The 54,291-nt window shown below is 40.6% G+C and overlaps 1 protein-coding gene and 1 long non-coding RNA gene across 3 annotated transcripts; one reads left to right on the top strand and one right to left on the bottom strand.

Annotated features, from left to right (window-relative positions):
• Positions 1-2,460: 2,460 nt before the first annotated feature.
• Pdcd2 (programmed cell death 2) lies at positions 2,461-9,112 on the bottom strand. 2 transcript variants are annotated; one of them, XM_046449378.1, is made up of 6 exons: positions 8,796-9,112; positions 8,262-8,498; positions 7,352-7,483; positions 4,330-4,433; positions 3,265-3,378; positions 2,461-3,076 (listed from the first exon to the last, which is right to left on the bottom strand). In XM_046449378.1, exons 1-6 carry the CDS (start codon positions 9,076-9,078, stop codon positions 2,918-2,920), a joined length of 1,029 nt encoding a protein of 342 aa, XP_046305334.1. In that variant the 5' UTR covers positions 9,079-9,112; the 3' UTR covers positions 2,461-2,917. The 2 variants fall into 2 exon arrangements, with proteins under 2 accessions (XP_046305334.1, XP_046305335.1); XM_046449379.1 differs by lacking the exon at positions 3,265-3,378.
• Positions 9,113-17,800: 8,688 nt separating this feature from the next.
• LOC131424352 (uncharacterized) lies at positions 17,801-53,520 on the top strand. The gene is made up of 4 exons (XR_009227210.1): positions 17,801-17,880; positions 38,917-39,031; positions 39,457-39,580; positions 50,109-53,520. It is a non-coding gene; the product is annotated as an uncharacterized LOC131424352 (long non-coding RNA).
• The last annotated feature ends 771 nt before the right edge of the window (positions 53,521-54,291 follow it).

Raw genomic sequence — 54,291 nt, 5'->3', positions numbered from 1 at the left:
TCACAAAGCTGCTGAGGGGCAGAAGGCCTCATCCTCCAGGCGTGGGGCTGGTGCTTGGTGCGTCGTTTCTATTGAGGGCTTTTTATTTTTCATTTTGAGACGGGGTCTTGCTAGGTTGCTAGGGCTGACCTTGAACTTGTGATATTCCTGCTGCAGCCTCCTGAGCCAGTGGGGTGACACCACGTCCAGCTAGTGAAGGCTTTTATTTGTTCTTTTCAGATGGACATAAGTTCTTGGGTTTCATTCCATATTATTTTTTTCCCTTTTGTAAACCAGAGTATGTATAGTAAAAAATACATCACACACAGCTCAAGGAATGTAATCAAAGAGACATCTGTCCTTCCTTGCCCCTCTGCCTGTTTCTCCGGGGTAACCACCAGATTACTGGCTATATTCCAAGCCTTGCCCTCTGCAAGTCTGTCCTTTGAGGGTGCTATGATACCACTTTTGGAGAAATATATTAAGGTATGTGTTTGGTTTTGTGCCTTTACAGTCTATCGAACACATCTCCAACCTGCATTAGTTGCACCATGGTCATTCCTGTTGTGTCCAGAGCTCACTGCTATACACAGGGCTTCAGGGAGTGCCCCTGTTTTGGACAAAACTCTCAGATGAGAACTGCCATGTTGAAGGTCATTTATACATTCTTAGTATTGATAGGTCATACCAGGTTACAGCCCAAAGGCAGCAGTGTATAGAATACCCTTTGCTTGTATTTCTGTCACATGGCACATTTGGAAAGATTATCTGTCCAAGAAAGCAATGCCTCTCCCTATAAGTAGATCCTCTCTGTTCTTTCTTGAGCAAAAGTTCCATGATTTTTTCATACATGGCTTCAACATTTCACAATTCCTCAATTCCTAAATACATTATGGTTTCTGTTGAGTTCTTAGTGAAATTTTTTCATGAAAAGTTTAAAAAGTAGTAGTCATATTACTAAACTTAGTAGTGTTGTTGATTCTGTAGTTGGTTGCACCACATGTTCTAGACATGCAGTGGTCTTTAAATAATAATTTTATTTTTTCAGTGCTTATCTCAGAGGCCGGGGACTTAAAATCTTGTATGAATGCTCAGCTTAAGGTGCAAAGTGGCCCAGAGGCACTCCTCACACTTGTCTAACCAGAGTCCACAGAAACTCCTAGACACTAACACTGGCTAGATGTACATTTAAAGTAGCTGGTTTTACATTCTACCTCTTCTAGTGTACTGGTTTTGAGGCTTGTAGCGCTTGTCTGGGTTTTGCCAGCTGTAGACTCATGCTCTAGTTTAGCATATATTTACTACAGATTCAGCTGTGTAATTCCTAGGGCTATAATTCATTAGTGGGTTGCAAAATGATGGAATTTTAATCTTTCATTTATTAGCTAGAATTTGGTGGGGGGGGGGGTACTGAGGATTAAATTTGGGCACTCAATCACTGAGCCACATCCCCAGCCCTATCTTGTACTTCATTAGAGAGTTGCTTAGCACCTTGATGTTGCAGAGACTGGCTTTGAACTTTGTTCCTCCTGCCTCAGCCTGATGAGTTTATGCTGTTATGTCCAGTATCTTTCAATTGCTCATTTACTTCACCCACAGCCTGTGTGACTCCCCAAAACATCTCTGAAACTGTCAAAGGATTGTTACACCAGCACTGAGATATCTGAGATAAAAAGGCAGAGTGGAGCACGTTACTCTCTAGAGTGAGTAGGCAGTGTGTGTGCCAGGCAGGGCACTTGAACATAAGCAGTATGTTAGATGGCAGTGATTGACACCTGTAGGAGCATGGCAATGTGGTGATGTGCTTATTTTATGATGTTTTCAAATGTCTCGACGTTGTGAGTGGCAATGAAGTTGCTTAACATATTCAAAATTTTTATGTGGTATTATTAATTTTTAATGTCCCTAAATAGCAGCTCTTACCATTTAGACCCTAACACATTCTAAGTAATTATTTCTTTTGGGACACAAAGACCCAAACCATTGCCTTTCCCACCAAGTGCTGCGACCAACTTTTGCCACTAGCTGATGACAATAACCTCTAGCAGCATGTGGTGGCTGTTGCCTACTGAGCACCCAGCTTGAAAGCCACCACCACCCTGTCCCTCTGAAGCCACTCTGGGCTAAAAGGAATGTGAGCATGAAACCAGCCTTGGCTACTTGTCTACAGATGGACCAGAAAGAACGTGGTCCACTTGAAGCCAACCTTTGCTTGCCTTCAGGCTGCTCCCTGGCAGGCATTCACTCTGTCCAGTTCCTTGATGAAGGCAGACTATGGCGTCTGTCTTCTCTGTAGGCAGGGCCCCTGGCTGACAAAGGTCAGTCCTGGATGGTGCCACTTTCCTTTCAGGCTCTGTTGCTGCTTTAGTTCCTGGGTATCTCAATGTGTTCTGTCCTCAAACAATAAGTTCATTAGAATTTTACCTAACTCTCTCTTTGCCTTTGCAAATTACAGGTGGAAAAGTGCTCTGAGTGAGATGGTTTGACTTAAAAAGGCACAAAACCCATTTTATTATACAAGAATAGTACACAGTAAAAAGACTATTTCACTTAGTCCCACTGTTCATAGATAAACCAGTTCATAGTTGGTGTGCAGCTTTATATTTGTATTCGAATTTATATTTTTGTACATATACATGTATAAATATTTTTACAAAAACACCATGATATAATGGTCTCTTGGTATTAATTTAGACCTCCCGCTCATTTGGTATCCGTGTTAAGTGTGTATCATTAATAACCTTTCACGTGGATGTACCCAAATTCACGTAATTCCATTACTGGACACTGTTTTAGAAATATTTAACACTAAACAAGGCCCCAAGCCACATCTTTGTTCCTCCATCTCTGGTACAGTTACTTTCTTAGGGATAAAATCAGAGATGGAATTGCAAGGCCGTAAGATGTTGGTAACCTTTTTTAGGGCTTGAAGATGTCTTTAAGGTGTATCTGTTACATCCTGCTTCCATACAAATTCCTCTGTGTAGCCAGTGCCCAAGCTACAGTTCTCGGCGCAGGTGAAGACAGCCAGGATACCCCAGTCAACACTCTTGCCCAGTCTGTCTGCCTTGAGGTGGTTCAGGAGCTGTGGCATGACCTGAGGAGAGTGACATGGGGGTGAGTAAGATGCCTCGTGTCACAGAACACCATCTGCTCCCATCACCACAGGGCACTTTCTGTATTACTACTGTCCCATGGGCACCTGCTATTTTGGTAAAGTTTCTAAATGTTCAAAAACAAAGCAGGGTGATTATACACTAAAATAGTCCTGATTTAAGGCCATACCTGGAATTCAAATATTCTCTTGGCACCACAGGGACAGTTGGGAATATCCTCCTCTTGAGGGATGTTTTCACCAGAAATCCAGATGGGCTCAGTACCCCTGCCGTATCTGAGAATCTAAAATCAGCAAGGACCACATTCAAACAGGAACACCTCACCCAATGGTTTCCAGTGGTAGAAATTTCTGATTCATCATCTAGGGGGCTGCACAGGCTCCACAGTGTGTGATGTGGCTCTGACCTGAAAGGCAGTTCACGGTGTGCACGGTAATGCTGCCTCAACTGGCTCAAAGCCACTACTTCAGCTACTTTCCTACATGGTGCCTTCTCTTCCTAGCCCATCAGAATCCTCATCTAGGAAGTACATTGTGAAGGGACTAAAGCTTGTGACTCCCCTTCCTATACAAAATGCTGCCTGAGTTGGTACTTACCTTCAAACACATGTAAGGAACTTGAAGCATTTCCAAAAGGACAAATACCTAGTGAAACACGGTGCCTATAATAAATTCATTGAAATCAGCTTCCGAAAACAATCAAGTGGCTATCTTGTTAAAAGCAGAATCAGTGCTAAAAACCACCTTCTTGGCGTTTGGAACATAGGTCAAGGTCAAATCCTTCCTATAAATTGATTCTGTGACTGGTTTTTAGGAATATAGCTGAGTTATCTTAGGTATGTATTTGTGGTGAAGGAAGTTATAGAGGAAAGTGTGTTTATCTGCTGGAGAATTGGCTGTGTGTGTGTGTGTGTGTGTGTGTGCGCGCGCGCACGCACACAGCCAGTGGTGCCTAAATGTCATGTATCTTAGGCAATACTGCATCTCTCATGGCTGATGCTTTCTTTAGAAAATGAATCCTGTGTGATAAACAGTATACCTTTAGGAGTTCAGGAATGTGAAGTGGAGAATAACTGCAAAAGCACCTTTCTATGTGCCCCATCTGTGCAAATACCACAGTAGCAAGATGTCTGTGGACTTTGAAGGAAGAGACTAGCTTAGGAGTCACTTCTCAGGGACCACACTCACCAAACAAAACAGAAAAATAAAGTGAAAAGGTATAAATTCTCTTTTACCTGCTCTGGTTCAAGGGCTATCTGAGCTTTGAACTTCTGGAAAATGTTATCTTCCCTGGATTCATGCTTTGCCATGGAATCCAGTTCTTCCTCAAGAGCTTCATCTGGAAAAACAACACAGTGACTTTACAGAAACAGGAAAAATCCCACATGGCAACAATTCACACATGTGAAGGGAACCCAGTTCTAACCAACAGCTTTCCCTGTTAACTCACACATTAAAATTGGTGCTTATTTCTAGGTGCTTCATGTAGTAGTACATCATTACTATGCCCGCTCCCAAATTATAGACCCAAGCCAAGCACCCTGCCCAACACACAGGACACCTAACCAACGTGCACCCTCCTTATGGCTACTCTCACTCAAGTCTCCTTGCACACACACTCAGTCACCCTACACCCATTTTCTGTTGCACATTCATTCTTGGGATTCCAACCACCCTGAGACTGGTGGCTGCCAAGGCAACCTTTTGTCTGTAATGTATCAAAACACTCTGATCAATATTGACTTACATAGGCTGAAATAACACTTCACCACTAATAAAATCACAAGAGCACTAATTAGTGGTACTCACTGGCACAGCCAAGATGGAAGGAGGAACCAGAGCAGCCTACATCCAGTGTAGGAGAAAGCTTCAGTGTGACCTTATATGACATTTTGATGTTCCCTCTGGCTTCCTGCCAACCTCTTCCACTAAGGAACTCCAAACCTAGGTTCAGGATGACATCCCCCCATGGGACACTTTTTTCTTTTCTTTTTTTGCATTTTGTTATGGAAAATGTTGAACATGTGTAAAATTAGAAATACTATAGTGAATCAGCGCCAACTAAAATTTCAAGGCCCCAACTCAGTTACCCTGAAGTGAACTCCAGACATCTCACTGTGAATATTTCAGCTACACACCCCCTTGAAAGACACAAATTTTCCTTTATTTACAAATTTCAACTTGGATGATTATTTTTTAAAGTATCATTCTTGAGCCATGCAAAGTGTTTTAATACTGGTTAGTATTCTTATGGATGTTCAGATTATCCTGTGCCACTTGGAGCCTTTTCACATTAGTTCTTGAGTTCTGACATGGCCCTATTAGTCTTTGTTTCCTTGATCTCTGGAAGACTGTTCCAACACTATTTGAACCTAGCATCTTGTGCTTTTTTCCCCTATTCTGGAACCAACCACTTGTCCAAAGAAACTAGTGTTTGTTTTAAAGAGAAATAGTATTTATGCATCAAGAATGCCTATTGCTGGGCTGGGGTCATAGCTCAGTGGTAGAGTGTTTGCCTAGCATGTATAGGCACTGGGTTTGATTCTCAGCACCACATAAAAATAAATAAAGGTTCACCGACAACCAAAAACATATTAAAAAAAAAAAAAAAAAGACTTCCCACTGCTACTGAGTTGATTGTTTTATTTCTAAGCCTTTGTAGCAGATTAGATAAATCAGAAATTCACAGCCATGCTTTCAGTATAAAGTCAGACCTACAGGGTGTCATTTAATCTTACATTTTCCACCTTTCTTCCATGCCCAGCAGACCAACATGGTGACTCATCTGCTTTATTCCCTAATACACAACCATCTCAAAGTAACAGTAACACCAAAGCTGTCTTTTCTCTATTGAGGTAGATCCTATCAGGGAGGTACTGCTGAATCACTGTTTCCCAGGAATGTAACACAGTGATAAAGCACTTGAGTAGCACACATGAGGCTCTCGGCTCAACAGTACCAAAACAACAACAACAACAAAAACCCCACTATGTTTCTAAGTAATTTAGAATAGATTTAGAGTGGTTATGAGACTAATTCATTTATTTTTGATTAGTGACTACTTTTAAAATTTAGTTTCACTTCATGGTTATATAAATCCTTACATGCTATCCTTACATAGTGGCAGCTACATGAAACAAGATGCCAAGCCCAGCCTTTGCCTTCCACTCCTCCAATTTTTCTGAAGGAAAGCATTTTCATGACTCAACGTTTAACATATCTAAAACCACAAGCAATAATGAACACACATACAAATAGATGCACCCCCACCCCCGCATTTTTCTATACCATCATCACAGCACCTGAACTTGCTTTGGTCGTCACAGGGAACCTGACCTCCCTAAGCAGTATCTGGGCTCCTCCACAAGACAACCCAACATTGGAGGTTGCTGCTTCCCACTGTATTCAACAGCAGAAGCAAAGCACAAAGCAGGACTCTCAATAAGTGTTCTGGACTGTATGAGCTGACTGAACTGTAAACCAGAAAGCTGACATTCTTAGTTTCTGTAATCCTGTTGAAGTGGATAAGAGTTCAGGTTTTAGAGTTGGCAATAACTAGGCTCCAGCTTGAATGATAACACCTATCAGTTATTTTGACCAGAGTATGTTATACTTAGAACCTCAACTTCCTCACTAGCAATGTGGGACAGCTTCAGGATGTCATTGAGAATGTGTACAGATGGCCCCTCAGCTGAGTAAGTGCTGGGTACTCATCAGCACAGACACTACCCAGAGAATGAACTCCAGAGAAGCTGATACGAGCATGCATATAAAGCTGGCAAGATGAAAGAGAAACCAAACACCACCAGGTACTCTTACTATTTCCATCTGGGGGACAGATCTGGAACCCAAGACAACCCTCCAAATTTCCAGCACCCAGCATCTTGTTTTTTTTTTTTGGTAGTATCGGGGATTAAACCCAGGGGTGCTCTACCACTGAGCTACATCCCCAGCCCTTTTTATTTTTTGAGACAGGGTCTCATTAAGTTGCTGAGCCTATCCTTGAACTTGCAGTCTTCCTGCCTCAGCCTTCCAAGCAGTTAGGATTCCAGGGTTTTGTTGTGGTACCTGACTCACTTCCCAGGTTTTTTAGGAAGCAGAATGTACCTGACACACGCCAGGGAGGTACAGGAAGGGTATTTTCACTCGACAGCTTATGGTCTCCAAATAGAGTCCATTCCTCTCAGGACCACTTTTCTTGATGTACTAAGCCCTTTCTACCATATTTTATCATGAGTGCCGATGCCGACTCCTTACCCATGCTTCCTGTGATCTCAAAGTCTTCTTCCTTTTCCACAACTTCAGGCACAATCTCCTCCTCTGTTTCTATGACAATTTCGAATTCAGGAAAAAGGAAGTTGTGGTCTGGAACTGTATGGTCCAAATGATCTAAGACAAATAATATCAACAACATCATAAGTAACTGTTTGGTTTTGAAGACAATCTATAAATTTTCCATTTCTAAAGTATCGCCTCATGTCCTTGAGTGATTTCATTGTTAAGCCAGGACAGGATGTGCTCACAAACCTGGGTGGGCAGGTCAGTCGGCTGACAGCCTCATCATGCGTCAAAAGTCATGACAACATAAGAACATGAGGCTACTGCTGGCCTAACTCAGCATACTGTTTTATGGTAAGTTGCTTTTTTAAATAGGAGTGTGCTGTAAGACAATAAGAAGTAAACTCATAAACAAGTTACTTGTTATCAAGCAGTCTGTACTGTACATGATCACTGCAATGCTGTTACACAACAGGAAGCACAGTAGGCATATTTACACCAGCATCACCCCAAACACAGGAGTCTTGTGTTGACCACTAAGCAAAGTTTTAAGCTCCTGTAGACTTAAGGGATCACTGTTGCAGGTTTCCTGTTGTTAACTGAAATAATGTGTGACTATATTATGTTTTGCATAGTAACAGTTTTCCCTACTAAATTTTGGTATATGTAGTGCTGGTATTTTAGATTAGGATCACAGATTGTGATTAGAGCAAGGCTGGTCACACAACATTGATGAAGACTTTACTGTCACTATTATGAAAACATTCCTATTACCAGCAATGAAGTTTTTGAACTGTACTCTGTTTTCCAATTTAACCTGGAAATAAAATATTTGTGTTGGATGAAACTAAGAAACAGCTGAGATTAAAAAAGAAAAAAAAGGACTTACCTTGGGTACAAGCCTGCTTGTGCCCCAACCTCCAGTCTAGCGTCTGATGCTCCTTACTGCAATAGTGTGCTTGGTGGCATCTGGAACACGTTTTAGGGCCTAAACAGCCACAAACCCTGCAGAGATGAGCGCCCGACCTAAGTTGGAGACACACAGATTCTGTTTCTGGGGAAGGGTTCTCAGATGGTGGCTCATAGGAGTAAAACTCATTTTTCCTGGGTAGCTGATTCCTAAAAACTAAGAATAAAGAGAAAAGGTATAAAAACGTCCAGCGACACAAAACAGCAATCCAAACATATGAGTCTCTATGCCATATGCCTTGTAAAATGATTTACTTATTTACAGAAAGGCATTCATTTATAGCTGGAGAATTTAAGTTTTTGCTCTTAGGGAGCTTATTTCCTAGACAGAAATCAAAAATGAAAACGAACGAGCATTTAAAACTCGAGACGGCATTTCGTCGGGTACAGACAGCGGAGCTGAGTGAAGCCAGCACGGACCGCGATCGCCACTCGCGCGTGGGCCCCGCCGCACCTCGTAGGCCGGCGCAACAGGGCGGCTCGCGGCAGCAGAAGAGGAAGAGGCAGCGGTGGAAGGCGTCGGCGCGGCCCGGCAGCGGCGCGTACACCTGCAGCAGGAAGGCGAGCGGCCGGCCGCAGCGCGCGCAGCCCAGCGCCGCAGGCCCGGGCAGCGCGGCCTCGCCCAGCCACGCCGGGCGCCCGCCCACCTTGCTGGGGAACTGCTCGCTGCGCAGTCGCCACGCCGGCGCCGGCTCCGCGAAGCCCAGCTCCACCCGCCGAGCCGGGGCTGCCGCCATTGGGGCGAGCGCGGGCCGCTGGGCCGGAAGCGGAACTCGCCCAGACCGGAAGCCGGAAGTCTGGCACCGCTCGCAAGGCGGAAGTGAGGCAGGACCGGAAGCGAAGGTCGGCCTCCCTTCGGAAGGCGCTAGTCGTGTTGGGGTACCGAAGTGTACCTGAGTATGGGGCGTGCTTTTTCATGAGTTCAGCTGTGATGCAGCAGGACTTTTTGGTCACCCAGTGGGCCCTACAGCCATGCCCGGTGGTGGGGCGAGGCCTTCAAGGAGTAGTATTAATAAGCCCGGGCGCTCAGCTGTGGAGGAAAGTAGGTTAGGTAACCACGTGGGAAACTCATCCACTCGCGGAAGGATCTAGCCAGTTCCCTGAGAAGCCCTGGAATACCGTATATAATAAATATTTTCAGCGGAGGAAGGCATGGACAATCCAAATTAAGTGATTTTGTTTAAAATTTATGTTGCTCTTAATTCTTATATGATGCACTTCAGCAGCACAATGTTTTTAAAGCATCAGGTTCATAGTCTTTCAGAACTGGGATCTAAGAAACAGGGGCAACTCGATTTTAATCAGAGTTGTCAGATCAAGCGGGGCGGGCAGCGACCAAAGGAGGCAGATTTAAAAGGGCCGCTGAACAGGCTTTATTGAGTTGTCACTCCCCGGGGGAACTCAATCAGACCCACAGAGAGGACAGGAGAAGTGTCTGAGGAGAAACTGCTTGGAAGCTCGACTGGACTGGACTTTTATGGGGCTTACAGCAGGAAGGGAAGGGCTCAGGACAGGAAAAGGTGTTCCTAGGGTCTCTTGCCCCCTTGGAGTTGGTCAGGGGAGTTGGCTGAACTCCAGGATTGGTGAGGGGGTCCTGCTGATTGACAGGCATTACTCAGGAGATCTGGCTGATTGATAGGCATTTCCTCCTGCATCTGATTGATGTTCTTTTCCCATGCGGGCTGCTTTGTTCTAAGTCGCCACCACCGACCTAACAGGAGTCAGTGGTCTTTTCTTGTGTCCTGGTCTAACAGCCCCCTCCCTTTCCCTTCCAACCCCTATTCAAGCTCTGATTCTTGCCATCAAGTCAGAAAGGTTTCAGATGTGTCACTCAGAGTAATGGAAATGAGTTTATTGAAGGGATAGAAAAGGGGACACTCTCAAGGGAAAAAGTGGGTCCTTTCAGAGAGGAGAGGAACAGCTGCCTCTCCTGCAGTCCACAGTTTTATTGAAGATCCCAGGGAAATTCCTAGAGAGTCCCACCCAGATCCACTTTTGATTGATAACAGGGTGACCTCGTACTTGTCTCCACTGCCATGACAACTGTAGGTCACCTTGGCCCATGCTGAATTATTCTAATTGGATTCTTAACCATACACTCTCACAAATTAAAAGGGTCTCTCCATTCAAATGGTCTCTCCATTCAAAGTAACTTGGAGTCCTCTTAATGTTTCCTGTCCTGGATTTCCTTGTAGATAACAGATTGTTTGCTGGAAAATGTGACATAGCCTGCCACTTAGACCAGTCAGGGATGCAGGCAAATTGCTTTTTCACAAAGAAAGCATGTGGGGGTCGGTATAGTGGGCTCATTTTATAGAATTATTCTCTTAATCTCGTATACCTGATACCACCAGTCACCGAGTTCTGCTTCCTCAAATGTTTAAATTTGAACAGAAGAGAAGCATGCAGAGGCAAGGGTAGAAAGCAAATTTTATTTAAAAAACAGTGACACAGACTTCTTCCAGGAGAGAGAAACAGGCCATAGCTGTTGTCCTGGTATCCCAAGAAATGGGAGCATCTTACCCCTTTTATACATCTTAGGTTTTCTTTGTTCTCCTGTCTTCTTCCCCCTTATCTCTCTCCTTCTTGCTTAGGAGATACCTGTGTGATGGCCAAAAGGTGAGAAGCGGGAAGAAGGGCCAAATAGAGTGATCCAGGCAGGTAACAGCCCAGGGGGCATTAATTAGCAGCTCCCTGTCTGCTCTGGGGGTGTTCATTAACAATCTGTGGTAGGGACAGTATAAGCAGGTAATCTTGATAATCCAAGGGCTCTGGAGGCATTACATTCCAACCTCCCAGGGGTGGTCTCCATTTTCGTGATCTGACCCAATTACCTATCTACACCGACTGCCTGTCTTTTTAATTCTTGCTTCATTTCCATGATCCTCATATATCTCCCCTCTAATAATAGGACTAATAGAATATAACTTTTAAAAAACTTTAAAAATATCCTTTGTAATTTCATCATCTCAGTATAAAGAGCCCTCCCCACCAAAAAAAAAAAAATGTTTAGGACCTTAAGGTTTAAGATTTTAGGACCTTAAGACAAAGTAACTCCATTTTGAAAATCAGCACTCACCATCTTAAGAAGCCCACCCCGGCATGACCTCATTAATCAGCCTCATAGAGTTTCTAACTACTGAAACCACAACAAAGACACCAAGTTACAATCAGAGGACCAGATGGGTTATTTTATAGCTACTTCATCTTACATGACTATATAAGAAGTTTTTTCAGCAGGCTACTGCACCTTGTAGAAAGGCAGCCTGGCAGATATTCTCTGTCAATAAAGCTTTGGTTTACTCTCATGGATATAGGGTCAGACAAATGTGAGCGGTGGGAACATGAGGTTCAGGGTATAATTCCATAAACTGGGCCCAATGTGCTAACCTCCATGTGCTTTCTTTTCCAAGAAGCAAATCACCTGCAGCCCCCACCTGGCCTAAGTGGACAGGATATGTCACATTCCTCAACAAACTACCTGTTATCTGCAGCAGAAATGCAGGCCCTGAATAACATTGATAAGAGAAACTCAAGTTACCATGAAGGGGGAGAATTTTGTGACCATTTTCACAAACCAGATCCTGAAACTCAGGGATATAAGGATAATTCCTCCAGACCAGAAAATCTGTAAGTATTTATGGTTCAGAACCAGTCAGCATGGGTCAAATTAGAACTGGTCACTAGCTGGGTGTGGTGGCACAATCCTGTAATCCCAGCTGCTCCAGAGGCTGAGGAAGGAGGATCATGAGTTCAAAGCCAGCCTCAGCAACAGCAAGGCACTAACTCAGTGAGATCCTGTCTCTAAATAAAGTACAAAATTGGGGGGCTGTGGTAGTGGCTCAGAGGTAGAGTCGCCTAGCATGCATGAGGCACTGGGTTCAATCCTGAGCACCACATAAACAAAGATATTGTGTCCACACAAAACTAAAAAATAAATATTAAAAAAAGTACAAAATTGGACTGGGGATGTGGCTAAGTGGTCCAGTGCCCCTGAGTTCAATATCCAGTATCCCCCTGTCCCCCCCAAAATTAGAGCTGCTCAGCATAAACCAAAGTAACCTAGAGTTGTCATGGCAGTGGAGACTTGAAAGTCTGATGTCATACTGCTGTCAGTTGAAAGTCAAGAGGGGGACCTGGGTGGACCTTTCTTGAAAATTCTCTGGGATCCCCAATAAAGTTGGAATGCAGAAGAGACACATAGCTGAACCTTGCAACCAGCAAATGAATAATAATGCAGAGACAAAGTTGTTTGAAGCTGGGGGAATCAGAGGACTTCAACCAAAATGAAGTGAAGTCCTAGGCTTTCTGTCTCCTTTTGTAACCAAAAGTGTAAGGGTAAAAGAAATTGAAGTTAGTGTAAAAGTTAAAGTGTAAAAGACCAGGCATTGTAAAGTTTCTAAGCTGCAAGGCCTGAGTTAAAATGTAAAGGATTAGGTATTGTTAGGTTTCTATGCTACATGCAAAACCTGAAATTCCTGTAGCTGTTAAGACAATGCTTGGAACAGCCCAGTAAATATTCCCCCTGACCTCTTGGTTGTCTAATAACTCAGGGCTCTGTATGATCTTGCACGTAGGCATTGCAGGGCCTGGACCAATCAGTTCGAATGTGTACCCCTTTTAGAACTGACCTATCACCCCCGCCCGACCTGTTCCCGCCAATAAATGAACTAATCATGTTTAGGAATTGTTGTTTGATTTTCCCACGGTGTATGATGATTTGTTAAAGGAGACTGTGATGTATGTAAAATCCCCGCCCTCCCCCAAAAAAGTGTACTTAAGCAGTGCTCAGCCCCTGCTCGGGGCTCTGGGCTGTTCTCCCTTCTTGAGTGGGCACGGAGCCCTAGCATGCTAGATCAATAAATCCCCTTCTGCCAATTGCATGAGTGGTCACTTGGTGGTCTATTTCTCCGATGCTTCGCCGGACCCTTACAAAAGCTCTATTCTTGTCCCTGATGCCAATACAATAATGAGGACTCTGTTTTGAGAAAAGGGAAATGTTGTATTACTTTGCTAGCAAAGAAGAAACACAGGGCTCCTACCCCAGAGGCTGTGATTCTGCCCATCAGGGAAAACAGAGGGCTTTTAAAGGAGCTATTCAAAGGCTACTATCCAGGTGTGCCCTGACAGGGGTCTCAGGGCATGCTGATAGTGTATTAGGATTCATTTGTTAATTTGGGGAGATATTCACTTCCTAGATCCTCTGGCAGACAACTCCTTCCTGTGGAACACTGATAATTCCAGGTAATCTTGTTTCCTACCCCCAGGTTAGGGAGAGGGAGAGGGAGAAAGGAAAAAAAAAATATGTCCCTTTTAAAAATAAGCCTCAGAGCTCTATTCAAAAGGTGAAGTGGCCACTGTTAACAATTTTGTTAGGGGGAATGAACAAAGGTGTGGTGTTCTTAGGAATGCATAACTAGATATAAGATGAACGAGGGTGCATGTTCTCAGAAACAGAACCAGGCATAGGATTAAAAGTAAACATGAATTATGAGCTGTTTGAGTTTATTACATCAGCAAGCTGTTCTCCATGCCAGCAAGCTGGAACTCTAGGTAATAATAAAAAGGAATGAAGACAATATTTTTGCAAATAGCTGAGGGAGTAGCCTGTGCTTCTTTGTCTCTCTGATGCTCTTGTCAGAGCATCCATCTTCAGAACACTTCCTTTCAGGCTAGCGGTTTTCTGCTTTTCTCACTCAGATGTCCTGAAGCATCTTCTAAGTGGGCCAAGGACCTCCACAATAAGTTTTGTGTCTACTGGAACTGTTGTAGGGACAAATGAGGCAAGGCATCAAAGACAGCAGGAAACAGTTTTATTTGGCTGCAGCCAGGTTCAGAGGGTACAGCTTTTGCTGTAATCAATCAATCCCCTGAACCCCAAGTTCAGGAAATTTCAGAGTTTTATACCCAGCATGTAAGGGGAGGGGCTCAGAAGTTCACAGTCTGCAGAAGTTCACATAAAAGCAGCTTTTTCTTTCACTATTCTGGGTAAGTTAACTCTTCAAGGACAACACCTGAGAAGGGGAGAGCTTCTTCTCCCCTTTCTTTCCTCCCCCTGCCAGCTATTACCATGGAGCCCAATTGTAACTTACCTTAAAAATGTACACATCTCTGTGAAGCCCAGCTCAAGGCCAGAGGACTTGTTTGCACATTTCTTCAAAGTACTATACTGGATGCATTTGTGATAACTAGTAAGAGGGTGTCCAGCACCTGGAGTGCTGGTATCTTCTTGGCCAGTGGCCAAGTAAACAGGGTGACATGAAAATAGGAAGTTTATCTACATTGGACTCTTTTGCAGAGACTCTTTTGCTGACAGTCCTAAAATCAGCCATGGTGAAGAGGGCTTTTCTGTGGAGAAAGGGGTGCCACTTCAATTCCCCTCTTTAATGATGCTCCCCATAATTTAATCCTTTAAATTTAAGAGCATCATTACCATTATCTTGGCTTAAAGCCTTATATAATGCCAAAACCTTAGTTGTTGTCATCCTTTCAACAGCAGCTTCTACAGTGGACCCAATAGTTTTAATGCACAGTAGAGCCAAACATAGGAGCAATGAACAGGTTAACAGCAGAATACCCATTACACCAATTAAGCTTTTAAATCTACCAAGAGTTGAAAACCATTTTCCAAAAGCATATTTGGTACCCAAACTTTAATGCCCTTCTAGGTATGAACTAACACATGTGCTAGTTCTCTTGTTTTGTTGGCTGTATTCTTAACTGCTTGTTTATTGTCATCCATTTGGATGTAACAATCTGAGCTGTTGAACTCTCCACATACTTCTTTTTTCTCAACCTAGGTAATCTAGGTAATCTAATGCCAAGCGGTTTTGATAGTTAGCTACTCGCATCTGGTCTGTTGTATGGCTAGGAGGTCAAAGGCTGTGGCAGTCTGATTAATAATAATTTCTAGTATAGCTTGTAAGTGAATCATTCTATTTAACAAGTAAATAGGAGTTCTATAACTCCAACTGTCATTTTGTGCCCAGGTAGCGGGACCATAGGTGGCAATAATCATCTGGGGTGGCCAGTTACCTTCCCCCAAGATTGGTGACCTCCTAAATCAAGTTTCTTTCCAATGAACCTCTTAAGGTTATCAAAGGAAACCAAACTAAATAATAGACTAACATTTCGGTTAGCATAGGTTAAATAGCATAAGTTAACAAAGCCAAACTAATAACACCAAACAAATCCTAGAAAACTTATATAAGCAAGATAAAAAAAAATAAGTGAAATTTTGTTACCCAGAGTCCAGTCAGTAGGAGTTAAATGTTATCAAACCAGCAGCAAAAAACAAACAGAGAACTGTGTATATATCTAGAAGCAAGGGGTGGCAATGCATTACAGTATAAGAACTATCTCAGAGGTTGAAAGAGTTCATTAGTCCTGGTGGGAAGTTTATCTTTCACCATGCATTGATCAGCCAGTCCCTCTTGTGTGGCTGAAACAGGGCCGAAGTCTCCTCAAGCTTCGGCCATGCGTAGACCAGTCAGCTTCCAGTGTGACTGGAGCAGGGCTGTTGTCCTTCTGATCCTCAACCTTCTCTGGTGCTCCTTTTTCTTCAGGATGGACAGCTTCAAGGGTGTAGCAGCATCTGGAGAGCACTCCCAGTCTGCAGCTGCAGGCATGAGTCTGGTGTAGTGAACCCAGGGACCTATCTCTGCAAATTTTACTGCAGTTGGGGTGGATAAAATAACATTGAAAGGGCCCTTCAAAAGAAGTTCAGGGGTTGAATAATTCATTCTTTGACCCAGACTCAATCTCCAGGCTTGAAGGAGTGTGCACCTGGGTCAAACTTACTGGCAATCTTTCTCTAACCCATTGGTTGAGAACTTGTAAAGTTTTCCCTAAGACCTGAAGCTGTCATCTCGGGGTTAATTCTCCTATCTCTTTTAAGTCTCCCTGTAGTCCCCTAATAAGAGGGGGCCTCCCATATATTATCTCAAAAGAAAAGAATCCGTACCTCCTAGTGGGAGTGGATCTAATCCTCAACAATGTAATAGGGAGAAATTCATCCCAATGTGAGTGTGTCTCCTGACACAGCTTACCCAATTGAGCCTTAAAGTCCTGTTCATCCTTTTAACTTTGCCAGAACTCTGCAGCCTATAGGCAGTATGTAACTTTCATCTGATGTTTACACTCTTGATCAGTAATCATATTATCTTTGCCCAAAAGCTGGCCCATTGTCTGAGCCAATAATTATTGGGACACCAAATCTGGGAATAACTTCCCAGAGAAGCATCCTAGTATCTCTTTAGCCTTTTAGTGCAGGTAGGAAAGGCTTCCACCCATCAGAGTAGGAACACACAAAAAACAAAAGTTACTTATAGCCCCGTGAGCTTGGTATTTCACTGAAGTTTACTTCCAAGTCTTCAAAAGGTGCTCCTCCTATAGTTTAGATTCCTGGTGGGAGCTTTGGCCCCTGACAAGAATTGTTGTGAGCACAAACCTCATATTGTTTGCAGATCATCCAGGTGTTGCTTGTGAGCTGGGGGTCATAGAAATGTTGACGCAGAACTGTCTCAAGTGCTGTATGTCCAACATATTTTTCTGTGAAAGTGTTTGATAAAGGCTGGGAATCTCCGGGAAATCTATTCCAGCCATCAGAAAATCTCCACCATCCACCTGGGAGAAGAAGTCAGTGATGTCTAGTCTAGGTTTAAAAAGAGCATGTTGGGAATTTCTGGAATGCACTGAATCTTCAGATCAGGTTTGAGGTAGTTTCATGTTGATTATATTGAGACCTGAACAAAGACTATCTCTGTATTTATTTATATTTCATTTGATTTCTTTATAAACATTTCAAGATTTTCTGAAATATGATTGTACTTTAATACTTACATGTAAGTACTTCAAATTTGGGGTCTCTATTTTAAATATTAATGCTTTAAAATTTTTCTCATTCCAGTTTATAAATTTCACTGTTTCCCCTACATGATGGCTGAATTATAGGAAATCAATGAAATTTTGTCTATGGGCCATGTACTTTGCTGCTTGCTACCCCCATCCATTCTGATCAAGACATAGGAGGTAGGCTCTGTTTCTTTTCGATTTCCAAAATCATGACCTGGAATAGTCAGAACTATGAATTTAAGAGCTTCATTGTGCTTAGCACAAGGGGGTGCAGCTCTGAACAGTGAACACCCAGCATCCCTCACTGCCCACAGTGACCAGCAGGGGGCACTCAGAACAACTTTCTCTGATCAACTGCTTTTGTGGGCTGTGTACTGTGCCCTAATCCAACTTCCTTCTCCTGGGGATCCACCTGAGAGATGCCACATCTAGGGACTCCTAGAGGCTCTATCTAAGGTGTAGACCAGAGGTTTTTCTTTATTTCTTTCTTTTTTAATCCTGGGGAGACACCTGGAAAGATACCATGGACTGCAGATGCCTAGTAGATATGTCTAGGGTGAGCACTAGAGCTTCCTTCTCCTTGGCACCTACCCATGGAGGCTCCACTGTGGATTCAGGATGACTGAGGTCCATGTGAGGAAAACATGAGGAAGAAGCTTCCTGTGCACTGCCTGGTGGGCTGAGAAGTAAGTTCTGCCATGTTCTTTACTTTCTCAGGTAATATTTCAGGAGAACTTATTTTACAACAGTATTTCTTACAGAGGCTTTGGCTGCTCATTATCATGGTATGTCAATGTATTTTGTGTGGCTTGAGTGTCTGAGGACACAAATGCCCCCTCAAGATGGTGCAGGGAGGACCCAGTGCCTGGACTCTCACTGGGGCCTGAGGGTAAGGGCTCATGAAAATGCAGCAAGAAGCTCTCAGGAGCCTCTAGGGTGAGAGATGCAAAGATTATGATGGATTGTACTACCTGAATCCTGGGTAACTGCAGAATCTTCGTTGCAGTTACCAGAGCCTTCTACAGTGAGGGCAACATAGTTCAAATGACAGAATGTGCTACCCATAATTCTTGGGGACCTGCAACTTGCAGAGACCTCTGCAGAGAGGGCTGTACTGACAAAAAACCAAACTATGCTGCCAATTACTTTTGGGTGCCTGCTCTGCCCAGGAGCCTCTGGGGGTGAGAATTGTAAGGGCAGAATACCAGACTTCAATGCTCAGAATGTCTGGGGATGCCTGCATACCCTGTAACCCTGTAAGTCCCAGAGGATTTGGTGGTGATGGTTTTGTTGGTAGAGCTCATTTCCTGGAATCTCCAGGGTCCCAGGGAAAGCATGGAGTCTTCAGCTCCTGTGATCCTCAGCAGGAATGTGCAGGCCAAACACTAGACTGCATTATCCAGAACCCTCATGGACTGCAGCTTCCAGAATCCTCTGTGGTGAGTGGGCAAACCACTGAACTGCATTACCCACAATCCTAAGGGGGAACTTTAGTTTCAGAAATTTCTGCAGTGAGTAGGAAAAACACAGGACTAAATTACCCACAAACCTCGGTGCCAGTAGCTCTCAGGATCCTCTGTTGTGAGGACTGTTGGACTGAGAGCTTAACTACAGTATCCAGAATCCTTGGTGGGGTGTGTTGCCCAGGTGAGTATGCAGCCTGCAACTCCCAGAGGCCTCCCAAGTGAGAGCTGTGCATTATATAGGTCAGACTACACTACCTACAATTCCTGGGGACACACTGGTGAGTGTGCTGCTTGCAATTCCAGGAGCCTACCACAGTGAGGTCTTCAGTACCAAGGCAAGCATGTGGCCTTCAGTTCTCATGGCCCTTGCAGTAGGGGCATGTAGGCAAAACACTGGACTACCTTCTCCAGAATGCTCAGGGGGAATTGCAGTTCCCAGGATCTGCAATAGTGAGGGCTTCAGGGTAGGGAGCTGAACTATACTACTTAGAATTCTTGGAGGTGCCCCGTGTCCATGTGGCCTAGAACTCTCAGAGGCTTCCACAGTGAGGGCTATGGAGGTAGAGGGCAAGACTATACTACCCAGAATCCCTGGGGGCCTGCAACTCCCAGACACCTTCCTTTTGAATACCGCCGGGGCAAACTTTGTTTTGCACTACACCGACTCCTCAGGGGTGTCTAGGTAGGCTTATGCTACACAGATCCCAGAGCCATGATGGGGGTGAAATCCACTTAGGTAGGATGGATTGCACCACCCAGAATAATCAATGGCCCACAGCTCTCAGTGACCTCTGCTGTCAGAGCTGACGGAGTAGAACTGACTACAATACTCAGAATTCCTGGAGGCTCTTAGCTCTAAGTAGTCACTGTACAGTTGAACATAGCACCAGGCTATAATTCCCATGATTCTTGGGGGCTTGCAGCTCCCAGAATCCACTGTAGTGATGCTGCATGGGCAGAACACCAGAATACACTGTCTAGAATCCCTAGGCATGCCTGAGTTACTGTGTAGCCTGCAATTTCTAGAGACCTCTGCAGTGGGGGCTGCATTGTAGAAGACTGGATTACACTTCCCAGAATCCTGGGTGGGGGTATGAGGTTGAATGTGCTACTTGAAGCCCCCATAGACTTCTGGAGTGAGGGCTGAGTGGGCAGAATTCCAGGCTACACTGTTCAGAATCACTAGGGGTGCCTGAGTAGCCTGCAGCTCACAGAGACATCTGCAGCTGGGCTGCAATGTGGAATTTAAGACTGCACTACCCAGAATCCTGGTGGTATGAGGGTGAATGTGCTACTTGCAACCTCTAGACTTCTGGGGTGAGGGCTGCATGGGTATAACACCAGAGTCCACTGCCAGGGTTCTCCAGGGTGTCTGGGCCAGCATATGACACACAGCTTCCATGGTCCTGAAGGGCAAAGACTGTGTGAGCAGAGAACCAGACTACACTGTCCAGAAACCCTGAGAACCCTGAATCTGTGTGGCCTGCAGCTCCCAAAGGCATCCATGGTGAGAGCTGGACAGGCAGGACAGACTGAATGATCCAGAATGCTCTCATAGGCTACTGGGAATTTGGTCTGAGCTCAGGTTCTTCTACCCTCCTACAGTGATCACCCTGGGCTGGGAATTAACAGATTTTCTTAAAACCCCTGATTCTGAATTGGAGCAGTCCCTGGCTAAGTCACTCTGTCTCAAAGACTACACGTCCCAGAAGCCTCTGAGGTGGTCTGTTTCTAGCCTTTGCCCTCGGGCTGAGGGTCTAGACTCCCTGTAGCTGCCTCCCTCTGTGCCTCTCCCTGCCTGTCTCAGGCTGCTGCAGCACTTGGCCTGGTGGAGTGCAGGGAGGGGGTCTCCTGGACTCCATTTCTCCTCTTCTGAGATTCCACTCCTCAGGTGCCACAGCCAGACCTAATTAGAGCAATGGGAACATACTTTATTAATTAACTGCTGAGGGTGGAAAAAGGTGCTGACATTCACCAGGGAGCCAGGAGTGGCCCGGCCTCTGATCTGGGAGGAGCTCCTGCACAGCTCATGGCCAAAGGGGCGTGGTTAATAAGGGGCAGGGCCTTGCCACCATCTTTAATGCTGCCTCCTTGAGAGTGAGGAGCTGGCTTCCTCCTCAGGACCAACCTGGGAGAGCCTCATTCCTGGGAGTATTGGATCACTCCATAGGGAGGGGCAGAGCTCCCTTCTCAGAGCAGATTGAGAGAGACACCCAGGTTGTGGACTCTCGTGGGTCATGCCTCCAGGGGTTCACGGAGCTCCCTTCTCAGAGCAGCCTCAGTGTTGATTCTTGGCTTAGGGACTTTCGTGAGTCATGTCTCTAGGGATGCCTAGGGTTCCCTTCTCCTAAGCAGCCTGAGAGAGACACTTGGTGTGGGTGTTACCGCTGTTGACCGGTGACGAGTCCTTGCTTCCCCAATGTTGAAGAATAACACCAAAGAAGCACGCCAAGGCAAGGTCAGAGTAGAAATTAGAAGTTTATTAAAGGACAGCAGAAAAGACTTCTCCCAGAGGAAGAAGGGGACCCAAGAGGTGGAATCCGTGGAAGTGCGGTTGTTTCCCCTTTTTATAGTTTTGGTGATGGAATGTAGGTTGGAAGGCCCGAGGGGTGGGACACAGGTGGGCCAAAGAAGTAATCTGGTCAGGAAGGACTTCTGAGTCAGCACCTTTTTGCTGGGGGCTGTTCATTAACATTTCTTTGAGGTGGACTTTGGCCTAGGGCCTTTTCGGGACTTCATTAACATTCCATGAGTTGTCCTGCGTTTCCGGAATCATTGCCAGCATGGCCTCCATTTTAGATTTCACTCGGCATTAGACCCGATCTACCTAACTACACTGACTACCTAACTTTAAATCTGGCTTCATGGGGACCCTCGTGGGCCACATCTCTAGGGGTGCCTGGGGCTCCCTTCAACTCAGAATGGCCTGAGGGAGATGCCTGGTGTGGGCACCCTCTTGGGTCATGTCTCTAGGGACGCCCAGGGTTCTGTTCTCCTCAGAGCAGCCTGAGGTAGATGCCTGGTGTGGGGACCATTTTGGGTCACATTCTAGGGACACTGGGGGGCTCCCTAACCCTCACAGCAGCCTGAGGGAGATGCCAGGCCTGAGGAGCCTCGGGGGTCATGTCTCTAATTAGGCTGGGGGTTCCCTTCTCCTCAGAGCGGCCTGGGGCAGACGCTAGGGTTGCTGTGTGCCAGGGTTGCTGTGCGTGGCCGAAGAGGGCATGGCCAGCCAGGGGCGGGGCCTCAGCGCCATCTTTAAGGCCGCCTCCTTGAGAGTGAGGAGTTGGCTCCCCCTCAGGACTAATCCAGGAGAGCCCCAGCCCTCGGAGTGTTGGGTCACTCCACAGGGAGGGGCAGAGCTCCCTTCTCAGAGCAGATTGAGAGAGACACCCAGGTTGTGGACTCTCATGGGTCATGCCTCCAGGGACTCACGGAACTCTCTTCTCAGAGCAGTCTCAGTGGACTCTTGGCTTAGGGACTTTTGTGAGTTGTGTCTCTAGGGATGCCTGGGGTTCCATTCTCCTCAGAGCAGCCTGAGGGAGACGCCTGGTTTGGGGACCCTCTTGGGTCACATTCTAGGGACACTGCGGGGGCAGCCTCATCCTTACTGCAGCCTGAGGGATATGCCAGGCCTGGGGAGCCTCGTGGGTCACGTCTCTAAGTAGCCCTGGGTTCCCTTCTCCTCAGAGCTGCCTGGGGGGGTTGCCAGGGTTGCTGTGCTTGGCCAAAGGGGGCGTGGTCAATAAGGGGTGGGGCCTCGCCGCCATCTTTAATGCCGCCTTTTTGAAAGTGAGGAGTCTGCTTCCCCCTCAGGACCAACCCAGGAGAGCCCCAGTCCTGGGAGTGTTGGGTCACTCCACTTGGAGGGGCAGAGCTCCCTTCTCAGAGCAGATTGAGAGAGACCCAGGTTGGGGACTCTGGTGGGTCATGCCTCCAGGGGCTCACGGAGCTCACTTCTCCTCAGAGCAGCCTCAGCGCAGACTCTTGGCTTAGGGACTTTTGTGAGTCATGTTTTAGGGATGCCTGGGGCTCCCTTCTGCTAACATTGGCCTGAGGGAGACGCCAGATGTGGGGAGCCTTGTGGGTCGCAACTCTATGTAGGCCCTGGATTTTCTTCTCCTCAGAGTGGCCTGAGGGAGATGCCTGGTGGGTGGACCCTGGTGGTTTATGTCTCTTTGGATGCCTGGGGTTCCCTTGTCCTCTGAGTAGCCTGGGGAAGATGCCTGGCTTGGGGACCCTCATGGGTTATATTTTTAGAGAAGCCTGGGGTTTTCTGCTCAGAGCAGCCTGAGGAGATGCGTAGCATGGGGACCCTCATGGGTCATGTCTCTAGGGACACCTGTGATTCCCTTTCGCTCAGAGCAGCCTCAGAGATGGCTCAGAAGTTTCTGGCAGCTCTGGCAGCTGGTGAGGGGATGGTGGGAAGCATGAGGAGCAAACCCTGTCCTGGACCTGAGAGCTGAGGGCATCCTTGGCTGTCAGCCCCACTCTGTCCTTCACAATTTCATCATGGCTCCCTGTGCAGCAGTGACCCTTCCTTAGGCTGTGACCCTCATCATCTTAACATAGTGACCCAGGGTGGTTTCTAGGGAACCTGGCAGGGAGGAAGGAGGAATGTGTAGGGAGGGAGGAATGTACAGCCTAAGGGAAGGGGACCCCAGTCCACTTTCTTGTTTTCCTTAGTGTTTAAATGGTTTGCTTTTTCTTGCAGTGTTAAAATAGTAGAAAAAAATTGAAAAGTACATATGTTAACAGCCCATTATGTTATTTTAAAAAAAAATTTTTAATTTTTATTTTTGGGTACTGGGGATTGAACTCAGTACTTATCTTTGTTGTTGTTGTTGTTGTTGCGTGTGACCACTGAGCCATATCTACAGCCCTATTTTGTATTATAGAGACAGGGTTTTACTGAGGTGCTTCATGCCTTGCTTTTGCTGAGGCTGGTTTTGAAGTTGAGATCCTTCTGCCTCAGCCTTTTGAGCCGCTTGAGTTTAAATGTATTACTTCTAACAAAGCCAGAATTTATTAAAAATACATCTCATGTTTTTTGTGGAACCGAACTCATGAACCACATTTTTCTTTTTCTTTAATCTCTGCTTAGTTTTTCTTTCATCTTTTTTTAGTTGTAGAAGGGCACAATATATTTATTTTATTTATTTATTTTTATGTGGTGGTGAGGATCAAAACCAGTGCCTCACACATGCTAGGCAAGCACTCTACCACTGAGCTACCACAGCCACACGTTTTTCTTTTGGTGGAAGGTTTAATTAGCAAGAAGCCAGCCCTCCAGGACCCTCTTGCTAAGGCCTTCCCCTCCAGACCCTGCCTCTCCTCTAAACCCCACCTATATTCTATGGCACTGCTTGTCCTCCTGAACCACCCTTCCCCCTCTTTCCTACCCTGCCTCTCCTCTAGGTCCTACTCATGTTCCAGGGCCTGTCCCTTCCTCAGGTCCCACGCTTCTGTGAAGCCCTGCCCCCATGTGACTCATTCTCCCCCTCCTTCAGACCCTGTCTCTCCTCCAGATCTTTCCCTTCTTCCTGTCCTGCCCCTCCTGCAGACCTAACCCCTCCTCTTTAAAAATTTTTTTGTTGTTGCACATGGACACAATTCCTTTATTTTGCTTATTTATTTTTATGTGGTGCTTAGGTTTGAACCCAGTGCCTCACACATGCTAGGCAAGTGCTCTACCACTGAGCCATAACCCCAGCCCAACCCTCCTCCTCTTTAAGACCCTGACTCTTCTCCAGACCCCACTTATCTTCCAGGCTCCCCCTCCTCCTGACCTTCCATCCCCCTCCTCCAGACTCTGCCCCTGCTCGTCTAGGATGAGCAGCTCCCTGGCTGCTGTGCTAATTGGCAGTATATTTGTCATGGTGCACAAATAACATCTGTTGTATAAACACTGACATCCTGCATTGGATGAATTATCTTGACTAGTGTCAAAATTTGACATACCATAAAATAAATTTAGAAAAGTCACATTTCTCTCTCTTTTATTCTCTATAGATCATGAATATTTGAAATAAAATCAGAATTTGTTAAAGGGCAGATAACAGCCAGCCTTGAGCCCTGATGATCCCAGGATCCCATCCAGTGGGAGAACTCTAAGTATCAGTCCAAGCTTTTGTATGCTAATTGATTTATTTTTCTTATTTTAGAGTTATTTTGCTATGTAATTCCCCATGGCCTTTGGTTCTCTGTAATAGGTTTTTGCTATTCAATTTTTAATTAATATTCTTTCAATTTTCTACAGAATTTTTAAAATATTTTTTTAGTTGTCAGTGGATCTTTTTATTTTATTTATTTATCTTGTTTATTTATATGTGGTACTGAGGATTGAACCCAGGGCCTAACACATGCCAGGCAAATGCTCTGCCTTTGCGCCACAACTCTAGCCCTGTATAGGATTTTTAATTCTGTGAACTTCTATTTTTTATTCATTTTCTATTTGATTACACCAATAAGGAATATTTTAATAATTTCTTTTAGCTTACTTTGTTTTTGATTGAGAGAATTGTTTTGTTTGAGAGAATTGTCTTGTTTGGAAAGACTCATAATCAAATGATTTTAATTAATTTCCATTTATTAAGACATGTTTGAGACTGGGTGTGCAGCTCAGTGGCAGAGCACTTGCCTGGCATGTGAGAGGCCATGGAGTCCATCCCAGCACCACATACACACAGAAGATGTCTTTGACAGGACTCAAGCATGAGGGGTATAGTTTCAAAAGATCATGTATTGGGACTGGGATTGTGACTCAGCAGTAGAGCACTCGACTAGCACGTGCGAGGCCATGGGTTTGATCCTCGGCACCACATAAAAATAAGTAAATAAAACAAAGGTATTGTGTTGAACTACAACTAAAAATAAAGAAAAAATTTTAAAAAAGATTATGTATTTACACATATACACATATACCAAAGTGCCTCTTCCAAATTCATATGAAATTATTCTTAGAAAATTTCAAATCAGTTTTAAAAGAGAAGAGGGATGATGATATTTTTAATGTTAACTATTGATATTTCATGATATTTAAAACCACTATAGATGAAATCTCCTGAGATGCAAATCATTACAAAATGTAAGAGACAAGTCATTAGCTGCTTTTTTTGTAATTCAGATACATTTACTAAAAATAAGCTTTTTTAAAAACAGATATTTTCTTCTTTTCAAATTTAGAAAGCATTTCCATATGTCCTATTAAAGTTCTGTATTCATCAGAAAGTTCTCTTATTCCTTGCATACAAAGGGGTGGGCCTTCTAATGAGCATGATACTTTATGTTGTCAGGAATTCTTGTGGGAGAACTCTTTAAGTGTTTTGCCTCTGTTCAAAATATCATTTAAAAATGTATCAATTTGCTTTTGATTTCAGAAATTTGTCTTTCTTTTGAAATTATGTATTTATTAATATTTAGGGTTATTTCATGTAGGAAATGCCATGATTACATTTTATCCTAATGTTGGTGCCCCATGTGCTTATAAGGTGGCTTTCAGAATGCAGTTGAGTATCTCTCTCATATTTGTTGGATTCATTAGAAAAGTACATGCACTTTTGATTATATTTAAATGGTTGCATTTGAATTATTAGAAGCAGAAATCAGACATATTAGTATTGTGAGCTGAACAAAGTGCAGGTTTACTTTAATCATTTTGAGGCGGTTGACATAATGGCTTCTGCCTTGTTCTGTACCTGCCATAGTTGTCAGATGTCTCACCTGGAGAATTTTTTTTTTGGCACTGGGGATTAAACCCAGGGCCTTGCTTGTGCTATGCAAGCTCTGAACTACATATGTCCCCAGTCTTTGTTACAATTTTATTTTGAGACAGGGTCTAGCTGAATTGCTAATGTCAGCCTCAAATTTGTGATCCTTCTGCTTTATCCTCCCAAATAGCTGAGATGACAGGCATGAGTCAAAGTGTCTGGCTTGTCCTGGAGCATTTTGATATCAGTATCATATGTTTCCAATGTGTTAATAATTTCCTAAGGTAGATTATGTTCATTTTTCTTATCAACAGTCAATAAAGCCTTTTTGTTGTTTTGATGGTATGCTTAATGTGAACATGCTTTATGATGTGACACCACTGTTCATGATGGTGTAGGTATGCAATACACTATAAGGAGAGTATTTTGATTCTGAGAGTCTCAAGTGTTTTAGGTCCAACATGTTTCCTTAAGAGGAGTGATTATTCATTTTTTATTTGATTACAAAAATAAGACACAAATTCTTTTTTTTTTTTTTGTGGTTCTGGGGGTTGGTCCTAGGGACTCCTGCATGCTAGAAAATCTTTCTACATCCCCAGTCCCATAGATCCTTTAGTTGTCATTAGCTTCATGATGAGCTAGTGACAATAAAATAACTTAGAACTTCAACTAGATTTAGACTCATGCAAGAGTTTGGGCATCCATAGCTCCTTGTGATTTCTAAAAGGTAGAGTGTTTTCTCACAACACAGCAGCATCTAATCTAATTTCTGGACCAAGCTGACACCTCTGCTTCTCTTGGCTCACCACTTCCTGCAGAGTTCTTGGAGGAGATGACAATTTCTTTGACGATTTGTCCCAGTCACAAATATTTGATTATATTGCTGCTAAAAAGATATGCATAGAAATAAAATAGAGACAAGGATTCTTTGGGATAAATGATTCAGTCACAGTGAGTCAGTTTGCATTAGGACTTTTTTTTTTTTTAATATAAAGTCACTCTTTCAGGAAAGTTAAACCAGGAGTTGAAATAGAATCTCTAAAATGTCATTTTTTTTCTCCTCTAGTGATCAAGTTTTAAGAAGGCAAACCTAGAACCTAGTGACAGCATAAAAATATAAGGAGTTTACTTATGTTATTACTTCAACATGAAATATGTAAAAGAAGCACATACTTTGAAGTTTATATTAGTTTGAACTATTTGATTTTTGTGTTATGAATTTTCATAATAAAATACAGAACTAGCTAAGAGTGTCAGTTACCAGTAATTAACTGTATGAATAATTAAACAAGTAAGTGTTTGAGAAAATATAACCATGTCCTAAGGTTTACTTTAGAGTAGTTTAATGTTTTTTTGTTTTTTTTTTTTGGTGTGGGGGTATTGGGGATTGAATCCAGGGGTGCTTAATAATTGAGCCACATCCCCAACCCTTTTTTATATTTTATTTAGAGGCAGGGTCTCACAGAGTTACTTAAGGCCTCACTAAGTTGCTGAGGCTGGCTTTGAACTCAAAATCCTCCTGCCTCAGCCTCCCAAGATGCTGAGATTACAGGCATGTGCCACCATGCCAGGCTTAGTTTTATCTTTATACAGAAATTGAAAAGAAAGTGCAGAGATTTCCCAGGTAGCCTCAACCTGGTTTCTTCCCTTGTTATGACTTAGATGAGCTGTCTCTAAAGTGTTAACATCTTAGACCATTTGTCATGAAGAAAAAAAATAATGGTATGTTAACATTAACTGAAGTCACATATCCTTTGGATTCTCAGTTCTGTGTCTTCCTGTTCTAGGATCTCATCTAGGAGCCAACATGACATCCAGTCATCATGTCTCCATAGACTTCTCTTGGCGTGACAGTTTCTATGAACTTCCTTCTTCTGATAACCTTGAGAGCACTGAGGACGACTTGTCAGGTATTTTTTAGAATTTTTTTTGAATTTTCCTTTTTTTTCATATTTAAACTGGGGCTGTGGGTCTGGGGGAGGCAGGTCACAGAGGTGAAGAGCTGCTCTGTCATCTCTTGTCCTTATTGTCATATTAGTATTGACTGTGCTCACCTTGCTGAGGCAGTGCCTTTCAGGTTTCCTTGTGTTTCTCATATTTAGCCTGGGGCTATTGGACTGGGGAAGCTGGTCACTGACATGAAAAGCAGCTCTATCATCTCATGCCCTCAAGGTGAAATGGTAGTATTGATTGTGCTCACCTGCTTGAGGAAGGGCCTTTCAGGTTTCTTATTGTGAAGTTACTCTTTTTTTGCATGTCCACATTGTCTGTTCTTCTGGAGGAAGTCATATTGCAGAGCCCACGCTTAGGGATCAGAGAGTTAGCTCTACCTCCTTGATGACTGTGTCTCTCTCAATTATATGGAATTCTTCTGCACAAGAGGTTTCTACTCAACCTCATTTGTTTGTGTATTCAGTCATTTATATATATCCGTCATCTGGATATTTTGCTTAAGCTGTTTTCTGTCCCCCCCCCCCCCCGCCTTTTAAATAATACTTTGCTGCTCAATTCATCCCTACTTTAACCATTGGGAATTCTTTCCATTGGAGATCTTTCCATTATCTCCTGTTGTCCTTTAACATATTTTCTGGTTTTGTCCCAAAGTTTTTTCTTTCTGATATTTAAATTACCCTGACTTATATATTTACTGTCTTACTCTTAGTATTAGCCATTTCTTCAAAGAGTCCTGGCTCCTTTGATTAGAGAGTGATATTAAAATCTTTCATCTGGCAGGGGCTGTGGCTCAGTGGTAGTGCACTCATCTGACATGTGTGAGGCACTGGGTTCAATCCTCAGCACCACATAAAAATAACAAATAAAATAAAGGTCTTTAAAAAAGTCTATAAAACATATTTCATCTTGCATCTTGATCCACACAACTGACAAAGCAAAGAAGTGTATATGTATTCTAATCGTTTCATATCCCCTAGTTATAACTATGTTTATGTGGAACCATCTGTGAATGTTTTAAGCAAAATGTGAGTTTATACTCATCTGCAGTCAGTGGATTCTGACCCCTTATGACATAGATCCCTCTGCCTTCACCCCTTGTTTATCATAACTTCTCACCCCATCTAGCTCCCAGTTTCTGACATATAGTTAGTTCATTGTTTCATTATGAGCAATGAACTTATTATTGCTCCAGATTATGGGCTTTGACATAATAAGAAATACACATTCAGGGCTGGGGATGTGGCTGAAGCGGTAGCGTGCTCTCCTGGCATGCATGTGGCCCAGGTTCGATCCTCACCACCACATACAAACAAAGATATTGTGTCCACCGAAAACTAAAAGAAAAAAAAAATACACATTCAGCCTCTGCACCCAGTTCCTGGTACAGCACTCCTAATATCTTCATATTTTCTGAGTGACAGAGGTGTTAGGAGCATTTTTTGTTCTAATATTGATTCTTTTACCTTGGTTATTTGCACAGAGCTCCTAAATCCTGTAGAATCTCCTGGGGGCCTAGGAGGGGCTTGTGCTTTAATAAGGACTTTTGGTGGGCTCTAGGGCAGCTTCAGGATGGAGGATGGTCATGAGAAAAACCACAGGAAGGGTGGTGCACCCCAACTCCATGTAGATGGAGACTCCTGTGCTGGGAGGCTCCTGGGCCTCATCCTGCACAACTTTTCCTCTGTAATTTGGTCTTTTCTAGAATGTCATAAAAGGTAAACCATACAGCATGTAGCCTCTTCAGCCTGGCTTATTTTACTTAACAGTGTACCAGGTAGGATTTATCTATGTCTCTGTGTAGGGTGGCAGTTCATTCCTTTATATTCTGTGTTGGTTATGCATTCAGCTATGGGAGGACATTCTTATTTATGATCTGATCAGCATCATAGAGCTGCTATGCATAATTACATGCTAGTTTTGTTTTGACATACTTTTTCAAAGAATTTCTCTAAATGAAGATAATTTATAGGGACACTGTTGGGTCATAGATTGGACTTTTTTGCTTTGGGAAGAACTGGCACATCATCTTCCAAAGTGGCCATGCCACATGTTCTCCTAGTAATGCTTGAGACTGCTGGTATCTCACATCCTGCAGATGTTGGTGCACTGCTGTTTCTTAGAGTTCAGCAGTTCTAATAGCTGTGCCATACTTCCTCACTATCATTTTAATTTATGATTCCCTGATGATATGGGATGCTGAACATAATTTTGTATAACTATTTGCCATGTTTTACAGAGTAGGAAAAAAATTGTGTGTGTGTGTGTGTAGTGCTGGGGATTGAACCCCAGGCCTCACATAAACTAGGCAAGTGCTCTACCACTGAGCTATATCCCATCCTTTAAAAAATTTCCTAGGCTGGGCTCAAGTTTGCAATCTTCCTGCCCCAGCCTTTTGAGTAATTGGGATTGTTGGCCTGCAACAGTGCACTTCGTAAAAATTGAACTTTATAAAGTCCATGTTATTGGTATTTTTTTTCAGTCAGTTGGTATTTGGTATTGTAGTTAAAACTCATCATCAAGGACTGGGGAAGTAGTTCAGTATTAGAAAGTTTGTATAGCATGTGTGAGGCCCTGCATTCAACCCCTCATACCAGAAACAAATATACACTACCATCACTAAATATAAGATCACATAGATTTTCTTAATTTTTTTTCAGATTTCTTTTAGTTTTACCACATTTTAGTTATGGACTATTATGAGTTAATTTTTGTAGGAGTTTCTGTTTTTGTCTACATTCATTTCACTCAATATGGTTTGAATAACTTGTTCAATCACCATTTCTTAAAAAACAAGGATACTGGGTTTCAGTTTAGTTTGAATTTCCAAAATCATGGCCTTGAGTAATCTAGATACAGTACTGAATTTCATCCATTTTTCAGGAATGTCAGGGGGTGCCCATACACCACTGAATTGAAGCATTCTGTGCTGGGTCCTAATGATCACCAGAGGGTATGTGCCACCTTCCTGGATATGGCAGTGTCATAATACTGTTATGGTGGAGTGATAATGCTAACATGTTGTCCATGTGCAGCCTCTAATGCTAATGTAGTAGTCTTTGATGCTATTGTGTCCACATGTGGCCTCTTATACAAATATAGTATTTGTAGAGTGGACTTGAACACTAATACAACAGCTTCCATGTTAATATAATGTCCACATCATGGCCTCTAATACTAAAATAATATTCACAACATGGCATCAAAAACTAATATAATAGCTGCCCTATGGTCTCTAATACAAATATAATATATATACTATAACATCTAAAACAAAATAGTATCTCCCTATAATCTTTAATACTAATTTGATATCCATAGTGTAGCATCAAAGGCTAATATAATAGCTGCCCTGTGTCCTTTCATGTTCTTATGGTATTCATAGCTATTGTGGTTTAGATATGAGTTGTCCTTTAAAAATCTCATATGTGAGTCAATGAGAGAAAATTTCGATGTGTAATGACTGGATCCTGAGAGCATTAACCTGCATCAGTGCACCAACCTAATGAAAGCATTAACCTAATTATCCATTGATAGGGATTAACCGGGTGGTAACTGTAGGATATAAAGATAAAGATTAGGGTATAAAGATAAGATTCTGATGGATGAAAACATGGGATGATGGGCTCTATTTTAGCTAAAATGTGCAAATGTATGTTGAATAACCAGAACAGTGAATTTCTGAGGTTGTGCATCAGGACTAGGTAGTGGCACAGCTCTCTGCAACACTAAACAAGCTAATCAATCAACAGAATCCAAGCTCAGGATGCATTTGCAACCTGAGGAAAGAGGAAATTAAAATTGGGATGGGGGTATGAAGCTGTAGCATAATGTCCTCTAAGCTAATCAGAGGTGGGTCACAGGGGCCCTAATGACAGCCACCTCCAGGTTCTCCCCTAGATGTGGTTCTGTGGGGATCCTGGAGTTGCCTCCATGTTTGTCTGTTGTTCCCCAGGAAGCTCCTATGAACAAAGATGCAGGCCTGGGTTGTTGTGCTTGCATTTTTCTGAGTTTACCACCCACATCCAGAACTTTTTAATTTCTTTCCATAGGCAGCAACTGCATACTGAGCCTGAGTTTATCAGCTGCATTTACAGGTGTTTCTATTCAGAATTCACTTTTCCCTCTGTGAGGTGTGCAAAGGTAAAGGCAATTCAGGGTCCAGACCAGAGTAGAGACCTGGGGGAGCTCAGAGACACCAGGGCCTCCATGGCATGGGTTCATAGCAGTTATGCTATTTGTTCACCCATTGAAGCACATCCTGATTGCTGAAGGTATTGGGGCATTGTGAATAGAACTACTATATGTAATTGCCTGCTGTTATCTAGATATACATTTTTTGAGGCAGTTTTCTATATTTTTAGGACCATATGGTGATACCATGTCTAACTTTGGGGAAAATCGCCAGTTTTTTTGATAGTGGTGAGATGTTGTGTGCTGTACCAGCAATGCATAAGAGTTCCTGTGGCTGCTCATCATCCTCATGGTTGATACTGCACTTAGTAAAGACCTTAGCAGCTTAGTAGTTGTGCAGTGCACCTTGGGGTCTTAGTTGGTGCTTTCCTCATGACAGGTGATACTAAGAGTCATCTCTATGCTTCTTTGCCATCTTGTATCTTTCTTGTGCATTGTCTGTTCAGATCTTTACCCATTATGTTGTGTTACTGTTGAGTGTTTTACTATATTTTGTACACAAGTTTGTTTTAGACATATAGTTTCCAACATTTCCCCCAGTCTTTGACTTGTCTTTTATTTCCTTAATATGATTTTTTTTTTTTTTACAGAGCAGTTTAATACAGTCCACATTATCAGGTTTTTCTTTCAAGGATTTGTTGTTGTTATTGTTTGTTTATTTGGTAGCAGGGATTGAACCCAGGGGTGCTTAAGCACTGAGCCACATCCCCAGCTTTCATGGATTTTTTTTGGTGGGGCTGTATTTAGAACCTCATCATGAAACATGTGGTCATGCACATCTTCTAGAGTTTTACAGTTTCCCATTTAAAATGCAAGTCTAGAGAGTATTTTGATAGGTTCTGGAGTCCATATGTGTGGCTTCTTGAAGTGTGTCCTCTTGCGGTCAGTGCTGTCTAGTCTAGGTTTAAAAACAGTTTGTTGGGAATTTCTGGAATGCACTGAATCTTAAGGTCAGGTTTGAGATAATTTCATCTTAATTATATTGAGACCTGAACAAAGTATATCTGCATTTATTTATATTTCATTTGATTTCTTTCTAAACATTTCAAGATTTTCTGAAAGAATGATTGTACTTTAAGACTTACATGAAAGTACTTCAAATTTGGGGTCTCTATTTGAAATATTAATGTTTTAAAATTTTTCTTATTCCAGTTTATAAATTTCACTGTTTCCTCTACATGATTGCTGAAATCAATGAAATTTTGTCTATGGGCCATGTATTTTGCTGCTTGCTATCTCCATTCATTCTGATCAAGACATAGGATGATAGGCTCTTTTTCTTTTTGATTTCCAAAATCATGACCTGGAATAGTCAGAAGTATGAATTTTAGAGCTTCACTGTGCCTAGCACAAGGGAGTGCAGCTCTGAACAGTGAACACCCAGCATCCTGCACTGTCTACAGTGGCCAGCAGGGGGCCACTTTCTCTGATCAATTGCTTTTGGGGGCTGTGTTCTGTGCTCTAATCAAATTTCCTTCATCTGGGGATCCACCTGAGAGATGCCACATCTAGGGACTCCTAGGGGCTCTATCTAAGGTGTAGACCAGTGTTTTTTTTTTTTTTTTTAATCCTTGGGACACACCTATAAAGATACCATGGCCTGGGGATGCCTGGTGGATATATCTATGGTGAGGACCAGAGCTTCCTTCTCCTTGGCACCTACCCATGGAGACTCCAATGTGGATTCAGGATGACTGAGGTCCATGTGAGGAAAACATTATGAAGAAGCTTCCTGTGCACTACCTGTTGTACTGAGAAGTAAGTTCTGCCATGTTCTTTACTTTCTCAGGTAATATTTTAGCAGAACTTATTTTACAACAGTATTTCGTTTTTTAATATTTATTTTTTAGTTTTTGGTGGGCACAACATCTTTATTTATTTTTATATGGTGCTGAGGATCAAACCCAGCGCCCCAGCGCATGCCAGGTGAGTGCACTATGGCTTGAGCCACATCCCCAGCCCCACAACAACAACTGTATTTCTTACTGAGGCTTTGGCTGCTCATTATCATGGTATGTCAATGTATTTTGTGTGGCTTGAGTGTCTAAGGACACAAATGCCCCCTCAAAGTGGTGCAGGGAGGGCCCAGTGTCTGGAGTCTCACTGGGGCCTGAGGATAAGGGCTCATGAAAATGCAGTAAATAGCTCTCAGGAGCCTCTAGGGTGAGAGATGTAAAGATTATGATGGGTTGCAGTACCCTGAATCCTGGCTAACTACAGAATCCTCATTGCAGTTACTAGAGCCTTCTGAAGTGAGGGAAATATGGGTCAAATGACAAACTGTACTACCCATAATTCTTGGGGACCTGCAGCTTGCTGAGACCTCTGCAGAGAGGGCTGAATTGACAAAATATCAAACTATGCTACCAATTACTTTTGGGTGCCTGCTCTGCCCAGGAGCCTCTGGGGGTGAGAATTGCAAGGGCAGAATACCAGACTTCAATGCTCAGAACTTCTGGGGATGCCTACATACCCCGACCCTGTAAGTCCCAGAAGTTTCTGTGGTGACAGTTGTATTATTAGAGCACACTACCTAGAATCTCTAGGTTACCAGGGAAAGCATGGGGTCTTCAGCTCCTGTGATCCTCAGCAGGAATGTGCAGGCAAACCCTAGACTGCATTATCCAGAATCATCAGGGACTGCAGCTCCCAGAATCCTCTGTGGTGAGTGGGCAAACTATTGAACTGCATTAGTCACAATCCTAAGGGGGAATTTGAGTTTCAGAATTTTCTGCAGTGAGTAGGAAAAACACAGGACTATGTTATCCACAAATCTCGGTATCAGCAGCTCTTAGGATCCTCTGTTGTGAGGACTGTTGGACTGAGAGCTTAACTACAGTATCCAGAGTCCTTGGTGAGGTGTGTTTTCCAGGTGAGTATGCAGCCTGCAACTCCCAGAGGCCTCCCAAGTGAGAGTTGTGCATTATATAGGTCAGACTATACTACCTACAATTCCTGGGGACACACTGGTGAATGTGCTGCCTGCAATTCCAGGAGGCTTCCACAGTGAGGTTTTCAGTACCAAGTCAAGCATGTGGCCTTCAGTTCTCATGGCCCTTGCAGTAAGGGCATGTAGGCAAAACACTGGACTACCTTATCCAGAATCCTCAGGGGGGAATCACAGTTCCAGGATCTGCAATAGTGAGGGCTACAGGGTAGGGAGCTGAACTGCACTACCTAGAATTCTTGGAGGTGCCCGTGTCCATGTGTCCTGGAACTCTCAGAGGCTTCCACACTGAGGGCTATGGAGGCAGAATACAGGACTATGCTACCCAGAATCCCTGGGGGCCTAGAGCTCCCAGACACCTACCTTTTGAGTACTGCTGGGGCAAGCTTTGTATTGCACTACACAGACTCCCAGGGGTGTCTAGGCAGGCTTGTGCTACACAGATCCCAGAGCTTTGATGGTGAAGTCCACTTAGGTAGGATGGACTGCACAACCCAGAATAATCAATGGCCTACAGCTCTCAGAGACCTCTGCGGTCAGGGCTGACTGAGTAGAACTGACTCCAATACTCAGAATTCCTGGATGCTCCAAGCTCTAAGTAGTCACTGTACAGTTGAACATAGCACCAGGCTATAATACCCATGATCCTTGGGGGCTTACAGCTCCCAGAATCCACTGTAGTGATGCTGCATGGGCAGAACATCAGACTACACTGTCCAGAATCCCTAGGGATGCCTGAATGACTTTGTAGCCTGCAATTTCTAGAGAGTTCTGCAGGGGAGTGGGGGGGCTGCATTGTAGAAGGCTGGTTTATACTGCCCAGAATCCTGGGTGGGTGTATGAGGGTGAATGTGCTACTTGAAGTCTCTATAGGCTTCTGGAGTGAGGGCTGAATGGGCAGAATGCCAGACTACACTGTTCAGAATCACTAGGGGTGCCTGAGTAGCCTGCAGCTCACAGAGACCTCTGCAGCTGGGCTGCATTGTAGAATATGAAACTGCACTACCCAGAATCCTGGCACTATGAGGGTAAATGTGCTACTTGCAACTCCTAGGCTTCTGGGGTGAGGGCTGCATGGGTAGAACATCAGAGTCCACTGCCAGGGTCCTCCAGGGTTCCTGGACCAGCACATGGCAAACAGCTTCCATGGTCCTGAAGGGCAAAGACAGTGTGGGTAGAGCACCAGACTACACTGTCCAGAATCCCTGAGAAGCCCATCTGTGTAGCTTGCAGTTCCCAGAGGCATCCATGGTGAGAGCTTTATAGGCAGGACTGACTGAATGACCTAGAATGCTCCCAGACGCTACTGGGAATTTGGTCTGAGCTCAGGTTCTTCTACCCTCCTACAGTGGTCATCCTGGGCTGGGAATTAACAGATTTTCTTAAAATCCCTGATTCTAAAATGGGGCAGACCCTGGCTAAGTCACTGTCTCAAAGACTACATGTCCCAGAAGCCTTTGAGGTGGTCTCTGCCCTTGGGCACCTGAGTGAGGGTCTAGACTCCCTGTGGAAGCCTCCCTCTGTGCCTCTGCCCACCTGGCTCAGGCTGCTGCAGCCCTTGGCCTGGTGGAGTGCAGGGAGGGGGTCTCCTGGACTCCATTTCTCCTCTCCTGAGATTCCACTACTCATGGTGCCACAGCCAGACCTAGTTACAGCAGTGGGAACAGATTTTATTCAGTAACAGCTGAGGGTGGAAGAAGGCACTGACATTCACCAGGGAGCTGGGAGAGGCCCCGCCTCTGAGCTGTGAGCAGCTTGGGGCTGGAGCACCTGCACGTGGCCAAAGGGGCGTGGTCAAGAAGGGGCAGGGCCTTGCCGCCATCTTTAATGCTGCCTCCCTGAGAGTGAGGAGAGCTGGCTTCCCACTCAGGACCAACCCGGGAGAGCCCCAGTTCCCTGGAGTGTTGGGTCACTCCACAGAGAGGGGCAGAGCTCCCTTCTCAGAGCAGATTGAGAGAGAGACACCCAGCTTGGGGACCCTCGTGGGTCATGCCTCCAGGGACTCCCGGAGCTTCCTTCTCCTCAGAGAAGCCTCAGGGGACTCTTGGCTTAGAGACTTCGTGAGTCATGGCTCTAGGAATGCCTGGGGTTTCTTTGTCCTCAGAGCATCCTAAGGGGGACACCTGTCTTGGGGATCCTCGTGTTTCTAGGGTTTCCTGAAGGAGATACCACGGTTGGGAACCCTCACAGGTCATGTCTCTAAGTAGGCCTGGGGTTCCCTTCTCCTCAGAGCGGTCTGGAGGAGACGCCAGTGTGGGGACTCTCTTGGGTCACGTCTCTATTGACGCCCGGGGTTCCTTTCTCTTCAGAGCAGCCTGAGGGAGATGCCTGGTGTGGGGCAGCTCTATTTTGTATTATAGAGACAGGGTTTCACTGAGTTGCTTTGTGCCTTGCTTTTGTTGAGACTGGTTTTGAACTCAAGATCCTTCTGCCTCAGCCTTCTGAGCCACTTAGGTTTAAATATATTACTTCTAACAAAGCCAGAATTTATTAAAAATACATCCCCTGTATTTTTAATAATGAACCACATTTTTTTCTTTAATCTTTGCTTAGTTTTGTCCAAATTTTTTTTTTTAGTTGTAGAAGGGCACAATACATTTATTTTATTTATTTTTATGTGGTGCTGAGGATCAAACCCAGTGCCTCACACATGCTAGGCAGGCACTCTACCACTGAGCTACCACTGCCACACATTTTTATTTTGGTGGAGAGTTTAATTAGCAAAAAGCCACCCCTCCAGGACCCTCTTGCTAAGGCCTCCCCCTCCAGACCCTGCCTCTTCTCCAGACCCCACCCATATTCTTTGGCCCTGCCTGTCCTCCTGAACCACCTTCCCCCTCCTTCCTACCCTGCCTCTCTACATCCTACTCATGTTCTAGGGCCTGTCCCTCCCTCAGGTCTCACCCATCTGCCAGGCCCTGCCCCCTTGTGGCTCATTATCCCTCTCCTTCAGACCCTGTTTCTCCTCCAGATTTTTCCCTTCTTCCTGTCCTGCCCCTCCTCCAGACCTCACCCTCCTCCTCTTTTTAATTTTTTTTAATTGCACGTGGACACAATGCCTTTATTTTGTTTATTTATTTTTATGTGGTGCTAATGTTTGAACCCAGTGCCTCACACATGCTAGGCAAGCCCTCTACCACGGAGCCATAACTCCAGCCCAATCCTCTTCCTCTTTAAGACCCTGCCTCTTCTCCAGACCCCACCTATCTTCCAGGCCCCCTCCTCCTCCTGACATTCCCTCCACCTCCTCCAGACTCTGTTCCTGCTAGTCTGGGATGAGCAGCTCCCTGGCTGCTGTGCTAATTGGCAGTATATTTGTAATGGTGCACAAATAACGTCCATTGTGTAAACACTGACATCCTACATTGGATGAATTATCTTGACTGAATCAGAATGCGATATAACATAAAATAACTTTAGAAATGTCACCTTTCTCATTTTTAATTTTCTCTGTAGATCATGAACATTTGAAATAAAATCAGAATTTGTTAAAGGGCAGATGACAGTCAGCCTTGAGCCCTGATGATCCCAGGATCCCATCCAGTGGGGGAACTCTAAGTACCAGTCCAAGGTTTTGTATGCTAATTGATTCATTTTCTTATTTCCCCATGGCCTCCAGGTCTCCAGTTCTGTGCAGTAGGTGTTTCTAATTCAATTTTTGATTAATATTCTTTCAGTTTTCTATAGAAATTTTAAAATATATTTTTTTAGTTGTCAGTGGATCTTTTTATTTTATTTATTTATTTTGTTTATTTATATGTGGTGCTGAGGATTAAACCCAGGACACATGCCAGGCAAATGCTCTGCCTTTGCACCACATTCTAGCCCTTTATAGAATTTTTAATTCTGTGGACTTCTATTTTTTTATAAGGAATATTTTAAAAATTACTTTTAGCTTACTTTGTTTTTGATTGAGAGAATTTGCTTGCTTGAGAGAATTGTATTGTTTGGAAATGCTCATAATTAAATGATTTTAATTAATTTCCACTTATTAAGGTATCTTTGGAGACTGGATGTGCAGCTCAGTAGCAGAGCATTTGCCTGGCATATGGGAGGCCATAGAGTCCATCCCAGTACCACACACACAGAAGATGTTTTTGACAGGACTCAAGCATGAGAGGTATGCTTTTAAAAGATCATGTATTGGGGCTGGGGTTGTGGCTCAGTGGAAGAGCACTCACCTAGAACATGCGAGGACCTGGGTTCGATCCTCAGCACCACATAAAAATAAGTAAATAAAACAAAGGTATTGTGTCCAACTACAACTAAAAATAAAGATTTTTTTTTTTTAAAAAAGGTCATGTATTTCCACATACATACATATACCACAGTGCGTCTTCCAAATTCATATGAAATTATTCTAAGAAAATTTCAAATCAATTTTAAAAGAGAAGAGGGATGATATTTTTAATGTCAACTATTGATATTTCATGATATTTAAAACCATTATAGATGAAATTTTCTGAGATGCAAATCATTACAAAATGTAAGAGACAAGTCAGTAGCTGCTTTTTTGCAATTCAGATACATTTACTAAAAATAAGCTTTTTTTATAAAAAGATAATTTTCTTCTTTAAAATTTAGAAAGCATGTCCATATGTCCTATTAAAGTTCCACATTCATCAGAAAGTTCTCTTATTCCTTGCATACAAAGGGATGGGCCTTCTATTGAGCACGATACTTTATGTTGTTAGGAATTCTTGTGGGAGAACTCTTTGTTTTGCCTCTGTGCAAAATATCATTTAAAAATGTATCAGTTTGCTTTTGATTTCAGAAATTTGACTTTCTTTTGAAATTATGTATTTATTATTATTTAGAGTTATTACATGTGGGAAATGCCATGATTACATTTTATCCTAATGTTATCCTAATGTTGTTAATAATTTCCTAAGCTAGATTATGTTCATTTTTCTTATCAACAGTCAATAAAGCTTTTTGTTGTTTTGATGGTATGCTTAATGTGAACATGCTTTATGATGTGACACCACTGTTCATGATGGTGTAGGTATGCAATACACTATAAAGAGAGTATTTTGATTATGAGAGTCTCAAGTGTTTTAGGTCCAACATGTTTCCTTAAGAGGAATAATTATTCATTTTCTATTTGATTACACAAATTCTTTTTTTTTTCCTTTTGTGTTTCTGGGGCTTCCTGCATGCTAGGAAATCTTTCTACCACTGATCTACATCCCCAGCCCCATAGATCCTTTAGTTATCATTAGCTTCATGATGAGCTAGTGACAATAAGATTACTTAGAATTTCAACTAGATTTAGACTCATGCAAGAGTTTGGGCATCCATAGCTCCCTGTGATTTCTAAAAGGTAGAGTTTCCCACAACACAGCAGCATCTAATATCACTCCTGGACTGATCTGACACCTCTGCTTCTCTTGGCTCACCACTTCCTGTAGAGGTCTAGGAGGAAATGGATGTTCTCTGACTGTTTGTCCCAGTGACAAATATTTGATTATATTGCTGCTAAAATGTATGCATAGAAATAAAATAGAGACATTTTTTATAAAGTCACTCTTTCAGGAAAGTTAAATCATGAGTTGAAATAAAATCTCCAAAATGTCATTTTTTTCCTCTGTAGTGATCACGTTTTAAGAAGGAAAACCTAGAACCTAGTGACAGCATAAAAATATAATAAGTTAACATATGTTATTACTTCAACATGAAATATGTAAAAGGGGCATATACTTTGAATTTTTTTTAAAAAAATTTTTAGTTGTAGTTGGACACAATGCCTTCATTTATTTATTTTTATGTGGTGCTGAGGCTCAAACCTAGCACCTCACACATGCTAGGTGAGTTCTCTATCACTGAGCTACAACCCCAGCCCACATACTTTGAATTTTATATAATATCTGAATTTTGGTCCTTACTACTAATATCCACAGTATAGCATCTAAAAGTAATAAAATATGTGCCCTGTGGCCTATAAATGTCATATGATAGCCATACTATAGCATCTAAAACTAATATAATGGCTGCCCTATAGCCTTTGACTTTAGTATAATATCAATACTTTGTCCTCTGAAACTAACAGAATAGCTGTCCTGTAGCCTTTTAATACTAATTTTATCCATATGTAGCATCATTATAGTCTCCATGTAGCCTTTTATTCTAATATTATATTCATACTGTAGACTCTAAAATAAATAAAATAGCTTCCTTTTTGCCTTCAAGAGTAATATGATATGCTCTATGGTACCTAGAAAATATTATAATAGCTTCCCTGTGGTCTTTAATACTAATAATATCCATGCTATAGTACCTAAGACTAATAGGTGCCTGTTGTGTTTAATATTAAAGATGTCCATACTATACCTTCCAAAAACTAATATAATAGCTGCTCTGTGACCTGTAATATTAACATAATATCCATACTGTAGCATCTAAAACTGGCATAATAGCTGCCTTGTAGCCTTTAATATTGAGATAAAAACTGTGGCCTCTGAAATTAATGTAATAGCTTCAAGTGATGTTTTAATACTGATAGTGCATACATATTATAGCACCAAAAACTGATAATACAGCAGCCTTGTAGAATTTCATAGTAATATAATAATTATAACAGAATATAAAACTTTAATATTAATAAAATATCTATACTGTTGATCTAAATCTGATGAAATGGCTGCCTGTAATCTATAATAACCATACAATATCCATACCAAAGCTTCTAAAACTAGAATAATAGTGCCCTGTGGCCTTTAATGTTAATAGGTATTCATACTACAGTATTTAAAGCTGATACAATAGCTGAATTGTGGTCTTCCATATCAATGCAATGTCAATATTATAGCATATTGAACTAATTTAGTAGCTTCCCTATGACATTTATATGCCAATATAATATCTAACCTGTTCACTTTAATACTAACATATTTGTACTGTAGCCTCTGAAACTGATATAATAGCTAATTTATATCTAAAACTAATATAGTAGCTGCCCTGTAACTTTAAACCTATTACAATTTTTATAGTATAGCATCAAAATTAATATAATAGCTTCCCAGTGGCTTTTATATTAATATGATATCTGTGCTACAGTATATCCAATACTAATAAAATAGTGGCACTGTGGCTTTAAATACCAATATGATATCCATGCTACTGCAACTCAAACTAACATAATAGATGATTTGTGTCTTTTAATCTTACTATAATATCCATATAATAGCATATATTGTATAATAGATGATTTCTGGCTTTAAATATTAATATTATATCCATAACATAGCATCTTAAATTAATATTACATATGTCCTGTGTCCTTAGGACAAATATTATATCCATACTGTTGGATTTAAAACTAGTATAATAGATACCTTGTGGACTTTAATACTAATATGATATCCATACCGTAGCTCCTCAACTTAATATAGTAGCTGCCTGGGCCCTTTAATATGATATGTAATATGATAAACATATTGTGCTCTTTAAAACTAAAGTAATAACTGCTCTGTGGCCTTTAGTGCTAATATAATATACCATGAAAAACTAATGTTATAACATCCTTGTGTCCTTTAATATTGATAGTATAGCATTCAAAACTAATATGATAGCTGCCCTCTAGACTTTAATATCATAATATTCATACTTTGACCTCTAAATTTAATACAATAGCTGTCTTGTGGCCTTTATTACTGTTTTTTTTATTCATACTATAGCATGGAAAACTGATTAAATAACTGTTCTGTGGCCTTTAATATTAATATGATTTCCATATTATAGCAAAAAAATTATATCGGAGGTCTTTATTACTAATAGATGCAAACTATAATATCTAAAACAAGTAAGTAGCTGTGCAATAGAATTTAATACTAAGTGACATCCATGCTAAAGCATATTAAACTAATAGCTCCCCTGTAGCTTTTGATACTAATATTATAGCCTCCAAAACTGATGTAATAGATGTCCTGTGGCCTTTAATATTAATGTTACATCATTCCTATAACCTGTGAAGCCAATTTAATAAGTTTCTTATGAAATTTAATATTCATTTAATATACATATTATAAATATAAAACTGATAAATACGTGCTTCATATAAAACTGGTAAATAGGTCCTATAGTATTAATATGATATTGTATCACCTTAAACTAATATAATATCAGCTTTGTGGCCATTAAACTAATATGATATTTATAGGATAGTGTTAAAATCAATATACTGCCATGTTGACTTTAATGCTAACATGATATCCATACTTGAGTATCTAATAGTACATAATTATTGACCTGAAGTGTTTAATTTTAATATGATATTCATATTGGAACATCTGAAACTGATGCAATAGTTGTCCTGTGGCCTTTGATATTTATATGATATCCATCCTATAGTATCCAAAGCTAATAAAATATATTAGCTACCCTGTGGCCTTTAATATTAATATAATATCCATACTGCAGCATTTAAAATAATAGATGCACTGTGGCCTTAATACCAAATAATTGGTTTGGATATGCTCATGTGTGAGACAATTTAAGGAAGTTTAAAGGTGAAATGATGGGTTATGAGAGCCTTAACCCAAATTAGTAATCCTCTGAAGGAATTAACTGAGTGGTAACTGCAGGCTGATAGTGTGTAGCTGGAGGAGGTGGGTCATTGAGGCTGTGCCTTTGGGGTACATATTTGATGAGCTGAGCTTAGGTTCTCTGCTTCCTGATCACCACTTTCCTTCACCACATTCTTCTGCCCCACCTTAAGCCCCAAGGAATAGAGTTGGCCATCTATTGGCTGAGATCTCTGAAACTGTGAGCCCCTAAATGAACTTTTCCTCCTTTAAAATTGTTCTTGTCAGGTCCTTTGGTCAAAGCAGTGAAAAAGATGACTGAAATAATAACATACATGTCATAGATCTAAAACAAATACAATAGTTGCCCTGATGCCTTTAATACTAATATGATATTAAGAGTGTAACATCTAAAACTGATATATAATAGTTTCCCTGTGACATTTAATGTTAATATAATATTCATGCCATAACATCCAAAACTAACATTATAGCCTCCCTATAGCCTTTTATACTAAAGTAATATCCATATTATAACATTTCAATCTAATATAATATCTTCCCTGTGGCCCTTAAAGCTAATGTAATACATAATATTGCATCTAAAATTGATATAATAGCTGCTCTGTATCCTTTAATATCAATAGACATCCTTATTATAGCATCTTAACTTGATATAATAGTTGCTCTTTGGTCTTAATATTTATATGATACCCATAGTAGCATCTAAAACTGATAAAATATTAGCCCTGTGGCTCTTATAGGTAATATGATACCCAAATTATAACTCCTAAAACTAATCTAATAGCTAGACTGTGGCATTTAACATTAATAATTTATCCGTATTATGCACTCTAAAACTAATAAAATAGCCTTCTTGTCATTTTAAGTGAAATATCCATATGATAGCAATAAACCTTATAATATAGCATATCCATATGATAGCATATAAAGTTAACATAATAGCTGACCTCTGGCATTTAATAGTAATCTGTTGGGCTGGGGATGTGGCTCAAGTGGTAATGCACTAACCTGGCATGCACAGGGCACTGGGCTCGATCCTCAGCACCACATATTATTTTATAAAGATGTTGTGTCCACTGAAAACTGAAAAATAAATATTAAAAATTCTCTCTCTCTCTCTCTCTCTCTCTCTCTCTCCCTCTCTCTCCCTCTCTCTCCCTCCTCTCTCCTCTCTCTCCTCTCTTTCTCTCTCTCTTTAAAAAAATAGTAATCTGTTATCCAAAGTATAGTACCTAAACTAATATAATTCCTTATACTAATAAGATAGTCATCACATAGCATATAAAACTAATATAATAACTGAATTTTGGAGCTTTAATATTAATGTAATATGTATACTACAACATCTCAAAGTACTGAAAGAGCATCCTTGTGCATCCTGTGCATTTGCCATTAATATTTTATCCATACTGTGGCCTGTTAATGGAATATTATAGCTCTTTGTGGCTGTTCATATTAATATCCATTCAATAGCATCTAATGCTAATATAATAGATGCCCTATGGCCTTTAATACTAATTCAGTATCAATACTGTGACCCCTAATACTAAAATAATAATTCTCCTGTGGCCTTTTAATATTACATAAAGTTCATTTATAGCAATTATATGAATATAATTCCTGCCCTATGGCGTTTAGTACTAATATGATATCCATAACATAGCATCTATTAATGATCTAAAAGCAGTCCTCTTACATTTGTACTGTTATGATATTCATATTATAGCATCTAAACTAATATAATTGTTCTCTTATGACCTTTAATTCCTATATATTTACCATAGCATCTAAATATAGTATAACATCTTTGTAGCTTTTAATACTAATGTAATGTTCTTACAATTACATCTAAAAGTGATATAATAGCTACCAGGTGGTCTTTAATACTGATATTATATTCATGTTAGATCATTAAAAACTGATAGAGTAGCTTCCCTGTGGCTTTATTAGTAATATGACATTCTTATTACAGCATGTAAAATTGATATGATAGCTGCCTTTAATATTTATATGATATCCATTATATAGTGTCCAAAGCTGATATAATATCTGCAATGTGCATTTCATAGGTAATATGACATCCTTACTAAAGCATTTAAAAACATCATAAGCCAGGCTCAGTGGCACATGCCCGTAATCCCAGTGGTTTGGGAGGCTGAGACAGGAGAATTGTGAGTTCAAAGCCAGCCTCAGCCACTGTGAGGCATTAAGCAACTCAGTGAGACCCTGTCTCTAAACAAACTACAAAATAGGGCTGATGATGTTGCTCAGTGGTCAAGTGCCCCTGAGTTCAATCCCTGATAAATAAATAAATAAATAAGTAAATAAATAAAATATAATAGCTGCATAATGGTATTTAATACTATTATTATATCTATATTATAGTATTGAAAATGAATATTATAGCTTCTCTGTGGCCTTTTGTATTAATGTAATCAGAATTGCATTGAAAACGGATATAATAGCAGCCCTGTGGCTTTTAATTCTATTGTGATATACATGTGGCATCTAAAACTGATATAAGAGCTGTCTTATTGCCTTTAATACTCATATAATATCCGTATTGTAGCATGTGAAAATAATTTAAAAAACTACACAGTGGTGTTTTATGCTAATATGATATCCCTAGTGTAGAATCCTTACTAAAACAAAAGGTGCCTTATAGCCTCTAATACTATTATTATATTCATAGTGTGCCTTCTGAAATTGATTTAATAGCTGCACTGTCACTTTTAATATTTCTATGATATTCATACTATTGATCTAAAAGTAATATCTATTCTGTGGCCTTTGATGCTAATATGATATCATACTATAGCATTCAAAACTAATATACTGGCAGTCCATTGTTGATTAAAATTAATATATTATTCACATTATATAATCTAAAGCTAAAGCAATTGCTGCCCTGTGGTCTTTAATACTATTATAATACCCATACTATAGCATCTAAAGCTAATATAATAGCTATACTGTGGCCTTTAATATTACTGTGATATCCTAGTATAGCATCTAAAACTAAATACAACTACCTTTTTGCCTTTAATTGATATAACATTAATATTGTAGCATCTATGTTTTTTTATTAATGTAATATTCATATTTAACATAAAAAATTAATAGCTTCCCTGAGGCCTTTAATACTAATATATGTACTATAGCTTCTAAAAATAATAAAAGTAATCAAATACGTGTTCTAGTGCCCTTTATATTAATATGATGTTGATATTATACCATGTAAGCATGACATAATAGCTTCCCTATGGTCTTTAATAATAATGTGATATTCAGGGGCTGGGGTTGTAGCTCAGTAGTAGACTGTTTGCCTAGCATGTGTGAGGTGCTGGATTCATTCCTCAACACCACATATAAATAAATAAATAAAGTGCATCAAAACCTAAAAATATTAAAAATAATAATAATGTGATATCCATACTATAGCATGTAAAACAAATGTAATAGCTGTCTTGTCCTTAATATACTGTCTATATTATAGATTCTAAAACTAATATGATAGGTGCCCTGTGGTCTTTAATATAAATGAACTATTCATACTATACCATGTTAATATATATAATATATGTCCTATGGCCTTTAATACTAATGTGATAACCATATTTTGCATCTATTACAAATATAGTAGCTGCCACATGGCCTTTAATAGTAATATGATATATGTAGGAGCTGGATTTATACCTCAGTGGTAGAGCATTTGCCTTGCACATGTGAGGCACTGGGTTTGATTCTCAGCACCACATAAGATAATAAAATAAAATAAAGATATTTTGTCCATCTTAAAAAAAAGAACACCTTTTAATTTGTTCAGAGTCAAATTAAATGTGTGAGTCAAACTGGAGCTTAGGAAGGTGTGATTGTTAAAACATCATGACCACTAAAGAGATGCTAAATACTTTGCCCAGAGACAATAGGAAAGAAGACTTGAGTGCATCTCAGAAATTGGCAAAACCACCCCAGTTTCAGGCTCAAAGATTTAATTTTTCTTTTTTTTTGTACCAGAAATTGAACCCAGAGGTACTTAACCACTGAGTCACATCCTCAGCCTTTTTAAATATTTTATTTAGAGACAGGATCTCATTGAGTTGCTCAGAGCCTTGCTAAATTGCTGAGGCTGACTTTTAACTTGCAATCCTCTTGCCTCAGCCTACTAAGCTGCTGGGATTACAGTCAGGCACCATCTTGCCTTGCTCAAAGTTTTAAAAATAAAAATTCCTTTGAGAAGAGATCAGTGAGGCACCATGATTGAAGAGAGAGGCCTAAGAGGTTATTTCACCATGCTTAGCTGCCCAGGCACTCAGAGGTTGCTGTAGTCATGGTTTTAGGAGGTTTGTCTACTGCTTGAGATGGTGGCAGATCTTGGTATCAACTACATGGTGCTGGTTTTTTAAGTTTGCAAGACATTGGCATTAGGGGGTCATGGAGGCTCCCACTGTGATTTCAAAGGAAAACCTGGGAGGTCGGGAAAAATGTATTAGAGTTGGAATACCAGCAGGCAGCCCCTGAGAGGATGAAGAAAACTATAGTGGGGACTCCTGAGATTAAGAGATGCTAGTAACATGGATCATTTTCCAAGGAAACCCATAGGAATTGAACAAACACAAGTCAAGCTAGGCCATGTGGACCGCTATTAACAAAGCCATAGGAGTGGAGATGCACAAGTCCTTTGGAGAGAATATCACAATGTTATTTGCCCCAAATATGCTTGATGTGGAACTACAGATCTTGTTTGCCCAGCTGGATTTTGGTCTTGTTTTGGTCCCATCTCTTCTTTCTATGTCCCTATTTATCACTTGTAGAATGGAAATGTTTAATCCATGCCATTATACATTGGATTATATAGCTTGCTTTGATTTTTATGGGGTCTCATGCTGAGTTTTCCTTAAGTTTCAGAAGAGGTTTTGGACTTAGACTTTTAGGGAATACTGGAACTGTTAAGAACATGTGGAGTCCTGGATATGAACTCAATGTATTTTGCATCATGAGATGGACATGAACTTTTGGGGGCCAAGGGCAGAATGTTATGGTTTAGATATGAAGTGTTACTCTAAAACTCGTGTGTGAGAAAAGGCAAGAAAGATTTAAAGGTGAAATTATTTGGTTATGAGAGCCTTAACCTAGTGAGTGCATTAATCCACTGATAGTGTTTAACTGGATGGTAACTGTAGGAAGGTAGTGTGTAGCTGGAGAAGGTGGGTCACTGGGGGCATTTCTTTGGAGTATATATTTGTCTCTGGTGAGCATAACTCTCTATCTGCTTCCTCTTTGCCATGTTCTGATTTGCTTCCTACCTCTATATCATTTGGTCAAGAGCTGTGGAGTTGGTCTTCTATGGACTGAGACATGGAAAATATAAGTGTCAAATAAAATTTTAATTCTCTAAAAATTGTTCTTGTCAGGAATTTTTGACACAATGGCAAAAAAGCTTACAAAAACAATACTGTACTATCTAGAAATAATATAATAGTGGCCCTTTGGCCTCTTATATCAGTAATATAGCATCTAAAATTAATAGTTACCCTGTGGCATTTAATCATATTATGATATAAATACTATAGCATCCAAAACTTAGATAATACCTGCAATGGCCTTTAATACTACTATGATATCCATAATAATGCAAGTAAAACTAATATTATAGCTTCTCTGTGGCCTCTGATATTAATGTAGTATCAATAATGTGGTCACAGGGTAGCTATTATATTACTTTTATAGATCACTGTATGGATATTAATATTAAATGTAAGGAAAATAAAAAGAGACATAGAGAGAAGATGCAGAGTCAGAATGACAGAATGGCAGAATGGTCAAGCTGCCAGCTTTATTTATATCAATAGGTTGCATTAGGTCATTGGCATCAGTAATATATTATTGTTTATTGTGTTATTTGGAAGGTTATAGAGTTAGCATCGTTATGCAGCTTATTCCTCAGTTACATTCTACAGTTACAATATGCAATGTTAGAAGATTTGTGTAGCTATCAATAAAGTTTGTTGTTTACAGTTACTGTTAGATGGACAGGTCCAGGAGCATGGGAGCTTGGTGAAACATTTTTATTGTATAACAAGAGTGTTTCTTTATTCCCAGGAGCTGTGTGCCTGAGATCAAGGCCAAAGCTGATAAGACTCCAGCACAAAGCCTTCTAATGCAGGACATTGCTATAGCAGGTAGGCATCCCGTGTCTTTGCACAGAAGTTTTCCTAGCATCCAGGCATTCCACATCTTTGCGCAGAAACTTCCTAGCCACCAAGTATGCCACATTCATGAAGCCATCAGAGACCCCAGTCCCAAACACAGAACCCTTACAATTAAGGCCAAAGGGAAGCTGTTATATCAGTTTTACATGCTATAATGTGGACATAATATTAGTTTTAAAACTGAAGAGCTGCCTGTGACCTTTTAATACAAACATGTCATCCATACTATGAAATTATAATGGATATAATAGCTCTTTTGTGGACTGTATAACTAATATGGTATCCATATTAAGGCATCAAAAACTGACATAGTAGCTGAAATGTGTAATTTAGTGTTAATATTATATCCATACTATGGACCTAAAACTAATCACATACCTTTCCTGTGGTCTTTCATTTTAATACAATATCCATATTATAGCATCTAAAACGAATATAATAGCTGCCCTGTGGCTTTTAGAACTAATATGATATCCAAATTATAACATTTGCCAAGGACCCTTAATATTAATATGATATTGATAAACTAGCATCTAAAACTAATAAAATATTTGCCTGTGACCTTTAATACTAATATGATATTCACATATACCACCTAAAGCAATATATTAGCTTGCCTATGGCCTTAAATATTAATATAATATTCATACTGTGACATAAAAAACTATATAATAGCTACCCTGTGAATTTTTTTAAAATATTGTTTTAGTAGTTGATGGACACAATTCCTTTACTTTATTTATGTTTTTTAATGTGGTGCTGAGGATTGAACTCAGTGCCTCACATGTGCTAGGCAGGCGCTCTACAAATGAGCCACAACCCCAGACCAACTACCCTGTGACTTTAATAATAAGATAACATCCATAACTTTTAATAATAATATAACCCATAAAACTAATATTGTAAATTCCCTGTGTATTATATTAATATAATCATTATATTATCATTATATTATTATTAATTATTATATTAATATAACATCCTTGGTATAGTATCTAAAACTGAATAGCTCTTCTATGGCCTTTAATACTAATAAAACATCCATACTATAGCTGTTAAAAGTGGCATAATAGTTTTCTTGCAGCCTTTCATAGTATACTAACATGATATCCATACTCTACCATCTAAATATAATAAAATAGCTTCCCTGGAGTCTTTAATAATAATGTAATATAGTACTACAGCATCTAAAACAAATAGAATAGCTGCCATGTGGCCTTCAATACTATCTTATTCATATTATTAGATAATACTGACAAAATAGCTGCACTGTGGATCTTTAACACAAACGTGATAGCCATATAATGGCATGTAAAACTGATACAACAGCTGTCCTGTGACCTTTAGTACTAACTTTATCCATATGATAGCTTTGAAAATCGATATATTACCTGCCTGTGGATTTAGTGTTAATATTTTATCCTTACTATGGCATCTAAAACTAATTTAATAGGTTCCCTGTGGATTTTAGTACTAATATAATATTCATATTATAGAATCTAAATCTAATACAATATCTGCCTTGTGATCTTTAATACTAATAAGATATCCATATAATAGAACCTAAAATTAATATTATAGGTGTCCTGTGGGCTTAAATACTGATATGATATTCATATTATAGCATCAAAATTGAATATAGTAACTGCCTGTGTTTTTTAATTCTAATATGATATGCATATTATTATATCAAAACCTAAGATAATGTATGCCATGAAGCTTTTATTATTAAGATATTCATATTATAGTATGTGAAATGAATAGCTGCACTGCCTCCTTTATTACTAATATAATACTCATCCTTTAGCATCTAAATCTGATATAATAATTGCCTTGTTGCCTTTATTACTAATATAATATATAATAATATCTAATTACTACTAATATAATATCCATAAAATAGTGTATAACTGTAATGTAATAGCTGCAAAGTGGCTTTTATTATTAACTCAAACTCCATTCTATAACTCCTTAAACTAGTAGCTTGTTGTGGCCATTAATATTTATAAAAGAAGTATCCTGTGGCTTCTAGTACTAATATAATAGGTAGCCTTGAATATTAATATAATATCCATATTATGAACTCAAAAACAAATATACTAGCTGCCCTGTGATCTTCAATATTAATATACAATCTGTACTATAGCATATAAAACTAATATCATGGCTGCTTTGTGGTCTTTAACTAAGATGATATCCAAACTAAAGCATTTGAAGCTTACATAATTGTTGCCCTTTGGCATTTAATATTAATAGTATATCCATAACAGAACATCTAGAACTAATATACCTTTAATACTAATACTGTATTTCCATTGGTATTAAAGATCACATTATGTATGTTATATTAATATTGAAGGCCACAGTTCAGCTATTCTATTGGTATTAAATGTGACTGGGTGGGTGTGTATATACTAATATTTATGACCTCTAATACTAACATAAAATCCAAAATATAGCATTGGAAACAGACATAATAGTTTCCCTATGGCCTTTAATACTAATATAATGTACATATCAGAATATCTGAAACTGATATAATGACTACCCTGTGCCTTTAGTATTAATATGATATTCACACTATATCATTTAAAGCTAATGTAATAGCTGCTCTGTGTTTTCCAATACTAACATGATATTCACATCATATCATCTAAAACCAACATAACCATTGCCTTGTGCCTTGAATACTAATACAATATTCATGTTATACCCAATAAAATAATGGCTACCCTTCAGCCTTTAATAATAATATGATGTGAGTATACTAGCATCTAAAATTGATAATAGCTGCTCCATGGCCTTTAATATTGATATAACATCCATATTTGGCTTATGACACTAAAATAATAGCTGTCCTTTGTTCTTTTAATACAAACACAGAATCCATACTGTAGTATCTAAAACTGATATAAATAATAGCTGCTCTGTGGCCTTTATAACGAATATGATTTCCATACTATAGTATCTAAAATTAATATAATTGCTGCTCTGAAGAATTTAAGATTAACACAATGTGCAAACTGTAGCACCTAAAACTACTTGCTGTCCTGTGTACTTTAACACCAATATGGTATCCCATATTATAGAATCAAATATTATACATTAAGTGTACTGTGATTTTAATAGTTATATATTCATACTGTATCAACTAAAGCTGATATAATATCTGCCCTGTGATGTTGAATAATTATGCAATAGTCATACTGTCCATACTAAAGTTTCTTAAACTACTATAATGGTGAGTCTCTGGCCTTTAGTACTTATAAAAACATGTACACTTTAGCATGTCAAACTGTTCTAATAGCTGCCCTGTGGCCTTTAATATTAATGTACTATCCATATTACAGCATCTAAGTCTCATAAGATAGATGAACTTTAACCTTTTGTGAAATATATATGTATATATTATATATTAACATATAATAATAATACAGTAATATATTGATATATTTATTAATATATTTTATATATTAATTAAAGGTTAATATAACACTAACTTTTTAATGTGATATATATATGTGATATATATATATATTTAATGTGATATATATATATTTAATGTGATATATATTTCAATCTCTGAAACAAATGTAATACCTTCTCTGAGTCCTTTATTACTAATATCCACAGTGTAGCATCTGACATCTGATATATTAGTTGCACTATGGCCATTATTATTAATATGATATCCATGCTACAGCATCAAAAGTTTAAAAAATGTTGACTTTTGGCCTTTAATACTAACATAATATGTATACTATCGCATCTTAAACTACTATGAGAGCCATCCTGTTGCCTTTACTACTTTATCCATAATCTGGCTTCTAAAACTGATGTAATAGCTGCCCTATTCCTTTAGTATTAATGTAACATCTTTCCTACATCAAAACTTGAAGAATAGCTACCCTGAAATTTCAGTATTACTATAATGTCCATACTATTGCATCTAAAACTAATACAATATCTGCCCTGTGTACTGTAGCATCTAAAACCGATGTAACAGTTGTCCAATTGCCTTTGGTATTAATATAATATTCACACTAATGCATCTACAACAAATTTAGTAGCTG

The sequence above is a fragment of the Marmota monax genome, unplaced genomic scaffold, assembly GCF_021218885.2.
Source record: "Marmota monax isolate L192 unplaced genomic scaffold, Marmota_monax_Labrador192_F-V1.1 WCK01_AAM20220418_F8-fsc00083, whole genome shotgun sequence".
NCBI lineage: Eukaryota > Metazoa > Chordata > Mammalia > Rodentia > Sciuridae > Marmota > Marmota monax.
This window is presented reverse-complemented; position numbering and strand designations above follow the sequence as displayed.

Coding starts and splice junctions, on each gene's coding strand:
- Pdcd2 (XM_046449378.1), bottom strand. CDS start 9,078: ATGGCGGCAGCCCCGGCTCGGCGGGTGGAGCTGGGCTTCGCGGAGCCG. Junction 7,484..8,261: donor CAAGCAGGCTTGTACCCAAG/GTAAGTCCTTTT, acceptor TATTTGTCTTAG/ATCATTTGGACCATACAGTT. Junction 3,077..3,264: donor AGAGAATATTTGAATTCCAG/GTATGGCCTTAA, acceptor CACTCTCCTCAG/GTCATGCCACAGCTCCTGAA.